This window comes from Oculina patagonica, unplaced genomic scaffold (assembly GCF_052425735.1).
Source record: "Oculina patagonica isolate OP01 unplaced genomic scaffold, crgOcupat unplaced19, whole genome shotgun sequence".
In the NCBI taxonomy this organism is placed as follows: domain Eukaryota; kingdom Metazoa; phylum Cnidaria; class Anthozoa; order Scleractinia; family Oculinidae; genus Oculina; species Oculina patagonica.
The window spans coordinates 1-66,310 of record NW_027557955.1 but is presented as its reverse complement, the minus strand read 5'-3'; the positions used below and the strand labels follow the sequence as shown (position 1 = coordinate 66,310).

Genomic DNA, 66,310 nt, shown 5'->3' with positions numbered 1-66,310 from the left:
TATTAGAACTTTTATAGTAAAGATAAAATTTGTTGATAATAAAAAGATTTTCAAATTTGAAAATAAATATTTATAATTATTTGACATTAAACTACGAAAGTACTTCGTTCAAGCAGGATATTTGATACCCCGTTCGTTTATACCCGGAATTAGCGAATATTAAATAACTATATTTAAAAGTTAACGCGCAAATATTTTACCCGGAGATCACAGCTGCAAAGATAAAACTTAAAAAGATTGGCGGGAACTTTGATGTTCGGTGGAGCGTGTGGTTTGGCTCCGACAATCCACGATTGATCTTACTCAAAATTTTAATTATATAGAAAATATTATTAAATAATAAATTTTATACTAAAATTAAATAAAAATAAATAAATATCGTCTATTCGTATTAGTAGAATATGATATTAAGTTATTAAACGAATGAAATCTGTATATAATCTGTAATATATGTTTATACATGCGTAAATATTATTAACTATATATTATTAATTATATATTATTAATTATATATTATAAACTGTATATTATTAATAAGTTTCAGAGGAAGTCAAGTCATATTATGGTCTATATTATTTTGGGCTAGCTCACATGCGCTACAAAAATAAAAACAATGAGATATAGCGTAGAAATACAAAATAAATCTAAAAAAATTATTTTAGTACTAATTATAGTTTGCAATTCAACTATATGAAGCAGTAATCGTTAGTAATCGTAAATCATAATGTTACGGTGAATATTAAATCAAGTTTTGCACACACCGCCCATCACGCTCGAAAAGTAGTATATTGTTAAAGTTATTTTATTAAAATATGTTTAAATAAATATTATAAATAATTTAAGTACGCATTATATTACAATTTGAGCGAAGTTGAAACAAGGTAATAATAGAGGAATCTGTTGTTGGATTATAAATATTGTATAATTCATAATTTTTACACATATACGTACTCGATCAAATTATTAATATAACAAAGTACAAAATTATTTTATTAATTAAAAATTTATAATCAACAATTGTTTATTAAAATATATAATTTAAGTAATTATTAGTTCAACAAATTTTATTAAAAGAATATTTATTATGTATAATTTTTAATTAATGGAGCAAATTTTATTATTGTAAAGGCGGCAACTTAATTATAATAATATTAAATTAAAAATTTAACTTAACCGAAACATCGAAGTAAGTTTTAAAAGACAACAGTAATTTGTAAGTAGTGGTGAGCGAACGCATAAAACGCTATTAAATATAATCAAATATAAATTATTTTATAACACATTTTGTATCAGTCAAATTATACATTATATTATATATTTATAAAGTATATTAATTAATGAAATTTTTTAATAAAATATTGTAATATTATTTACAAGCGTTTAATTATACATAAAATAGCAAACTAGTACTGTGAAGGAAAAATGAAAAGATTTATGATCTTGAAATTTAATAATAAAAACTTATAATGCATTTTGTATTATTATACCTTTTGCATAATGGACCAACAACTTAATATAATTAGCAAGCTTAATTGTAGTAGGCGCACGTAACTGTTATAAAAGTTAATTGTATTAGACTCGAAACGAATTGATCTAATTATGAGCAGGTTAATTGTGCTTTAAGGGTACGAAAAGACCGAACTTATGAATGTTGCAAAATTCTAAGATGACTTGTAATTAGCGGTGAAATGCCAATCAAAATTCGTTATAGCTAGTTCTCTGCGAAAACTATTTAAGTAGTGCGATAATAAGTATAATTACGGGTAATTTTTTTTAACAAATAAAATAAAAAAATATTAATTATAATTTTATTAGTCAGATATATACGCGCGAAGGTTATATATCAAGAGGGAAACAGCCCTAAATATTAGTTAAGGTGTAAAATATTATATAAGTGTATAAGTAAATAAACATGTTTTTTAAGAAGTAGGTTTGAAACAGCCATCTTTTAAAGAACCCGTAATAGGGCAATAAAATCTATATTATTAATTAATTTATAATAATATTTGTTATATTTACAAGAATAAAAACGCTATATGTAATAACCGATACTATATATTGGTAGCAGAGTATATTGTAAATTGAGTAAGCAATATTGCAAAATATTGTGCAAATATCAATAGAAATAATGTTGGTATGAGTAGCGTAAATAAAAAAAAACTAATTTTATCGTTGAAATATTTAGGGTTTATAAGCAAGGATAATCCACTTTTTAAGTTAAACATATCCTCTAACATAAATACGAAAAGTAAAAATGTTGTATGAGAAAACTATTTTTACGCTAATATGTGCGCAAAAAAATAATTAAATTTATATTTTTTTACACGCATATTAGCTTTAAAATAACATAGTTATAAAAATATACCAAATCTGACACTGGTAATTAAGCTGAGTATGCTAAAACGATATAATAATATATTTTAAGGAACTAGGCAAATTTTTTCTGTAACTTAGGGATAAAGAAAGTCAATTAGATATAATCAAAAAAGGGGTAGCGACTGTTTATTAAAAACACACGGCTTTGCAAAATTTAATTATGATGTATAAAGCTAGACACCTGCCCGGTGCTGCAAGATAAAATTAAATTTATAATTTATATAAATCCCAGTAAACGGCGGCTGTAACCCTGACGGTCCGAAGGTAGCAAAATTCCTTGGCGGGTAAGTTCCGTCCTGCATGAATGGTGTAACGACTGCCCCACTGTCTCAAAATATATTATAGCGAAATTGTAATTGTGGTGAAAATGCCATATAAAAACAGTAAGACGGAAAGACCCTATGCACCTTTACTGTTAACATTTATAGTTTTATTAAAAGTTTATTATATATAAAATATAATAAATTTTTAATAAAAATATTATATTAGTTTATATTTTATAATAAAAAAATGAATGTAAGACAGTTTTACTGGGGCGGTAGTCTTCTAAAAAGTAACGAAGATGCGCAACAACTTTATTAAAATAATTAATTTATTTTTATAATGAAATGGTAATATAAAAGTTTGACATAATAATTAACAAATTATTATGGATTATTAAATTAATGGCCATATTGACCCGATATTAAATTTAATATTTATATCGATTAACGAATAAAAGGTACGCTAGGGATAACAGGCTAATAAATTTTAAGAGTTCTTATCGTCGAATTTGTTTGGCACCTCGATGTCGACTCATCATATCCTGGTGATGAATAAGTTACCAAGGGTTCGTCTGTTCGCCGATTAAAATGGTACGTGAGTTGGGTTTAGAACGCCGTGAGGCAGTTTGGTCCCTATCTACTGTTTATAAATAAAAAGAATTTTATTCTAGTACGAGAGGAATGAAAAAAAGTAGCCAATGGTTTAAGTTTATTAAAATTTAGTAAGATTTAATGCTATGCTGCGAAATAATAATTTATATTAATATAAAGAAGTGTGTCTTTTAAATTTAAAAAAATTGTGCAGATTACGCAAATTAATATATATTAATTGTTAAGTTAATTCATTAATATATTAATATAATATAATCTAATAGAACTAATCATACATAATATAATCTAATATAATCTAATATAATCTAATATGATCTAATATAATCTAATATAATCTAATATAATCTAATATAATCTAATATAATCTAATATAATCTAATATAATCTAATATAATCTAATATAATCTAATATAATCTAATATAATCTAATATAATCTAATATAATCTAATATAATCTAATATAATCTAATATAATCTAATATAATCTAATATAATCTAATATAATCTAATATAATCTAATATAATCTAATATAATCTAATATAATCTAATATAATCTAATATAATCTAATATAATCTAATATAATCTAATATAATCTAATATAATCTAATATAATCTAATATAATCTAATATAATCTAATATAATCAATCGGCCAGTGAAGTTTACGTTAGAGGTTCATATCCTTAAAAGTTGGGTGCAAATCCCAATGGCCGAATTATTTTTGAGATTATATTAGATTATATTAGATTATATTAGATTATATTAGATTATATTAGATTATATTAGATTATATTAGATTATATTAGATTATATTAGATTATATTAGATTATATTAGATTATATTAGATTATATTAGATTATATTAGATTATATTAGATTATATTAGATTATATTAGATTATATTAGATTATATTAGATTATATTAGATTATATTAGATTATATTAGATTATATTAGATTATATTAGATTATATTAGATTATATTAGATTATATTAGATTATATTAGATTATATTAGATTATATTAGATTATATTAGATTATATTAGATTATATTAGATTATATTAGATTATATTAGATTATATTAGATTATATTAGATTATATTAGATTATATTAGATTATATTAGATCATATTAGATTATATTAGATTATATTAGATTATATTATGTATGATTAGTTCTATTAGATTATATTATATTAATATATTAATGAATTAACTTAACAATTAATATATATTAATTTGCGTAATCTGCACAATTTTTTTAAATTTAAAAGACACACTTCTTTATATTAATATAAATTATTATTTCGCAGCATAGCATTAAATCTTACTAAATTTTAATAAACTTAAACCATTGGCTACTTTTTTTCATTCCTCTCGTACTAGAATAAAATTCTTTTTTATTTATAAACAGTAGATAGGGACCAAACTGCCTCACGGCGTTCTAAACCCAACTCACGTACCATTTTAATCGGCGAACAGACGAACCCTTGGTAACTTATTCATCACCAGGATATGATGAGTCGACATCGAGGTGCCAAACAAATTCGACTATAAGAACTCTTAAAATTTATTAGCCTGTTATCCCTAGCGTACCTTTTATTCGTTAATCGATATAAATATTAAATTTAATATCGGGTCAATATGGCCATTAATTTAAAAATCCATATATAATTAGTTAATTATAATATCAATAAAAATAACTTTTATATTACCATTTCATTATAAAAATAAATTAATTATTTTAATAAAGTTGTTGCGCATCTTCGTTACTTTTTAGAAGACAACCGCCCCAGTAAAACTGTCTTACATTCATTTTTTTATTATAAAATATAAAATAATATATTATATTTTTATTAAAAATTTATTATATTTTATATATTTTTAATAAATTCTAAATATATATTTAATAAAACTATAAATGTTAACTATAGTAAAGGTGTATAGGGTCTTTCCGTCTTACTATTTTTATATAGCATTTTCACCACAATTACAATTTCGCTATAATATATTTTGAGACAGTGGGGCAGTCGTTACACCATTCATGCAGGACGGAACTTACCCGCCAAGGAATTTTGCTACCTTCGGACCGTCAGGGTTACGGCCGCCGTTTACTGGGATTTATATTCTAAATTATAAATTTAATTTTATCTTGCAGCACCGGGCAGGTGTCTAGATTTTATACATCATAATTAATATTTTGCAAAGCCTTATGTTTTTAATAAACAGTCGCTACCCCTTTTTTGATTATATCTAATTGACTTTCTTTATCCCTAAGTTACAGAGAAAATTTGCCTAGTTCCTTAAAATATATTATTATATCGTTTTAGCATACTCAGCTTAATTACCAGTGTCAGATTTGGTATATTTTTATAACTATGTTATTTTAAAGCTAATATGCGTGTAAAAAAATATAAATTTAATTATTTTTTTGCGCACATATTAGCGTAAAAATAGTTTTCTCATACAACATTTTTACTTTCGTATTTATGTTAGAGGATATGTTTAACTTAAAAAGTGGATTATCCTTGCTTATAAACCCTAAATATTTCAACGATAAAATTAGTTTTTTTTTATTTACGCTACTCATACCAACATTATTTCTATTGATATTTGCACAATATTTTGCAATATTGCTTACTCAATTTACAATATACTCTGCTACCAATATATAGTATCGGTTATTACATATAGCGTTTTTATTCTTGTAAATATAACAAATATTATTATAAATTAATTAATAATATAGATTTTATTGCCCTATTACGGGTTCTTTAAAAGATGGCTGTTTCCAAACCTACTTCTTAAAAAACATGTTTATTTACTTATACACTTATATAATATTTTACACCTTAACTAATATTTAGGGCTGTTTCCCTCTTGATATATAACCTTCGCGCGTATATATCTGACTAATAAAATTATAATTAATATTTTTTTATTTTATTTGTTAAAAAAATTACCCGTAATTATACTTATTATCGCACTACTTAAATAGTTTTCGCAGAGAACTAGCTATAACGAATTTTGATTGGCATTTCACCGCTAATTACAAGTCATCTTAGAATTTTGCAACATTCATAAGTTCGGTCTTTTCGTACCCTTAAAGCACAATTAACCTGCTCATAATTAGATCAATTCGTTTCGAGTCTAATACAATTAACTTTTATAACAGTTACGTGCGCCTACTACAATTAAGCTTGCTAATTATATTAAGTTGTTGGTCCATTATGCAAAAGGTATAATAATACAAAATGCATTATAAGTTTTTATTATTAAATTTCAAGATCATAAATCTTTTCATTTTTCCTTCACAGTACTAGTTTGCTATTTTATGTATAATTAAACGCTTGTAAATAATATTACAATATTTTATTAAAAAATTTCATTAATTAATATACTTTATAAATATATAATATAATGTATAATTTGACTGATACAAAATGTGTTATAAAATAATTTATATTTGATTATATTTAATAGCGTTTTATGCGTTCGCTCACCACTACTTACAAATTACTGTTGTCTTTTAAAACTTACTTCGATGTTTCGGTTAAGTTAAATTTTTTAATTTAATATTATTATAATTAAGTTGCCGCCTTTACAATAATAAAATTTGCTCCATTAATTAAAAATTATACATAATAAATATTCTTTTAATAAAATTTGTTGAACTAATAATTACTTAAATTATATATTTTAATAAACAATTGTTGATTATAAATTTTTAATTAATAAAATAATTTTGTACTTTGTTATATTAATAATTTGATCGAGTACGTATATGTGTAAAAATTATGAATTATACAATATTTATAATCCAACAACAGATTCCTCTATTATTACCTTGTTTCAACTTCGCTCAAATTGTAATATAATGCGTACTTAAATTATTTATAATATTTATTTAAACATATTTTAATAAAATAACTTTAACAATATACTACTTTTCGAGCGTGATGGGCGGTGTGTGCAAAACTTGATTTAATATTCACCGTAACATTATGATTTACGATTACTAACGATTACTGCTTCATATAGTTGAATTGCAAACTATAATTAGTACTAAAATAATTTTTTTAGATTTATTTTGTATTTCTACGCTATATCTCATTGTTTTTATTTTTGTAGCGCATGTGTAGCCCAAAATATATAGACCATAATGACTTGACTTCCTCTGAGCTTATTAATAATATATAATTAATAATATATAATTAATAATATATAATTAATAATATATGGTTAATAATATTTACGCATGTAAACATATATTACAGATTATATACAGATTTCATTCGTTTAATAACTTAATATCATATTCTATAACACGAATAGACGACAGCCATGCAGTGCCATTTAATTTTAGTATAAAATTTATTATTTAATAATATTTTCTATATAATTAAAATTTTGGTAAGGTCAATCGTGGATTGTCGAATTAAACCACACGCTCCACCGTTTATCAAAGTTCCCGCCAATCTTTTTAAGTTTTATCTTTGCAGCTGTAATCTCCAGGTAAAATATTTGCGCGTTAACTTAAATATAGTTATTTAATATTCATAATTCCGGGTATAAACTAACAGGGTATCAAATCCTGCTTGAACTTTATACTTTCGTAGTTTAATGTCAAATAATTATAAATATTTATTTTCAAATTTGAAAGTCTTTTTATTATCAACAAATTTTATCTTTACTATAAAAGTTCTAATATTTTCTAATTATTTCAAAGTATTAATATAATATTTATTAAATGGTTAATGCTATTTTTAATACATATAAAATTAAACAATCTAGCTACTTTTACACCTAGTTACGATTAGTAACGCTCTCTCGCCGATGTCTTACCGCAGCTGCTGGCACATCGTTAGCCCGAGATTCTATTTCAATAAATGCATAATATTTATTAAAGGCTAAACTTTACAGCGTCTATGCTGTCATTATGTATATACATTATTCATTTACGTAAAGCGCTGGTTCATCATATCTGATATTGACCAAAATTATCCACTGCTGCCTGCGGCGAAATATTTTCATACCTCGTGTGATTGTAATACCTATAAGAACAATTAAAGATAATCGACTATTACATTAATAATAATATCTAATCTTATATAAATATTTTTATAAATTCTTATTAAAAATAAAATAAATATTTTTATATAAGTACATAAACTAAATGTTTTTTTTATAAAATTTATTCATAATTTACTCACCATTATGCGCATTAATAAATATTAATATTGATTAACATTATTAAATTATACTAGCATGTGTTAATTCGCTTTACACGCGTTAACTTCGAGCCATAGTCAAACTCACTAAAATTTTTAAAAAATCTATTTATTGTAACAAATGTATACACGGTGTTTATTATTTATTTCCACATTTTAATATTTTTTATATTGATATGTAAAAATCACACTTTTAATTTTTTATTAAATAAAAAATATTTTTTAATTGTGTTAACAGACAAAGTTGGTTTGTACATAAATTTTTTATACTTTTTTGTACGTTTTAACATTGCTATTAATTTTTCCCTAATTGTAGTAATTTGTATAAAAGTTGGGTATGTTGATTTATTTCAAACAAATTTTAAATGAATTGGTTCTTTTTTTTTTCACGTTTCACCGCAGAGGTAATATTTGAAATTTAATAATTTAATAAATATTAAATCAATAAATTCTAAATTATAAACTAATCAGCCTAAGTAAAGGTAAACATATTGATATGATATTTTTATAAATACATTACCAACATATCCGGATTCGGGATCATAATAATATCTGCCGCACGGCAAAACGCTTGCTGTTGTAAATAGTGCGCACATAAAAATAAAAAATAAAGTTAGGTGCAATAAATACATATTCATATAAGGCTCGTTTGTGATAATTTCATTATTTCTGTAAAATTTATTTAAAACAGGCATAAATGACAGTAATAAAAAAAAACCCACTAATCACATAACACCTTCATAATGTGTGGGAGCAACAACTAGTAATCCCATTAGCGGTCTAAAATATCAATGAGGGGCCACGTAAAAAAAATTTATTTCTTCAATTTCGTAAGTATTTCAATGTTCAAAAAAAAAATAATTATTAGGATAAACATAAAATGTGTGGTTTCAAAAAAATAACATACAGATAATTAAATTAAAATTTGAATCGCTAAATTCTTTTTTAAATGCATCATAAAATCATGTTATATACGCAGAACGCTTGCCTTCATAAACCCCGGTATTGCTGTGAGAATCTCAGGACTCGTGGCAGTAAAAAATATGTAATTGAACTAACATTAAATAATATAAAGGCGAAATATAATGTAAAATCATTAATCTAATTAGTTGATCAATATTTAGATGTTTATTAGTAAAAATAATATAATATGTTTTATGCGTATTTAATAATAAAGATCAATACAAATTAGCGGCAATAGTAAATGTTAAATCGCTGAGGTGTGAAGCACTTAAACAAATACCTAAACCAACAATATAATGAAAAAATATAAAAGCATATCCACCCAACAATCATCCGTCTGATTCACTTCCAGTAAAATTTCTTAAATAGATCTTTTTAAATATATGGATATAAGAGCATGTAAATAAAACATCTACGCCCCTAACATGCATGGTATAAATTTCGGAACCGTATCTTGTTTCTAAAAACATTTCTTCGCGTAACTCTACGATTAATCCCGGTTCAGGTAAATAATAACAAGCTAGGTAAAATCCGCTTGCAATTTGCAATAGTATTGCAGTAAATAAAACAAATCCAGTAATCGATGAAAAACTGGGGTACGGTAATAACAATTTTACAACAAAAATATAGTTATATTTTATAGCATTTTTAGCGTGGCTAATTAGTTGGTAATTAGTTGTAGAAGTAACATTTGTTGTATTAAATAAATTTTGATGCAATAGTGTATAATTATAATATCTATCAGAAAATCGCACGTTTTATAAAATTTTTAATTAAAATAATAATTATTATTTTATATTTTATAGCATATTTTTGCACAAATTAATTTTTTAAATATTAAATAACGTTGATTTAATAAAAATAATTTATATATATAGAGGTAATTAATATAATACAATGTTTCATTTATACTTGTAATTTTATTGATATAAATTGGCACGGTGACGAAGTATTTCCGCAATAATATATTTTTATAAATAAACATAATATTAAAATTTTTTGCGTTTAAATGCAGGAAGGTTTTTTTTTTGTTAGATAATAAATACGTGTTGTAGCTTTTAAAAAATAAGTGTTGTATGCATAAGTAATGAATTAAATGCTTAGTAAAATTTATAGTTATTTTTTTTAGAAAAAAACATAAATTGTGTATATTAGTTAAATTGTGTATATTAGTTAAATTGTGTATATTAGTTAAATTGTGTATATTAGTTAAATTGTGTATATTAGTTAAATTGTGTATATTAGTTAAATTGTGTATATTAGTTAAATTGTGTATATTAGTTAAATTGTGTATATTAGTTAAATTGTGTATATTAGTTAAATTGTGTATATTAGTTAAATTGTGTATATTAGTTAAATTGTGTATATTAGTTAAATTGTGTATATTAGTTAAATTGTGTATATTAGTTAAATTGTGTATATTAGTTAAATTGTGTATATTAGTTAAATTGTGTATATTAGTTAAATTGTGTATATTAGTTAAATTGTGTATATTAGTTAAATTGTGTATATTAGTTAAATTGTGTATATTAGTTAAATTGTGTATATTAGTTAAATTGTGTATATTAGTTAAATTGTGTATATTAGTTAAATTGTGTATATTAGTTAACAAATAATACAATTTATAAAGTTTCAAAATCATACACGGCAGTTTTATTTTATAATTTTTGATATAACTTTGTTGGTATATATATTATTTAAAGTTTTTGTTTGTAAACTTAAAATATATAATAAATTTAAATTTTTATAAAATTCTAATTTACAATTTAAAATAATTTTATACAAATTATAGTTAAATAAATTAGTGTAGTTAAATAAATTAGTATAGTTAACGTTATGATCTACATTCGCATTGATTATATTTTTTTTAAATAATTTTGTAAAATAAAAATTTTTTGAAGTTAAATTATATAAATTTTTTATATTTATAAAATAAATTGATTCTTTGATATTTATAAAATTTAAATTATAAATACAGTCCGGAACAAGGTTGAGCGAAGATGAATATAACATGTTATATTTATAGTTTTGGCCTAAAATTTTTTTATTTAACACATTATAATTATAAATTTTCTTAAATGTTAAATAGTTTTTAAATAAATTATTATAGTTTTTAAATAAATTATTATAGTAAAGTGATAAGTTAAAAATATTTTTATTTGTTACAAATCGATTTGACGAAAAATTTATATAATTTAAATAGCAATTAGGCTGGGTAAAAATTTTCGTTGTTAAATTATTAGTTGTTAAATTATTAGTTGTTAAATTATTAGTTGTTAAATTATTAGTTGTTAAATTATTAGTTGTTAAATTATTAGTTGTTAAATTATTAGTTGTTAAATTATTAGTTGTTAAATTATTAGTTGTTAAATTATTAGTTGTTAAATTATTAGTTGTTAAATTATTAGTTGTTAAATTATTAGTTGTTAAATTATTAGTTGTTAAATTATTAGTTGTTAAATTATTAGTTGTTAAATTATTAGTTGTTAAATTATTAGTTGTTAAATTATTAGTTGTTATATATGTATGATAAAAATACAGCCATAAAATATTTGAAAAAATATAATATATTGCGCAATAAAAAATTGATCACAGTATAAACGCGTTGGTGTAAAATATATAAAATAAAATTATTGCCAATGAGGTATATTTTAAAATTTTATTATAAAAAAAAATTCAGTTATAAGCGTGATAGCGGGAATATAATTTAATTATTTTTAATGAATTAAAATAATTAAATATCTTGAATAGCGATGTATTTGAATCTACAAAAAATCGATAATTAGAAATTTGTTTGGGATATTTATATAAGTATTTATAGAAATTATAGGTAATTTTAAATATACATATTAAATAGATAATAACGGGCACCCGACTGGTGTTTATTTAATATATAACACGTATAATATTAATATATAAATATAATTATAAATATAATTATAAATATAATTATAAATTACACTAAATTGGTAATGCCGATTATTTAAAAAATTTAAATAATTAAATTCAGCAACTGAGTATAAAACTTGCATTATATTAAATTTTATATTGGCTAATTCTGCAGAAAAAGATATTATATTACTATAATGTACTGGGATTAACTGTAAATTATATAAATTTGTTATATAATATAGATTACCATTGTCGGTATAATTTATGTTATATACATACAACAGGCAGTTGACGCTGTTAAAATAAAAATTTTCAAAAGTGTAATATGTATGTAAATAATTTATATTATACAAATAAATAATATAGATATAATAAATATAAATTGATATTAAGGTGTGAACGATGGTATAAATTTTTAAGCGGCGAACGAAGTTAACAAGAATATAAAAAATACTTATTGTTAAAAAATTAAGTATGTTAAAAATAAGTAAATAAGTATTTTTAAAAAAAAAAAAAATTATTAAATAAAATTACATAGATGTATATATATATATTAATGTTAATGTGTGCGTATAAAATCTCACTGCATCAGAAATATAAAATATAATAACAAAATCACGCGTATGACACGTTATTATAATAAATATTATAATTCGTATACACGTATTTATAATATTGCATAATATATAAAAATATCATCATATATATATATAAATTTGAATATATATATCACTGCAACGCTTCTCCAAACATATGAGATGTGTTTAAAGCATACAATTTGATATATATGTATATACATATTATACATAAATGGAAATACGCATATAAATAATATAATGAAGATACATTAATAAATTTATATAAATGCAAATAAAATAAGATCATTATTAACAAATTTAAATTAACACATTCGGAATAATCTCAAGCTCAAAACCCACCTCAAGTATTTTCTAAAAATGCTCAAAATCCACCAAAAATTAATGAGCCTAGGATAAATAAAAATAGTGTATACAGTTCGCATATAATAAAAATTATATTGTTTTTATATTTATATATTTCGATGAAAATAAAATATAAATAAATAAAACATAGGCGATAAAAATAAATTAAAAATATAACTAAGAGTAGCGGGTGAATAGACAAATATATGTTATCTAAAAGAATATTATAGTTTAAATTATTGTATATGTTATTAACGCACTTATAGCTCAAATAATTTATATTTAATATGTATAAGTAAGCAGCTCACAAATAAAAAATATTATTTAGCGTGTAAATTAATAATAAAATAATTATAAAATATAATGTATAATTTGAGTTAAAATTATTAAAAAAAAGCAAAATAGAGGTAAACATATTTATATTTTTATTAAAGTAATTTATTAAAAAATATAATAATATATAAACATAATAATACATAAAAATAACCACGTATGAATGAATTTTGTAGTTGCACATATACACCTAAAAAAACAAGTGCATTTTTGCAATTATTAAGTGAAAATAATTGTGATTTCTAAATTCAATATCGCAATAAAAGTATTTGATTAGGTATAAATGCATATACGCATTTGAATCTATAAAATTATAATTAAATATCAAATGCATAAACTAATACTTAAAAAAAATAAATAAATACTAAATATGTATTAAATATAAAAAAAATAAAATACGTTTGCAAAAAATAATTAAATCATGTATTTTCAATTAGCGTTCAGTTAATATTAAAAATTTTAGTTATTTTATTAATAAAATAATTTAATCCAAAATTTTCAAAATATAACCCCACCATCACATATCAATTCATAATTATACGCATTAAATAAGTTTTATATAAATAATCAATTAACAAAGATTCTTTTAGTAATAAAATATAAGTATTAAAATTATTATAAAACATAATTATTATTAAGTCGTACATCCAAATCAACATAGTGCTAAACATACGATTACAATTATATAATATATATTTTTGAAACCAGAATAACACTAAAATATACTATTTTTATTTCTGCCAAATTAATGCATTTTTATCAAAATCTATTAATAGGCTTATAATTATTAAAAATAAATAAAACATTAATAAGTACGCGTCCGAGCTGGTAAAAAAATTAAAATTATATATTATTGGGATAATGAACAAAAGCTCGCTATCATATAAAATAAAAAATATGGCCAACAGCGCATAATTAATATTTATTTTAATTGTATTTTGTGATACAGGCTTGACGCCACATTCATAAAAGTTATGTTTATTATTTTTAGATAAATTTTGTATAAAAAAAATATTTTTATAAAATATATATTTAAAAATAATAAAAATAATATTTATCAGTAAACATATGCTAATAAATGAAAAAAATAATTCAACGTCTCCCATAATTAAAAACATTGTATATTTGGTATTTATTAATTTTAAAAGGCGTGGTAAAATATGAATAAAAAAAGTAAAAAATTGTAGTATGCAATAAATAAAATAAAAAAAAATCAATTGAATATACGCTTTTTAAAAATATTTTGCAACTTTTCCAGTCTTTTTATAAGAAATGTGCCGGCTGATTTTAAATCCGCGTTGCGTAAATATATTAATTTTTTTAAAAAATAATAAATTATTTAAAGTTTTAAGTAATATTGATTTGGACAACCCGAAAAGTATTAATTTTTTTTTAAAATTTACAACTTTAGTGAAAAAAATAAATATGCGTATTATGTGAAAATAATTAATATGAGGAAACAAGTGTGTTTTTTTTTTATTTGAAAAAATTCTATAAATTTTACTTTTTATTAAAATTTTATAATAATAGTATGTTACTATAGGTAACATTACGTGTAGATTATAAAAATAAAAATTAAATGGTACACGAAAATTAATTTTTGACTTATTAAATATAAAAATTTTGTAGTACTTAAAATATAACAAATAAAAATTTTGGCGAACTATTTTATTATAAAAAATATTAGTATGATTAATATTTATGATCAATATAAAAAACATAAAATTATTTATTATTTTTTTTTAGAAATTGAGCTAGTAGTGTAAGGTGTAATTTTTTTTTTAATCCGTATATTAATAAAGTTTTAAAATGTAAAGGCGTTAATATTTTGTTAAATAAATAAAAAATTCTGGAGTGTATTGAGTATTGCGCCGCGCACATTAAGTCTAGTTTTAATCACTTTAATACAAAATTTAAACGTTTTTGGGGCATTAAATATTGAATTTGCTTTTCATATTTATTTTTTATGCGAGCATTTTTTTTTTTTTTTTATTAATTTTATTTAATGATAAAGAATTTACAGGCATTAATTCTTTTAAATTATCCATAATATTTTGATAAAATAATAATATTTTAGTTAAAAATATATTATTGTAAAATAAATAAAAATTATAATATTTGTTAAAAAGCAAATATACTCTAAATTTTAATCCAGATTTTATAAAAATATTTATTAAAGATATAAAAATGCTTATACTAGCCATACTATTATATTTTAACTGACGTTTATATTTTAGAAAATTTAATTTGGATTGTAAATTTATGCGCGTAAAAAATAAAATATAATTATTTAGGTAAATAGTTTTAGTTGGGATTCGATTAGAATATATATAATTAGAATATATATAATTAGAATATATATAATTAGAATAGATATAATTAGAATAGATATAATTAGAATAGATATAATGGTATTTATTTGACAACTATATATACAAATTGCGCGATTTTTTTTTTAAATTTTTTATATTTATATAATTTTTTATATTTATATAATTTTTTATATTTATATAATTTATTTAAAACCCCCCAAAATCAATAAATACATATAAATCGGTTAAATGATATAACATAAACTTCACTATCAATAAAAATTTTTTTAAATTTAATAAATATGTAATGCAATTTATTTGATGAAGAGAAATAATTGATGTTTGATCTTCATATATTATTTAAATAATGACTATTTTTAAAAAATTTAATATTTTTATTAACTGTTGGGTCATTAAAAATTCGTTTAAAATTAAATCAGTGATTTTTAAATAAATAATTGCTGTATTTAAAAAAAAAATATACATTAAACTTCAAAGCAGCGTGATGGTGATATTTAATTTGCTTATACTTGATGTTATCATTATATATATGCAATCAGTGCGTGTATTTACCCAATCGGCTTAGTATAGAATATCCTGGTTGTCCCACGATAATAAACTTGTTTTATTAATAATTTTACTAGTTATAACATAAAAATAAAATCGTTGCGGTTACGAATTAGTATCATAAAAAAACTAATTAAACTAAGTATATAAATACATGTTGTACAATAAAAATATAATCTGATAGAATTAGCATAATACGTTAATGTTGTATACGTTATTGTTTTGGTTGTATAAAATTTTCTTAACACTAAACATAATTGAATAAACAATAATGTGTACGAAAATGTAAAAAATAATTGAATCATTAAACACGCAGATATATAACAAAAATCATATTTATATCAAAATACTGTCGGTGTACTATGATACGAAAAATGATCCTTTTGCGCGACTCCCCAGCCTCACTTATTAGGTGTATTATTTAGCTGCAAATAATCAATATTTAAATTATAATTATAGGTAGTAGGGTTGGTAAAATATAAAAACATGACGACTACAATATTAATATAAACTAACATACCCAACAGTAAAATACTAATGCTTAAAAATATTAATATTTTATTTAGCGAAATTCAACGTAAATTTAATTGTAAAATATAAGCAAAAAATAACAAAATAAAATGTATAGAAATTGCTTTTCAAATAAAAATTCTGTTATATCAATTTCAAAAGCTAATTCACACGGCGCAGCAACTTTGCAATTCAAAATAAAACGGGATTACGGCAAAAATAATAAGTAGCATTAAACTTAACATTAAATATACTTGAATTAATCAATATGTTTTATACAATGAATTTCATATTCGTTTATCGCGCCCTGTATAATTACCATACGTGCTGCTTATTAACACCTCAGCACACCAACTAATTATTAATAAAAATAATAATCAACTTTGGCACAAACTCCATTCTATTGGTTCAAATAGCGGCTCATCATCACTTATAACAGAGTCAACTATAAACATAAATATTAAACAACAGAAAATAAAAAAATTTTTTTAAAAATTAATTTGATAATTGACACAATATTACACGACAAATTATATAATTGCATTATAATAAACTAAAATATTTTATTTAATAAATATGATGTAATAAAATATATTTAAGTTTAATCAAAATATTAATAAATACATTTATAATGAAGTAGACAAATATATAAATATTAATAAACTATACATATATAATACGATATTTAGACGATTTCTAACAATATATAATAACGGTACAGGTAGTGCATAATTATTAATTATTGAGCTAATTCTACAAAATATACCCAACTTGTCGATATTTATTAAAATAAAATTGCTAAAATTTTGCCATTTTTACCATAACGCAATAAATTATTTTTATTAAGAAAAAACGGATATTTTTTTGAGGCGCATGAAAATAAGTAATTATATTTTAGTTTATTTAAAAAAAATTTATTTAGAGTGATTTTTTGCTTTGTTTTAAAAAAATATAAATTATAATTTATATTTTTATTTTTAAAATAATTTAACATAATAATTATTGATTGCTTAAAATGATTATATTTAAATATCTTAATGAAGTTATGTTGGTATAAATGTTTTATACACGCGCGGTTAAATTTAGTATCTTTTATTACTAAATAATTTAAATTGTGCCTATACGCGATGTTTACTAGATTTGTAATGTGCATTAATTGTCTAACAATCATTAAAAAAAACAGAATTTTTTATTAGTATAATTTACAAAAATTTATGGTATTTTATTAGTTTTAATACATTATTATATTCAGGATAATTACGCAAAAAAAAAATACCATTAAGCTTCAAAATAGTATTGGTATTAAAATTAAACGCGGCGCAAACATAATTATATAAATTTTTAAGTATTTTGTATAAATAAATCCACAGCAAAGTCATTTAAATAAACACAATTATTTTATCAAATAATTAATAATAAAAATAATCACCAAAATATATATAATAAAATAATACTAAATTTTAGCCAGCCTATTTTTGATAAATGGTCATATCTGAAGCGCGGCACGCCAACACGCATAATTATTAAAAATAACAAAGATAAAATAATTTTTACGCTGAATATAATGTTTGCATGCATTAAAAAAAATATTTTTATTTTAAAAAAAATATAAACACGCGCTGCCAAATATATTTTTATTAAGTAAAACTCAGTCAATTGTATATACTAATTTTGTAAATATTTTATAGAAAATAAATTATTAAATATAACATATCTAGAAAATTTATATTTTGTTACTACACCATATTTTCTACCTCGAATTACACAATAATTTATAAATTTTTCCTTTGAAGTAAAGTTATTTTTATAATTATTTTTGTAATTACAGTTTAACTTACTAAGTTTACTTAGGTAATTATTAAATTTGAATAATTTAAACGCGACTAATAATATTTCAGATTTTAAATATAAAATTCGTTTTAAAAAATCCGAATTATTATTTAATTTTTGTCTGGAATATTGTGGCCTAGAGTTAATAATTTTAAATTGATTATTATCGATCAACTTCTCCGAATACAATATCTTGTGATCCGACTAAGGTAACAACATCGGCAAAATAATGCCCCTTAGACAAGTAGGATAAAATTTGTAAGTGTGTATATGCTGGGCTTTTAATTTTACAACGGTAAGGTTTATTTAGATTATTAGAAATTAGTGTTACACCAAATTCACCTTTAGGCGCTTCAACACTAGCATAATACAATCCTTTGGGAAGTATATGCCCTTCACTATAATATTTAAAATGGGCTATTAATTTTTCCATATTTATATATTTATTTTGTGTTATTTTTTTTCACTTATTAAAAAATATTTTATAGTCAATTAAATTTAATGAAGATATAACTTGATTAATTAAGTATAAGCTTTCAAACATTTCACGCATGCGAATTAAAAAGCGGTCGAATGAATCTCCATTTTTTCCTAAAAAACTATTAAATGTTGTGTACCAATAATTACTATAAGTGAATTGAGATAAAAGTCTAATGTCTTTTTTAAACCAGCCGCGCGCGCAATTACGCCGGTTGCTCCGGATTTTAACGCGTTGGTATACCCCAAAATTCCTATATTAACTAATCTTAATTTCCATAATTTATTAGTACTTAGTACTGAGTATATTTCTATTAAACACTTAAAACAATCTTTTGTAAATAATGCTATATCGATAAATAAATTTATATTTATACCACTGATATTTATTGAATTTGGGCGGTAAAATGCTGCGTGCATTCTAGCACCGGACACTCGCTCATAAAATTCCATTATTTTTTCGCGTTCTTCGAACGCTCAAAATAATGGTGACATATTTCCTACGTCTAACGAATGTGTAGATATCGTTAGTAAATGATTTAATAACCGCGTTAATTCATCAAACATTAGTCTGATCTTAATATAAAATGAAGTGTAATTTAAAGTACATAAAGCCGTTTCGACTGATAGGCAGAATGCGTGCTCCTGTGACATCATAGATACGTAATCTAAACGATCAAAATAAGGTAATGCTTGTAAATATAATTTTGACTCGATTAATTTCTCAGTTCCTCTATGCAAAAATCCAATGTGTGGATCTGCGCGCTCTACTAATTCACCATTTAATTGTAAAATTAAACGTAAAACTCCATGAGCTGCGGGGTGCTGTGGACCAAAATTTAATAAAACATGTTTTATCGAATTTGAGTTATTTATTATTTGGTTATTTCAAAAATTAAAGATATTGGATTTCAATTTGATAAACATGCTCGGCATGTATTATGTTAAATACTTCCAATTATACATTTTTAAGCTAAATAATGTATTATAATATTTTTTGCTTAACCCTCAATTTGATATTAAATTATTATAGTATAAATAAATGGCGCTAAACGTTGATATATCATAATTTATGTATAAAAGATTTTTGAAAATAAAATTTGATTTGTATAAGATAATAAATTTATAACTAAGTGGTAATTGAATGATGTCGCCAGTATAAATATAATTTTTTATAATTTTTTTTAATTTAATTTTTGAACTAAAATAATATGATTTTAAACTGCCATTTGTGTATACTAATAAGTATTTATTATTGGCTAAAAATGATTTTTTAAATATATAATGAATATTATTATATCAATATAATAGTTTATAGTAAACTTGCAGAGATGAAATTAAATTAACATATTTTGTTAACATATGTTGAAACTTAACATTGATTTTATAAATTGTTTTAAATTGTTCTCTTATTAAACGCCATAAGGTTGCAAAACCAGGTTTTAATTTAATTTTATATGCAAAATATTGTATATTGTATTTTTTTTTATATTTTTGAGATAAATTTTCATTTGAAAAAAATACAGATTTTTTATATTTAAAAAAAAAATTACTTAAAATAATATTTATATAAAAATAATATTTATTATTATATTTAAATATTTTATACAAATGTAATAATTTTTTTTGAAAAAAAAATTTGATGAAATTAAAATTATGCGCGTGCGCTATATTATCGTTTTTAATAATTATTATTCTATTGTAGTTTTTCTTATATATACTTAAATTTATTTTGAAATCAAGCGACTCGTTAAGTTTATATTTATTATAAATATTCGTAATCGAAATTATTTGTTTTTTTTTAAAAAACAAAGTTGAATTATTTATATTATAAAAAATTTTATTTGTAAGTGATAAAAAATTAGTGCAAAAATTAGTGCCACAATATATTTTTATTGGTAGTATTATATTTTTTTTTAACACGTTACGCATATTACTAATACTGGTTAAATTATAAACTCGACGTTGCTTGCGCGAACTAATAATACGGTTATATACCATATTTTGGTGTATATAATTATGCATTAAATTTTTAAAAAAAAAATTTAATATTGTTTTATAGTATATGCTTACAAATCGTTTGAGGTGCTTTATTTGTCAAGATGTTTTAAATGATTTTATAACTTGTCTTTTAGAACGCAAATTATAAATATTCAAATCTCAGCTATAGCGGCACGATGTATTTGTGCGTAAATTATATTTGTATATAAATATTTTTTTAATTTTTTTATTAACACGTTTAATAAATTTTTGAAGTGAGCCGTATTTTAATAAAATATTATTTTTTAATCTTACTTTATATAAATTAATTTGCGTAAAATTATAGAATAGCGATTGAATTTTATACGGGTATTTATAAAAAATAATTTGTGGTAAATATAAATTTGAATCATCGTGTGATTTATATTTAAATTTATAAGCATAAAATAAATACTTATTTATATTTAATTTTAGCGGCATTTTAGGTGAATTTTTATATAAATATTTATTTCTAAATAATTTAGTTCGTTTTAAATGTATTTTATTGCAAGTGTTACTTTGTTGTAATAAATAATAATAAAACGATGATTTAATTTTGAATTTAGTTGATTTAAAATGAATTACGCGCGATCATTTTAATTTGTTTATAAGATTAATGTTTGAACAAAATAATTTATATTTTTTTTTAAAGTTATTTGGCAATAATATAATATTCTTGTAGCGGCACTTACGTTGGTTAGACAAATGATGATGTTTATACTTAATATTTTTATATAAATAAATATTATCCGCTAAATAACCATTAAAATTATATTTATAAAAGTTATAAATAAGTTTATTTCACGTTAGTTTCATATATATATACAATACTTAAGCTTACAATATTACTGCGTGCGCATCATGTTAATATAGTTATGCTCATATATCAAATTTTTTTTTTTTTTAGATTTTTTTTTAGATTTTTTTTTAGATTTTTTTTTAGATTTTTTTTTAGATTTTTTTTTAGATTTTTTTTTAGATTTTTTTTTAGATTTTTTTTTATGTATGATCTGACTACATTAGGAATTTTATATGATGTTCATCCGTTCGATCAAGTACGCTGGCCTTTAGTTGGTTTACCAAACAATAAGCACCGCGAACTATAAGTTTTTAAAATTAATTTTTTATATAAATAAAGTTTATAATAATTACTAAGTAATGATTTTTGAGGTATAATAGAATTTATAATTCTATAAACTAAGTACGTTGTTAAGTATGTATAAATTTTACATGAATATTTAAAAATTTTTTCTAATTCAAAGTATAAATATGATGTATATCAATATATAAATTTATAATTATTATTATTTAAAAAATTTTTATATAACGATGTGGTTTTGTTTAATTTGTGTTTTAATAAAGTTATTCCGATATGTGCTATAAAATAATACGAATGGTGCACTAATAATGATTTTTTATATTTAAAAAATTTATATTTGCGAAATTTATAAATAGGTAAATAATAAGAATCGAACTTATATTTCTAAAGTCACAGTTTAGCACTTTACCATTAAGTTATATTTACCGAATTTTATAATTATACTTAATACGCTTTAGTTTTGATTCGGGTTTTATTATTTTGAAATACCTTTTATATAATTTAGCGTGAGTTGAATCATTTATTTTTTGTCGTTTTAATTTTTCTTTTTGTGCAGTTACTCTTAGTTTTACTTTTAGCTTTAATTTTGATTTATATTTGGCACGTTTTTTTGTTCATATAAATTCTTTAATATTAAACCCCAGTGCTCAGATATTAATATATTTTTTAAAAAAATATTTTCCGTTATAAATATTTATAACGTTTAATATTGTATTTATATTAACAGTTAAATTTTTATATGAGTACATACCAGGACTTGCTTTTTTTAATATCTTATAAAAATTAATATTTTTACATAAATGCGAAGATTTATATTTGTGCAAATTCAAAAACTCTTTATACCAATTAGTATATATTTTTTCCTCAAGGGTTTTTTTTTATTTTTATAATATTCGTATTTCCGCCGTGTGGGTGATCAACAGCGTTTTTTGCAATTCCACGAACAGATTGTTTATTGCCAAGTTTAAACCTATTTGAAGCTTTAGGAATTTTTCTGCTTTCTTCAATTTTAAAAATTGACGCATAGTATACGAAGCAAATATTTAAAAATGAAATATAAATTTTTTTTTTTGATGGTAAAATAATTTGGGTTAATAATTTAGAATGAATGTGCATATTTATTTTTGCAACACTACCCAATGCTGTGCAATACATTAGTTTTTTAAAAAAATTATTTATAAAATATTTATGTTGTTTTGGAAGCTGACTTCTATGATAGTTTGATTGTACATTAAAAATTATTGTTGATATATGTAATTTATATAAATATGTATATAAATATGGCAAAATAAACTCTGTGGTTTCAAGTCTAAACCGATCTACATAAAATTTAAATAAATTTATATTTTGCGTATAAGGTAGCATATAAATGTTTCCCCAGTTATTACAAATCATAATATGGATTTTATAATTATATTTATTATATCTTATTCCAATAATATTGTATAATTGGTTGTATTGGAAATTAAATAAATATAATTTAGGTAATTTGTATATTTTTGCTTTTTTAGAGATATTTATTTTTCTACCAATTATAGATTTATTTTTATTTTTAGTGTTAAATATAAATAATTTGTTATAATTAATTAAATTAAAAAAAGTGAATACGAAACTATCAAATTTATGAAAACTTAATTTTTTTTTATTTTTTTTTATATATAAAATATTATTATATTTTTTAAAATAAAGTATTAAGATAAAGTATGTTCGTAAAAAAAAAAATTTATAATATTTATTTAAAAAAAATTTAACATTAAAGAATCATAAATTAGAAAATATAGGTTTTTTGATCAAATTAAAAAACTGTTATTAAATTATTTATACTGCAGTAGCTTATATGCTATAAAGTGTTAAATTTATTAAAAAAATAAAATTATACAAAAATCAACCACCCCCAAAAAAAATAACAAAAATAAAACTTGCAATAATTAAATGCATATATTCGATTAAATATAAAATTAACAAAATTATTCCGCTATACTCCGTAGCATATCCGGCTACTACTTCTGCTTCAGTTTCGAGGTGATCAAATGGTGTGCGCTTTGCTTCAAATAATAAAAAAATAATAAAACAAATACATATGATATTTAAAATAAATATAAATGATATTTTATTTTGAATTAGTATAAAATCTTGATAATTAGTTGACTGACTTAATATAAAAATTAAAGATATTATAATTATTAAAAAAATATCGAATGAGATAATTTGCACGCAGCCTCGAACAGCACTTAAAAGAGCGTACCTAGATTTGCTAATTAAAGCAATTACGATAATAAAAATTTGGCTTAAAGTTGTAATTAAAAATTGATATAAAATTAAAGCGTCAGCATTAATAAAAATATTTAAGTTAAAATTCAAAGTAAAATTTATGCACATAAACAACTGCAATATATACAGTAAAGTAATTAATAATTGAATTTCGTTGGAGATCAAATGGGGTATAATAAATATATTTTTATTTAGTAATTTACCTAAATCTCAAATTAACTGCAAGCTGCCATTGCGTCCAATAATACTTGGGCCTAAACGACGTTGTGCAAAAGCTAAAAATTTTCGTTCTAGTAAAACCGTAAATAATGATATGACTAAATAAATTACGCTAATTATAGTTATTAATTCTGATAAGTACAATATGACATACAAAAATAAAAATTTTGCTTTAAATCCGGCATCTAATTGTAGGTAATACGCATATTCAATTATAATATTTTACGAAAATAAAAAAATGATGATAAGTAATTTTTCATATGATTTTAAAATAATAAAAATTATACTGGTATATAAGTTTTAATGTTTTATTATGCGTAAAGACGTCTGATCGCGAATTAATAAACATATTAAAATAATATAGTAAAAATTCTGTGTGTAATAATAAATTAATTTGATTAAAAATAAATCAAAAATTTCACAGACTCAAAGCCGCGATATTAATAATATTTGTTTTATTTAAACGATAATTAAATTTATATAAATATAAATTTGAATTTACAATACGAATAGGTCGCAATCGCTTGGTTCTATACTTGAAATTTTGAAATTTTTTTATTGCTAGAATATATTCAACCACAAAAATATAAACAAATTTAATTATATCACATATGTTTATAGTTATAATTTAATAATTTGTATCCTATATAATGTTGTAATTGTAGCAAACCGTATAATAATGCTTCAGCAGTTGGAGGACATCCTGGAACATACATATCAACTGGAATTATTTTATCGCATCCGCGTACTACTGAATATGAATAATGATAATAACCGCCGCCGTTTGCGCAACTTCCCATGGAAAGTACTCATTTAGGATTATTTAATTGATCATATAGTTTTCTTAACAGAGGTGACATTTTATTAGTTAAAGTGCCTGCCACAATAATTAAATCTGAATGCCTTGGTGAAGCTCGCAATAAAATTCCAAATCGATCCATGTCATAACGGCTTACTGCGGCGTGCATCATTTCAACAGCGCAACAAGCTAAGCCAAAAGTTAGAGGTCATATTGATCCAGCCTTGATTCACGAGACTATAGTCGATGTTTTTGTATTAATTCAATCCACAAATATAAAATACAACAAATTAATTTTAAACTACTATAAAAACTCAATGTGGCGATAACATTTTCTAACGTGTTTTGTATAATTTGTTGGTCTGTGCGCCCCATAAATTGAGCGACGTTTGCGTTTAGAAAATAATGGAACAAAATCATATGCTCCGCGAACTGCAGTATATTTAACTCCGGGCAAATCATTAGCGCGGCCACCCTCCACTAATACACGGTTATACCGCGTACACAGATTACCGATTCCTGGCATGCGGGCGGTCACACGTAGTTTGTTGTAAAGTTTAATTTTTGCGACTTGACGTATAGCTGAATTTGGTTTTTTTGGCGTCATTGGTCTGATTCGAACAACTAATCCTTTTGCTTGGGGGGCTTTTTGTAGCGCGAAAGTGTTATTTTTTTTGTTATTTTTTTTTATTGTTTTGTCATTTTTTCGATACTTATAATTTAATTTTTGACTCAATAAACTCAATCACAAAAACTTTATTATATTAAAATAACAATGTCATGGGGTAAATACCTAGAATAATTAAATGGCTTATTAAAAATATATACATACAAATTTCTATTTTATTTATATCATAGTAATTTGCAAATAATTTAGGTTTATCCGTATATAACATTTTTACAAATAAATTACCATACATAATTTGAATTCAAAATTTAAACAAAATTATTGGGATACTTAAAAATAATAAAAATAATAAAAATGCATAAACAGCTGGGTTTAATTCAAGTATATAGGAAAATAATATAACTTCAGCCCAAAACAGACTTGTGCACGGAAAACCTAAAAATAAAATATTAGTTATTAAAATAACTGTTGTTAATCACGGGGCAAACAATCATAATGAAGTTAATTCTGTTATATATCGCGTATGAAATCGTCGCGATATACTATCGGTTAATAAAAAAAATAAGGATGAAATAACTGCGTGGCTAACTAACATCAAAATTCCCGCTATATATGCTAGATGACTGCTGTTTAATAACGTTAATAATAATCAGTGCATTTCTATGACAGTTGTCAAAGCAATTATTTTTTTTAAATCAATTTGGTAATATAACCGCATTGAAACGTCAAAGATACCAATAATAAGTCAAACAATAATAAATCAAAAAGAAATCATTAAATAAAAATAGCATACAAATTTAATAAACGCAAAAAATGCTAATTTTACTAACACCCCGCTTAAAAAAATTGAAAAATTAGTTGGTGCTTCTACATGAGCTTTAGGGAGTCATAAGTGAAATGGCCATATCGGCATTTTAACTCCAAAACTAATTAATAGGGAAATAAATAATATGTGTTGCTCACTAGTTGTTAAAGATAATTTTGTAAACTCTGTGAATTGGTATACATTATATTTTATCATAATATAAATACTAGTAAATATTAATGTTAGAGCACCAAATTGGGTCCAAAATAACATAATATAAGCTGCTTCAGCACACCGGTACGTTTTCGCAAATTTATATAATATAAAAAATGCCGGTAATAATAAAAATTCGTACCCCATTAAAAAAATAATTAAATTGTTTGTAAATAATATAATATATGCGCTTAAGTATATAATTATTAAAAAAAATAAATAATAGTATATATAATTATTAAAAAAAATAATTGTAAAAATAAACGATATAAATGTTATTACAATAAATGAATACACTACGGCTGTAATTCAACCATAAACAAAAAAATCAAACATCATATATATTTTTGTATAGTGTAAAACATACGTTGTATATATTAAAAATACGATAAATAATCACAATAATATTTTTGTAATATTTACTCTAAAAATAATTGTTGAAAGTAACAGCATTAAACAGTTAATTATAAATATATTATAAATTATATACATTAAAATATACATACTTGTTTAATGCGATTTTGGAGTTTAGAGGTAATCTAGTGGTGACGATTTTAACATATTGAATAAATCGGCCAATTCTAATATTTCTTGACTCGAGTAATGATAAGTTAGGCCGCAAAATAGTTTTTCAATTAACTTTGCTGCCTTTACCTTTCCCCATTCTCGCATTTCTCGATTTTTTAAAAATCGGGATGGTTGGAAAATACGGCAGCCACACACGTCTAAAATTATATTTTTTTTTTTTATTTAAACGTTTAATATACAGAATTAGCCGGTGTAAGTGCTTATTTGTCAAGTAAGAAATATTTATATTTTTTGATGCAATTGTGCCAAATAAAAAATGCGTTGATATATTATATGTTGTGTAAGTTCGGTGTTTTTGCGATTTTATATATTTTTGTTTTTTTGGAATATACAAATATATACACAACCTAATATTATAAAATATAAATAATTATCGCTAAACAATCATTTAAATAACAAAAAAAAAATAACATTAAAACGCATAATGCGGTATTAAACTTGTGCGGCATTACAGAATATTTTATTTTAAAAAAATTTATATTATTTATTAAAATATTTTGAGGGAAAAATAATTGAATAAATTTTAAATAAAAATACAACATTAATAATATAAAATATATAAAATATATAAAATATATAAAATTTGCGCGAACTAATATATATTTACAGTAAATAATTTTGATGAAAAAAAAACTAAACGGCGGTATTCCGGCTAGATTTAAAATTATGGCGCATAATAAATAAATAAAATTTTTATTATTAAAAGCGTACTGGCTGTGATATTGCAGCACATAATTAGTATTGATTCCAATATTGTATAATAATAACATCATAAATCCAGTTAAAAATATATATAATAATATATATAAAAGTATATATGCTGATAACGCTGCGGTTTCATCATAAATTAACATTTGAATAAACTGAATTAAAATTAAATTAGGCGGTCATTTTAACAAAATTTATAAATATATCATAATATATTTTTACGGTGCTGATAATTAGTGCTGGGTTGCTGATTTTGATGCTTGATAAATAAATTAAACCTGGTGATCAATCAACAATATTTATACCGCTTTAAATTGTTTGAATTAAACATAAAAAATAAATTATTTTTTTTGAAAAATAAATCCATTAGCAAATAATTTTGTTTAACGTTATGGGGATATGAATCATAAATGTTTAACAGTGCCACATGGTTTATATATTTTGATTTTATATATTTTGATTTTATATATTTTGATTTTATATATTTTGATTTTATATATTTTGATTTTGGTGCGGCCAACATAAAAAACTATATAATTTGCAAATTTGTAATTAATATGATATTTATTATTATGCAATTTATCGGTATAACCATAACCGCATACCCACAGCTCCTGGTGTATTTGCTTCAATGGATGATGTATACGATAAAATATTATTATGATACGAATTACTTGTTTTTCCTATGTTATATATATATTTGCGAGTTCTCGCATTTCCACCCACACCAATTTTTCCTTTTAAAATAAAGCGTATTCCAGATAAAGAGGAGTAATTATAGAATAATTGTTTATTAATAGTTAAATATTTAAAAATTCGTAAAATAAACTTATATAGCGCGCGCTGTTTTCAAAACTTTATTAATTTAATTTGTTGTTTAAATCACTTACTAAATAATATAGTATTTTGATTTCATATACTAAGTCATAGTGTAAAGATGCTGAATTTGAAATATGATTTATTACTAAAAATACTATTAAAACTCCGATTTAACTTTAATCATGTATAACAACAAATCAACTCCGGCCATTTTAATAAAGTAAATATATTTTTATTTAACCATACGCAAGTTAATACTCCCAAATAGTGATATAATATATTTTTAAAAATATAAAAATATGGTTTGATTAAAGTATTAGGTTTGATTAAAGTATTAGGTTTGATTAAAGTATTAGGTTTGATTAAAGTATTAGGTTTGATTAAAGTATTAGGTTTGATTAAAGTATTAGGTTTGATTAAAGTATTAGGTTTGATTAAAGTATTAGGTTTGATTAAAGTATTAGGTTTGATTAAAGTATTAGGTTTGATTAAAGTATTAGGTTTGATTAAAGTATTAGGTTTGATTAAAGTATTAGGTTTGATTAAAGTATTAGGTTTGATTAAAGTATTAGGTTTGATTAAAGTATTAGGTTTGATTAAAGTATTAGGTTTGATTAAAGTATTAGGTTTGATTAAAGTATTAGGTTTGATTAAAGTATTAGGTTTGATTAAAGTATTAGGTTTGATTAAAGTATTAGGTTTGATTAAAGTATTAGGTTTGATTAAAGTATTAGGTTTGATTAAAGTATTAGGTTTGATTAAAGTATTAGGTTTGATTAAAGTATTAGGTTTGATTAAAGTATTAGGTTTGATTAAAGTATTAGGTTTGATTAAAGTATTAGGTTTGATTAAAGTATTAGGTTTGATTAAAGTATTAGGTTTGATTAAAGTATTAGGTTTGATTAAAGTATTAGGTTTGATTAAAGTATTAGGTTTGATTAAAGTATTAGGTTTGATTAAAGTATTAGGTTTGATTAAAGTATTAGGTTTGATTAAAGTATTAGGTTTGATTAAAGTATTAGGTTTGATTAAAGTATTAGGTTTGATTAAAGTATTAGGTTTGATTAAAGTATTAGGTTTGATTAAAGTATTAGGTTTGATTAATTTCACAAATTTATATACACAACATTAATGTACCGCGCTATATTGTAGTATACGGACATTTAAATATGTGATTATTATTAGATATTTTAGTTTAAAAAAATTTTTTTAAACAATTTGCGCTTGAGTGATCTTTTCTTTTTTTTTTTATAAGAGGTGTATATATATAATTTTTTAAAAATTATATTAAAAATATATAATTTTTTTTGAAAAATAAATTTGGGCGTTCCGAAATTTATTGCTTTAAATAGATATAAGTATACATATTTAACAAAAAAAAATCAACGATATTGTAAAATACTGAGTGGTAAATATAAAAATCTGCATATTAATTTAAGTTTTTTAATTAATAATAATCATATTGTTTTTATACTGTATGTATATTTTCAGTTACCGATTGATTTAAAAAACAATAAAGGCTTATAATAATAATTTAATAAATTTAAAGTAAAATTATTTTTTATAATACTAATTAAAATTTTTGGTGAATAATTAATATTTATTGACAAAAAATCATATATGCGATTATACATATAATTATAAAATATATATTTAGTACACATATGAATTGATATAAATTTAAAATTTTTAAATTTTAACATTTTTTTTAATAAAATCAATGTGAGAAAAATCGGATTCGAACCGACGAGGATATATATCAATAGATTTACAGTCTATCGCCGTCGACCACTTGGCTATTTTCTCTTTTAAAATATTAGTTATATATAATATGTACCTATATGAGTATATATATATACTCATATAGGTACATATATATTATAATGTGTATAAATATATTATGTTTTAATAGCTCAACGGTAGAGCGCAAGGCTGAAAACTTTGAGGTTATAAGTTCGAATCTTATTTAAAACAAATATATATACTTTCATTTTTAATAAAATAGCAATATTATTATTTAAAACTAAAATTTTATTTAATATTTGATTTATATTTTTAAAAAATTTTTATTGAGTAATATGCGTAATAAAACTATCTTCTTATTTTAAATATAGTAGCATTAAAGACGTAGTTGTTTATCAGCATAATTATACGAACAATATTATTATATGTTATATTATTTATAACTATACTTATAATACGCGTTGAAAAATTATAATACTTTATAATAATATTTCATCTATAGAAACATTTTATTATAATTGCGCGTGATTTGAAAGAGAAATTTCAGAACTTTTTGGTTTAAAATTTATTTATAAAAAAGATACCCGAAATTTATTGTTACCTTATTTAGATGTATCTTATCCCTTTAAAAAAAATTATCCAGTCACTGGTTATGTTAATATAACATATCACAGTATTTTAGAAACGTTATTTTATAAAAATTTATATATTCAACTATAAAAAGAGTATCGTATAATGGCAGTACTTTAGTCTTCAAAACTAATAGCGTAAGTTCGATTCTTGCTACTCTTGTTTTATTCTTTTTAATTCATTTCGCAAATACAGATATTTAAATCAATATTATTTATTATACATAAATTTTTATACACCTATAAATTTTTATACACCTATAAATTTTTATACACCTATAAATTTTTATACACCTATAAATTTTTATACACCTATAAATTTTTATACACCTATAAATTTTTATACACCTATAAATTTTTATACACCTATAAATTTTTATACACCTATAAATTTTTATACACCTATAAATTTTTATACACCTATAAATTTTTATACACCTATAAATTTTTATACACCTATAAATTTTTATACACCTATAAATTTTTATACACCTATAAATTTTTATACACCTATAAATTTTTATACACCTATAAATTTTTATACACCTATAAATTTTTATACAGTATTAAAATTATTTATACCGTTAAAATATATTAATTATAAATTTATTTCAAATACATTAACATCATTATTATTAAAAAATTTTTGATCAAATTATTATACTAAAATTATTAAAAAAAAAAATTTTTTAATAACATTAAATCGGTCACCAATGGCACATAAAAAAAAAGAGGCAGAGTCCAGATGTATTCTAAATACAAATTAATGTGAATTTATAATAAAATATTTTTTAAAACTTCACCCTTTTCTTTCAAAAATAATATAACTTATGTTTTTAATATTATTTTATATTTATTACAAAATTTCTTATATTGGCATTTTTATGAAATTTTTTATTACTTTTACAAATATCATTATTATTCGTTATTTAAATATTATAATATTTATTATTATAATTTAAAGTATAAATATACAAAATCTTTTCAAATCAGATGATTTTTAAATTTAAAAGCTGCGTGTACGACGCTTTAAATTTAATAACAAATTTAAACGTTAAAATTTATTTTAATTATATCAAACTATCGTATAATGGTAATACATTAAACTTTCAATTTAAGAATATGGGTTCAATTCCCGTTAGTTTGATTATGCTAATGATGCATATATCTAATTTAAATGTTATCGTTATTCACGCAAATTTATTTATTATTTTTATAACCTGTATGGTGAAATTGGTAGACACGTAAGACTTAAAATCTTATTCTTAAAAGAGTCTTGGTTCGAGTCCAAGTATAGGTATTTATATTTTTTTCGTCACTAATATTATACTATAACATATATGTGTACGCGATAATAATTTATATAACTATTTTTTATATAAATTATTTAAATTTTAATGCTGACACAATTAATAAGTGCACCTATAATATTATTCAAACAAAACCAATTTTTATAATTTACGGGTTGACTATTTTTTTACTAAATGCATTTTTAATTAGTTACGTAATAAACATTAACTATATGCATTTATATATTTCTTTAAATAAATATAAATTATATTTATATATTTATATATTTATATATTTATATATTTATATATTTATATATGCAAATAAACTATTAATGTCGTCTAAACATCAAGCAAATGATTTTATGCCATTACTGTTGATATTTAATATATTTTTACTAATTTTATATCATAATAGTTCTCTGTTACTATTATTATTTTTAATGGAACTTATAAGTATTTTATTTATTTTATTAATAGTAAACTCTGAAGCATCTTTTAAGCGCGTACAAAAATCTATAATTATTTATTTTTGAAATATATCATACGCTACTTTATATTTTTATATTTTTATATTTTTATATTTTTATATTTCATCGAATAACTCTTTAAATGTTACCGAATTTTATAATAAATATATATATTTATATTTTAATTTATCTAACAGTATTTTAACTTATATATTTTTATATATTTTTATATTTTTTAAATTAAGTTGAGTAATATTATTTTTTTGAAAATTAAACCTTTTTAACTATATTCCTTATTCATCATTAATCATTTATAACGTGATGTACTATTTTATTGTGTTATGCATAATATATTTACAATTATTTAATGTTATGCCAATATATATATTTAATAAATACGTATATATATTGTTGATGTGTAGTATAATTTTATTGTATAATTTAATTCAATATATTTATAATTTTTATATATTTTTAGCGGTAAGTAGTATTTTAAATACCTATTTGATACTAATTTTATTACACATATAATATATTAAAATAATTGTATTTATTCGTGGTAAATTTATTTATTAAATATAAATTTAACAATAATACCAATGTATCACATGTTTTTACCTTAATTAATTTATTTTTTTTAATAAAATTAATTCAGTACTTAATCACTTTATACCATTATAATTTTTTTTAATAAATATCGCATTATACAAATATTATTTAATGCAAATATATATGCTATTTATAGGCATTATTACATTTAATATAATTGGCGTAATTGCTAATTTAATAAATTTTATTTTAATCGTACATAGAATCAATTCACGCGTTACGGGGTAATATATTATAAACGAGGGCTAGTTTGTAATCATAGCGCAAATAGCACAATTAATTCTATAGCTTAATGGTAAAGCGCTAAATTCATATTTTATTCACCTAAGTTCGATTCTTAGTAGAATTACATGTATAACATTTGATCTAATTCTAATTTTTATAAAACTTACGACTTAACGTATGTTAATAATAGTTTAAACTATGATTTTTTAAATAAATATACAACGACAGAACTTTGATTAAAAAAATTAAATAATTATTTATACTTTAATTATTTGTTTATAAATATACGTTTAATTTATGTTTCAAAATTTTATTATATGTTAAATAGCACATTTAATGCGTTTCTAAAGTATAATTCTACCATCAAGTTAATTAACGACGTTAATCCCGTTTTAAACAATATTCATTTGCTAAATATAATTAAGTTAAATCATGTTATTATGCACGTTTATAAAATTTTATTTTATACAGCAGCATTAAATATTAATTATTTATACGACCGATTTGCTTACAAATTTAATTTAATATGTTTCTTAGCGCAGGTGCAAGAATTTAATTTATCGGTAATAAATATAGTTTGGTTTTCTCCCGTTAAAAATAATAATAACAATTTTATTAGGTCATTTAATACCTACTTTGAGTTTTTTGCAAATTATTTAAATTTTTTAAATGAACAAAATAAACCCACACGCTATCTAGAATCGTTGATGTTTTGTACGCATAATAGTAATTTTTGCTGTGTTAATTACCACGTTAAAAATATATCTAACCTTTTTATATATAATTGAACTAAATATACTGGTGGGTATTATATTTACATAATTAGTGCCGCGTCCGCGTTGCTAATATTTTTTTTCCATACGTATCGAATAAACATTTGATGGTATGTTGGAATTTTAAATTTTTTTAAAATATTATATGTTTTATTTTTTATTAATAACATCTTACGCATTTCAAAAAAATTATGAATTTTGTTGTATATATTTTTTTTAACTTATATTTTTAATTTATTTTTATATTCGGAAATTAATATTGAATATATCAGTATCATCAGCACTAGTGCTTTTGGTATTTTTGCAGCAATCACAATATATTTTTTATATAAATATAATATTTATTTTTTTATTTTTCTAGAGTTATCAATTATTGTGGGCAAATTTTTTATATATGTATTCAAACAATATTTTAGAGATTTATTAAACATATTAGCGTACCTATTACGATTATTTTTACTTTTCATTAGATTAAATATATATGATGGTTTAGATGATTTTTTTGATTCGTATTATATATTTATCGGCGATTTCGACACCTATGACTATCTAGAAATTATTTATTTATATGGTTGTAATTTGTTGCCAACGACGTATGATAATTTATATGATAAATCCGTGCTTAACTACGAAGAACTAGAGTTTTATTTAAATTTATTTTATTTATATACTGTGTTATTATTTAAATTTTTAATATTTTTAATATTACTGTTAGAAGGCGGTTTTCGTTTATTATTAGCATCTTATATTTTTATTTTAGTAATTTTAGAAATTAATAATTTTAATGTTATTTTTATAGAACATAAAAATTATTAAAGTAAAACACGATGTATTTTTATATGATTTTTGATAAATGAAAATTTATTTTTTATTCAAAATTAGCACAGTTATCTCGGCAAAATAAATTATTTTTTCACTTAGGTTTAAATAAATATTTTCCAAATATTTATGAAATTAGGAACGCATATTTACGAAATTATATAAAAAATATTAAAGAAGAGTTTTATATTTTATCAGATATCTCTTTATTTGTATGATATACCTCAATGAAATTATTTTTTAGTATTTTTTTTATAAAAAAATTAATTTAAAAAAGTAGTTATTTATTTTGTACTTATTTTATGTGGAATGCTTTTATTATTAATAGTGACTTACGTTTTTATTTTCAAGTTTAATTTTTTATACGGGTCTGACGTAATTGATATGTTACCATTATTCAGCATTATTTCTACCAAATTAATTTCAAATATTTTTAATTATTTAATATTTAAAGGTTTATAATAATGAATTTTTCTTGCGCCAATGACTTATTAATTTATTATTTTATATTATTTTATATTATTTATATAATTATTACCAAAGTATATACTTATTTACAATTATTAGTAAATTTTGAATTTATATGAATATCTTTTTATATCTTATGTGTAATTATAAGTTTTTTGTATGATGATATTGCTTTACTTGGGTTTCTTTTTTTTTTATTAATTTTTTCCGCAGTTGAATTATCGGTAGGTTTTATTTTAATTACTATACAGTACTACTTATATAATAATATATATTTTAAATCCAAATTAAATTTTTCTAATTATAAAATTAAATATTATTACAATTGGTATGAACTGCAGTAATAAATAATATTTTATTATTAATGTAAAAAAAAAGAATATAGCTCAAAGGTAGAGCATTTAGCTTTTAACTAACTGGTTGCGGGTTCGACCCCCGTTATTCTTAAATATATTACAACAAACAACTATTTTTAAATTAATTCAACATCATCAAAGTTTAATTTCAACTATAACAAATTACATATTATACATTAAATATAAAATATATTATATTATTATGAATTGAATTTATACAACTAATCACAAACGAATTGCGATCAATTATTTTTTTTTTATTATTTTTTCAGGCTCGTGTGGATTGGCGTTAGCTACATTAATACGAATGGAACTAGCTTACCCCGGTGTTAGTATTTTTATGGGAGATGGTATCAAGTACCTAACAATATCCACATTGCATGGAATTATAATGGTGTTTTTTATGATTATTCCTTTAATTTTTGGTGCGTACGGAAATTATTTATTACCGTTGCAACTAGGTGTTCACGATGTTGCGTTTCCTCGCATGAATAGTGCAGCTTTTTGATTTTTACCAGCAGGTCTGATTATGTTATGCCAATTGTTATCTTTAGATAAGCGTTATCACACTATTAACTGTTTCAGTTTTGCAAAAGCTGATAGTTATATAAATTTTAATAAATTACAAAATATTTACACCAACGCCCAACTAGCGCACTTAGATTTAAACCAAAATTATAAATATAATTATTGCGCCGTAAATACCTATGCCAACGGCAATTCATCATTTTTATTATCATACAAATATAATATTTTCAAAAAAAATTATAATATCTATTATAATTTTTACACGCATTGCGCATTATTTTATTATGATATAAAAAAATTAATGCATAATTTTTTTTATTTTTTTAAAAATATAAATTTAATTAAACCTATAATTAATTTTAATTGATGCGATGTTGTGTATAGTTTAAATTATTTTAATATAGTGCGCGATCAAAATTATAATTTTAAAAATTGAAGTTTATTTTATTTAAAAGAACTAATAAAAAAAAATATCACCACCAGTTATTTATCTAAAAATGTGTATTTACATCATTACTTATATAATAAATACGAATCCAATACAATTGCGCAGTGTCAAATAAATTATTTTACCCAACCTTACCATGTTATCCAATTTGTGACGGGCGCCGAGTTTATTCCACAAGAATATTATGATACACAATTTATATTAAAACAAAGGCACCCCTTATATATCAATACAAAATTTATTAATATAAATACAACCGATGCTATTTTTAATGCGCAATTGACTCAAAATATATATAATATGTACACTAAATACTACATTAATATTAATAATAGTGGCCACTCGCTATTTTTTATGAATAATAAAAATATATTATTATGATCTTCGTATTTAAAATTTTTTTTACAAACGTTAAAGTTTGATATATTTGTTGACGTAAGTGGAGAATATATTTATAGGCATAACGTTAAAGACCGCAATAATGCGATTTATAATCTTTTTGACAAAAACGCTATTTATAATGCCCACCTATTTAATTATCCAAACTGGTTAAATTCAATTACTAACTTATATAATTTTAATAAAATTTTTTACAATCAACGGCGACAGGCGATTATTTTTAAATCAACCATAGTTAATATCAATAATTATCAACAAACGTTTGCAAACTGAAAAAATTTAAGATTTCAGCGTGAATTCTGACGTTGCAGATCTCTTATTTCTAAAAATTTATTACACAATTATAAATATCATGCAGATTGAAGTTTCTTACTTGACCTGAGTAATAAATATAGTATAATTTCAGACAGCGCAGATGTTTTACCTGGTTGGGCATTTGTCACACCATTTTCAGCCCGGACAAAATATACAAAATCGGGAAAAACTGATGTGGCTTTGTTCGCTATTGCCATTTCGTCATTTGGATCATTTATAGGTTCATTAAATTTTTTAATAACATACCGCTATTTATCAACATTAAACAACAAAAAAATGAGAGATGCTCGATGTTTTTTTGCCGAAGGATTACTGGTTGGTTCTGGTATGATGGTTGCGGCTAACCCCGTACTATTTATAGCAATATTTTTATTATTATCAGACCGGCAATGGCACACGAGTTTTTTTGATTATTCAAACGGCGGCGACACCGTTTTATTTCAACACTTATTTTGATTTTTTGGGCACCCCGAAGTTTATATCATAATAATTCCTTGTTTTGGCTTAATTAATACAATTTTGTCTTATTATTTGCGAAAACGGTTATCTGCCCGAGCAAGTTTGTTATATTCAATGTACACAATCGCGTTTTTAAGCTTTTTTGTTTGGGGTCATCATATGTATATGGTTGGTCTGTCGCATCACACACGTATGCTGTATAGTACCATAACAGTCATGATTTCTGTACCGGCTGCAACAAAAATTATGCACTGGTTAGTAACTATTGTTAACAGTAGTATTCATTACGAGCTGCCGTTAATATTTGTAATAATTTTTATATTTTTATTTGTATCGGGAGGCATTAGTGGAATGGCTGTTGCCCACACAGGGATGGATATTTTATTTCATGATACTTTTTACGTAATCGGCCACTTTCACGTAATGTTTGCGGGAGCTGCAATGTTCGCTACATTCGGGGCCTTTTATTTTTATTTTCCTTTTATTTGGGGAGTAAAATATAACAGAATATTTGCTTATTTCCATTTATTTTATTATTTAATTGGTCAGTTAATGACCGTTATTCCTATGCTATGATTGGGGTACGCTGGAATGCCTAGACGAATTTTAGATTATCCGGCTGTATTTGGTGGCTGACATAGTGTTATATCGTCAGGACACCTAATTTCAACTGCAGGGATCGCGGCTTTTTTTTAATGTTATTTTTAAGCTTAAAACAACAACGTTTAGCAATAAATAATACATTAGGTGTTGGTCGATATAATACGCGTTTAAACTTTTATATTTATGAAACTAGTAAGTTATTTTGAATTCGACGTAAATATAAAATATTTTTACAAAAATAAAACATTTATATTTATAACATTTTTATGCACTATATAAATTGTTTTTTGTTATGATATCTATTATACTATTACTGGCGTTTTTACTCACCGTCTATTTAATTAATTCAACAACAACATATGGGACTATTTTATATATATTTATTTTATATATATTTATCGCAGGACTATATTTATTAAATATAAATGCGGATTTATTTGGTGGTTTTTTATGAATTATTGATTTTAATTTAATATTTATATTTTTATTATTTGGAATTTATTTATTGCATATATTTAAAAATGAAATTAAAATTTTTGGAAACCATAATTTTTATTTTTATAAATTATTAAATATTTGTATTTTTTTTATTTTTATTTCAATGATAAATAACTACAAATTATTAATATGCAATATGCATTTATGCTGAATAATTAACCATATTAATTTTTATGATATTAAAATTAATGTATTTAAAATTAATGTATTTATATTGTATTTAACTTACTTTAAAATTAATGTTGATTTATTTATCATCATTAATTTCATACTTTTTTAGCATTATATTAGTAATTTATTTATATTTATATATAAATCAACTCAAAGTTATTCAAATACCCGTTGTTAAATTTAAAAACTATTTTAATTTTCAAAAACATCAAAATACTACTTATCAAAAACATAAATTAAGCGCGTATGTGTTTTTTAACGTGATATTAAAATTAACATATTTACTAATAACTGACACTACAAATGGTGTTTGAGTTAAAACATTTCACCTATATAAAGGTTTTTTTCGTAAATACACTAAACCGGGATTAGCTGCGCGCGGATCTGTAAGAAAAATAAAAGTTCCCGCGGTATCGTACAAAAGTATAAAATATAAGTCATTAAAGGTGGGTTATAGTCGCCGATTTCTAATCATTTCATCAAATTGCAAATATAAACAACATAATAATTTTTTTTATACTTTATATACAAATTCTGCACTAATATATGGCAAGCGTAAAGCTTTTAAGGGGAGCGCTGTTGTAGGGATTATGTCAAAACAAATTAACAAGAGAAAATATTTAAGCAAAGCGCCTTTAGTATTATAATTTATTTGATTTTTGTGAAAGCATTCAAGTCCGTAGCAATCGGACTGGGCATTATGCCAATCGCGGGCTGCGCTTTAGGCACAGGAATTATTTTTCATAGCTTATTACGGTCTTTGGCGTACGCACCCGATATCGAAGACGAGCTATTTACATATGCGATGCTGGGCTTCGGTTTAGTAGAAACTTTTGCTTTCTTCATCATCGCATTTATTTTTATTATATTATTTTTTTAATTAAAATTAGTATATTATGGTGATCAACTTAATACCAAATATAATTTACAATAATAATATTGAACTTTACGCGATGCTACAAAAACAACTCATAATTAGTGATATATGCATTAATTGTGCCGATAATTTTTTAATACGGAATAGTTATCATTACCTGATACTATATAGTATGCAAAATTCACAAAATTATTTGCAATTAACGAGCGAATATAGTGTGATATATCATGTATTTTTAAAATCTAAAATAATTATTACCATTATTGATAATGTTTTTTTACAAGCACATATGCAATATCAAATATTTTGCATATCATTATTTTTAAAAAATTTTAATTTCATTGAAATATTTAATACAACCATTTTATCTAACATCACTTTATTTTTTTCAAACAACCATAATGGTTTTTTAACTTTAATTTTAGATTTAAAACAATCGGACATTTTAAATTATATAAAATATACCGACATTAATACATCTACCGACATTAATACATCTACCGACATTAATACATCTACCGACATTAATACATCTACCGACATTAATACATCTACTGACATTAATACATCTACCGACATTAATACATCTACTGACATTAATACATCTACTGACATTAATACATCTACTGACATTAATACATCTACCGACATTAATACATCTACCGACATTAATACATCTACCGACATTAATACATCTACCGACATTAATACATCTACCGACATTAATACATCTACCGACATTAATACATCTACCGACATTAATACATCTACCGACATTAATACATCTACCGACATTAATACATCTACCGACATTAATACATCTACCGACATTAATACATCTACCGACATTAATACATCTACCGACATTAATACATCTACCGACATTAATACATCTACCGACATTAATACATCTACCGACATTAATACATCTACCGACATTAATACATCTACCGACATTAATACATCTACCGACATTAATACATCTACCGACATTAATACATCTACCGACATTAATACATCTACCGACATTAATACATCTACCGACATTAATACATCTACCGACATTAATACATCTACCGACATTAATACATCTACCGACATTAATACATCTACCGACATTAATACATCTACCGACATTAATACATCTACCGACATTAATACATCTACCGACATTAATACATCTACCGACATTAATACATCTACCGACATTAATACATCTACCGACATTAATACATCTACCGACATTAATACATCTACCGACATTAATACATCTACCGACATTAATACATCTACCGACATTAATACATCTACCGACATTAATACATCTACCGACATTAATACATCTACCGACATTAATACATCTACCGACATTAATACATCTACCGACATTAATACATCTACCGACATTAATACATCTACCGACATTAATACATCTACCGACATTAATACATCTACCGACATTAATACATCTACCGACATTAATACATCTACCGACATTAATACATCTACCGACATTAATACATCTACCGACATTAATACATCTACCGACATTAATACATCTACCGACATTAATACATCTACCGACATTAATACATCTACCGACATTAATACATCTACCGACATTAATACATCTACCGACATTAATACATCTACCGACATTAATACATCTACCGACATTAATACATCTACCGACATTAATACATCTACCGACATTAATACATCTACCGACATTAATACATCTACCGACATTAATACATCTACCGACATTAATACATCTACCGACATTAATACATCTACCGACATTAATACATCTACCGACATTAATACATCTACCGACATTAATACATCTACCGACATTAATACATCTACCGACATTAATACATCTACCGACATTAATACATCTACCGACATTAATACATCTACCGACATTAATACATCTACCGACATTTTTATAGTAAAAAATGATTATGATTATTATTATAAAAAAAGTATTGATAACAATTATAATTACAGCTATACGCCCTCGACAAAAATTTATTATCCGGAGCCGTTTATAGCATCTCCTAGTTTAGTTCATAATGATATATGATTTTTGCATATTTTAGTATACCATTATTGATTATGATTTTTTTTCATCTTTATCATTATTTTTTTTTTTTTAACTGCATTTTGCACGGCCCGCTGATGCGCGATGCGCAATAAACCTAAGCGCGAAACTAGGGGTTTTAGTCGATCAAAATGCGGAGACTTAATTACTGGATTAGTGCCCGCCGCGTGAGCTAGTTCAATAATCATACACGAATCAATTGATTCTGCTGACTGAGATGATGGTGTTGGGACAGTAGAAATGACTATGGCCATAAGGGCATACCAGTGGGGGTGAGAATATTGATATCCTAGATCCATCAATTTATACCCTAATGATCGCAAGTACGAACCAACACTATTTGGTCATACAAGTTATAATTATAACTATGAATCCCAAATCCGCAAAAAATATATTAATGAATACTTATCTGTTAAAAGTGATAACACACTATTTACCACGTCTAAATTATTTTCTAACAACAATTATTCTGCAAATAAATTAAAAACCGCTATTTCGGATAATATAACACGAAAACCAAAATACCATAATTACACAAGACCTCGGCATAAAATATATTTAGAGGGGGACTCTTGTGCAAATATAAATTCTAATAATATCAATAACTCTGCTTATATTGTGAGCTTATATAACAAATATTATATTAATAACGCCGTTAATTCTCAATCACCGTTTTCTTTTTATAATACGTTAAATATTTTTAGAAAACAACTAGATGTTATCGATTATAAAAGTGTTATATCGCGTTATAGAGATAATGTAACGTCGCGTATTTATAGCCCAAACAATAATTTTATATTATATAAATTATTATTATATAATAAAAATATTTTTTTGAATAATAGTAATTTTATAGCACAAACCGATCAATTTGCAAATAATGTTTTATTTGGAAATATAAATTTATTGCACCATAATGTAAATTTTAATAAATGAATTTATTCTAATATTACTTTAAATGCAACAAATAAAATTTTTAACCAAACTAAATTGTTATCCAATTTTATTAAAACTAAAAAGTCAAATTTAAGTATTTTTAACGACCTTGTTATCATGAATAAAAAAATTCCTAATATCACCGATAAGTATAATATTGCCGATAAGTATAATATTGCCGATAAGTATAATATTGCCGATAAGTATAATATTGCCGATAAGTATAATATTGCCGATAAGTATAATATTGCCGATAAGTATAATATTGCCGATAAGTATAATATGTCTTTGATTTTTTCATCAAATAATTTTTTTCAACTTCCGCATTATAATCAATTTGGAGATTTATTTGAAGAAAAATATGCTTTTTTAAATTTAATTGATTATTATTGAGATCAGTTAGATCATGATTATTCATCTGAAATAAAATATATTAATTTAGCCGAAGCGCCCGCCTTATGTTATAATTTATTTAGATTTAATAATTTAAGCAACAATAATAATTACTTTTATAATAATAAAAACTCTCAAATCTTTAAAAATTTTATTTTCAAATGAAATTTTAATTATATATTATTTAAAAATTATGTAAATACATATAATTTATACTCACAAATATATAATCACAATAACGACAATTCTTTATTTTTTCTAAATAATAACATTTATAATAACATTTATAATAACATTTATAATAACATTTATAATAACATTTATAATAACATTTATAATAACATTTATAATAACATTTATAATAACACGATTTTAAATTTCAATTACGATATTTATGCCAATATCGCTCTCTATTTTAAAGAGTATAATAATTTTATCAAAGCGTATTACACGTGATATGAATATACAGAATCATATTTGTATCCCCGTTTATTTTCAAATACTTTTAATAAAGTAAATAATACCCAACCCGCGTCTAATTTCAAAGATATCTTAAGTAAAAACAAATTAACATTTAATAAACTTAAATTTAATATTTACCGATTAAAAATTTTACCGGTAAAAAATTTAATGTGATATAAGTTAAATAATACCTTATTTTTTAATTTTAACTTTAAAGATAGCAATGAATTTTCAATTTTACAAAATAAGTGAAGGTGTATTTTTTTTAATTATTATAAAGTAGAAATCGCAAAACCTAGAAATCTAATTATTTTACCTAACGGCAGGTATAATAAACCTTCGTACATATTAAATTACAATAATATTAATGATTCTTCTAAGACATTATTTTATAAAAACTTTAATACCGTATACACAAAAATTTTTTACCAAAAAAAAAACTTAACTCCAAATTTAACATACAAGTTAGAATATCTTATTAATTACAACAAATGAAATCTTCACTTTTTATTTAAACAAAAAGCGAATCACATATTATATAATTTTTGAAATACGTCTGATTTTAAATCAATAAAAAACCAATTAAATTTACTAAATAATATACATTTTGATAATATGCAATGTAATTTGTATACGCGCATTAAAATTGATTATACACGAATTAATAATAATAAGATAGAAATTAATTTAGACTATAATACCACGAATATGACCAAATCTGCTAACCGCAATTTGAATACAAATAATATTAACAGCGGCGGTTTATTTAAAAATGCTGAACTATTAAAAGATATTTATACTAAATATAATATTATAAGTAAATTCTCAATAAATTTACACATGCTTAAAGTCATTAAACAACTTAGTTTAAATTGCTCATATATTTTACCGTCGAGTTTATATAATGATAAATATTACAATTATTTATATAAAATTAATGACAAATATAACCACCTTTTTTATTTAAATTATACCAGAAGCGTAAATTATTTTAATAAATTTTTAATTTCAAAATACTCTGCATATTTAAATACTATTAACTTAAATACTATTAACTTAAATACTATTAACTTAAATACTATTAACTTAAATACTATTAACTTAAATACTATTAACTTAAATACTATTAACTTAAATACTATTAACTTAAATACCATTAACTTAAATACTATTAACTTAAATACTATTAACTTAAATACTATTAACTTAAATACTATTTTAAATACTATTAACTTAAATACTATTTTAAATACTATTAACTTAAATACTATTAACTTAAATACTATTAACTTAAATACTATTAACTTAAATACTATTAACTTAAATACTATTTTAAATACTATTTTAAATACTATTAACTTAAATACTATTTTAAATACTATTAACTTAAATACTATTTTAAATACTATTAACTTAAATACTATTTTAAATACTATTAACTTAAATACTATTACTTAAATACTATTAACTTAAATACTATTAACTTAAATACTATTAACTTAAATACTATTAACTTAAATACTATTAACTTAAATACTATTAACTTAAATACTATTTTAAATACTATTAACTTAAATACTATTAACTTAAATACTATTAACTTAAATACTATTAACTTAAATACTATTAACTTAAATACTATTAACTTAAATACTATTAACTTAAATACTATTAACTTAAATACTATTAACTTAAATACTATTAACTTAAATACTATTAACTTAAATACTATTAACTTAAATACTATTAACTTAAATACTATTAACTTAAATACTATTAACTTAAATACTATTAACTTAAATACTATTAACTTAAATACTATTAACTTAAATACTATTAACTTAAATACTATTAACTTAAATACTATTAAGTTAAATACTATTAAGTTAAATACTATTAAGTTAAATACTATTAAGTTAAATACTATTAACTTAAATACTATTAACTTAAATACTATTAACTTAAATACTATTAACTTAAATACTATTAACTTAAATACTATTAACTTAAATACTATTAACTTAAATACTATTAACTTAAATACTATTAACTTAAATACTATTAACTTAAATACTATTAAGTTAAATACTATTAAGTTAAATACTATTAAGTTAAATACTATTAAGTTAAATACTATTAAGTTAAATACTATTAAGTTAAATACTATTAAGTTAAATACTATTAAGTTAAATACTATTAAGTTAAATACTATTAAGTTAAATACTATTAAGTTAAATACTATTAAGTTAAATACTATTAAGTTAAATACTATTAAGTTAAATACTATTAAGTTAAATACTATTAAGTTAAATACTATTAAGTTAAATACTATTAAGTTAAATACTATTAAGTTAAATACTATTAAGTTAAATACTATTAAGTTAAATACTATTAAGTTAAATACTATTAAGTTAAATACTATTAAGTTAAATACTATTAAGTTAAATACTATTAAGTTAAATACTATTAAGTTAAATACTATTAAGTTAAATACTATTAAGTTAAATACTATTAAGTTAAATACTATTAAGTTAAATACTATTAAGTTAAATACTATTAAGTTAAATACTATTAAGTTAAATACTATTAAGTTAAATACTATTAAGTTAAATACTATTAAGTTAAATACTATTAAGTTAAATACTATTAAGTTAAATACTATTAAGTTAAATACTATTAAGTTAAATACTATTAACTTAAATACTATTAACTTAAATACTATTAACTTAAATACTATTAACTTAAATACTATTAACTTAAATACTATTAACTTAAATACTATTAAGTTAAATACTATTAAGTTAAATACTATTAAGTTAAATACTATTAAGTTAAATACTATTAAGTTAAATACTATCAACTTAAATACTATCAACTTAAATACTATTAACTTAAATACTATTAACTTAAATACTATTAACTTAAATACTATTAAGTTAAATACTATTAAGTTAAATACTATTAAGTTAAATACTATTAAGTTAAATACTATTAAGTTAAATACTATTAAGTTAAATACTATTAAGTTAAATACTATTAAGTTAAATACTATTAAGTTAAATACTATTAAGTTAAATACTATTAAGTTAAATACTATTAAGTTAAATACTATTAAGTTAAATACTATTAAGTTAAATACTATTAAGTTAAATACTATTAAGTTAAATACTATTAAGTTAAATACTATTAAGTTAAATACTATTAAGTTAAATACTATTAAGTTAAATACTATTAAGTTAAATACTATTAAGTTAAATACTATCAACTTAAATACTATCAACTTAAATACTATCAACTTAAATACTATTAACTTAAATACTATTAACTTAAATACTATTAACTTAAATACTATTAACTTAAATACTATTAACTTAAATACTATTAACTTAAATACTATTAACTTAAATACTATTAACTTAAATACTATTAACTTAAATACTATTAACTTAAATACTATTAACTTAAATACTATTAACTTAAATACTATTAACTTAAATACTATTAAGTTAAATACTATTAAGTTAAATACTATTAAGTTAAATACTATTAAGTTAAATACTATTAAGTTAAATACTATTAAGTTAAATACTATTAAGTTAAATACTATTAAGTTAAATACTATTAAGTTAAATACTATTAAGTTAAATACTATTAAGTTAAATACTATTAAGTTAAATACTATTAAGTTAAATACTATTAAGTTAAATACTATTAAGTTAAATACTATTAAGTTAAATACTATTAAGTTAAATACTATTAAGTTAAATACTATTAAGTTAAATACTATTAAGTTAAATACTATTAAGTTAAATAATATTAAGTTAAATAATATTAAGTTAAATAATATTAAGTTAAATAATATTAAGTTAAATAATATTAACCCAAATAATATTAACCTAAATAATATTAACCCAAATAATATTAACCTAAATAATATTAACCTAAACACTATTAACCTAAACAATATTAACCTAAACAATATTAACACTAGTGACGTACCGTTAAGCAATATTAATTGAAACGCAATTCATAAAGATCAAGTAAACTCAATAAATACAGCGTTAAGTAATTTTAATTATTTTACATTTTTATGCTTATACAACAGCTTAATATACAATTCAAGCAACGCTGATCATATTATTTATAACAAATTAGTAACTCAACCAATTTATTCTAATAAATACCAACGATCGCAGCGTTATATGATGTTTTATAATCCATACCTACCTAATTGCATTAGCCTATTTACATTTACATTTATAAAATTTAAATTAGTGCATATAAAATTTAATAATAATTCATCCGATTTAATTTATCCTAATCACCAGCATATCAACATCACTAACGCCCAGCTTAATTTTATAGCGCAGCGCAGCGTGGAACAACATAAAATTGAATTAACTTGTAATTTAAAACTAGGACAGCTTTTAGTTCAATTAATTTTTAAATATAAATTTAAAGACATCGTAGAAATCAAAATATATAACTTTTTACAACCCCAATTACTGAGTATAAGTTGGGCGTTACTAACTAAAGTTCAATACGCCAATAGGTTCTTAACTACATTACCTGTTAAATTATTAACAAGTACAACAAGTGCGAATCCAATGGTACTTGTACCTAATATGAGTTCTAGTTCACTATCAAACTTAAATTTAATGCTTTTATTTTTTAAAACTTTTACAGCACAACAAATGCCCTACTTAATTCATTTGGAAAATATTAATATAACCCCAATTGTATTAAAAATTATACAACAAATACCTTCATCGCTGAATATCCCAAATATCAACCTACATAATATCAACCTACATAATATCAACCTACATAATATCAACCTACATAATATCAACCCACATAATATCAACCCACATAATATCAACCTACATAATATCAACCTACATAATATCAACCTACATAATATCAACCTACATAATATCAACCTACATAATATCAACCTACATAATATCAACCTACATAATATCAACCTACATAATATCAACCTACATAATATCAACCTACATAATATCAACCTACATAATATCAACCTACATAATATCAACCCACATAATATCAACCTACATAATATCAACCCACATAATATCAACCCACATAATATCAACCTACATAATATCAACCCACATAATATCAACCTACATAATATCAACCTACACAATATCAACCTACATAATATCAACCTACACAATATCAACCTACATAATATCAACCTACACAATATCAACCTACACAATATCAACCTACATAATATCAACCTACATAATATCAACCCACATAATATCAACCCACATAATATCAACCTACATAATATCAACCTACACAATATCAACCTACATAATATCAACCTACATAATATCAACCTAATTTTTATTTCTAGTCGATTAAGTAATCCTTACATGCCAATTAAACGTGGTTTTAGTAATCTATATAAATCTATAACTCAAAATGTCACAGCAATTCCAGTTGGTGTTAGAATGCATTTTGTTACTACATCTAAGGATATTATACATTCTTGGGCAATACCGTCAGCGGGCATAAAAATTGATTGCATACCAGGATTTTGTTCTCACCGAATTATTTGTTTTTGAAGCGCGGGGACATTTTGAGGTCAATGCATGGAAATTTGCGGAAGATATCACCATTGAATGCCTATTATAATTTATTTTTTGCATAGAGATTTATTTTTATTGTGATGTCAGCATTTTATGTTTTATAAAAACGATTTAAATTTTTTTAGAAAATATGATAAATCCATTATACACACACGCACTAACGCGAAACACACCTCTAATTCTTGGCTCGCTGAATATATAACGCATTAGTTTATAATTTTGTTAAAAATTAATCATATAAAAAAAATTAATTTTATTAAAAAAGAACAAATTTACACAAAGCTAAAATATTCTAGAGTACCGATATATGATTCAGTTTCGGGGGGCAGTGCCTGTTTATTCGCAGGTTTTTTAGGTTTTTTAATTAGCGAGCGTTTTGGTTTAGAAATTGTTGATAGCCTAGATATTTATATTTATTATTTTTACACGCTTTTTATTAGTTTATTGGGGTATATACTTTATAAAAATTACATTTATTGCTATAATATAAAACATCATATTTTTTTTTTTATTAAATTCATATCTAATCAAATTTTATATAAATCTTAAGTGTGTTTAATTATGAAATTATTAAAACCATCAAATTCAAAATTTTTAATTAACGTTATTTTTATTAAATTAATTAATATAATATTAATTATGATCAATATTTATATTTTATTAGTTTTATTGAAATGTTTAATTTTATTTCCACATGTTACCATGTTTATTACAAATTTTTATCTAATTATCCTCAGTATTTTTTTTATACCTATTTATGCGTTTAAAATCACTTTAATTATTTTATTAATTTTTATTAGTAATAATATTTGTTGACTTTACGCTACATTAAAAACAGGCAGTGTATATTTTATCTCATGAGGTCAGTTTTATTTATTTAATAATACGTTTAATTCTAATTTTTTATTTTGTTTTGATACGCTAGGATCTATATCAGGAATTTTAGTCAGCTCACTATCATTAATCACTTTTATTTTTAGTATAGAATATATGTATCGCGAATACCAGTTAAATCAGTTATATTATTTACTTTTTTTTTTATAACTTCTATTTTATATTTATTTATTGTATACGATTTGATACTAATATTAATTTGCTGAGAATTAATTGGATTATTATCGTTTTTATTAGTAAACTTTTATAAAACTCGTGTATATAGCATAAAAGCTGCGTATAAAACTTTTATTTTTTCCCGCATAAGTGATATGTGTTTTTTTTTTGTATTAATTTTATGCATAATAAATTTTAATACAACCGATTTAGCCGAAATTTTTAATCAAATACCGTATTTTATGTACCATATTATACTAATACAATCAATAGCATGCCACTATTTATCTGTTGTTGGGTTTTTAATTTTTATTTGCTCAAGTATAAAAGCTGCGCAATTTTTTTGGCACGTATGGTTACCTGATGCGATGGAAGCTCCTACGCCAGCGTCCGCGTTGATTCATTCGTCCACTTTAGTTATAATGGGTATTTACTTAATTTTACGATTTTCGTTAGTATTCGAATTCACTAAATATTTAAATATAATAATTAGTTTTTACGGTAGCATTACAATTGGAGTAGCAGCTGCCGCTGCAATATTTCAAAATGATTTAAAAAAATTAGTCGCCTATTCCACAATTAGCCAAATAGGTTATTTATTTTGTGGTTGCGGGGTTAATTGTGCTAATGAAGTTTTATTGTATTTAATTGTTCACGCAATTAATAAAGCTAACTTATTTATTATTGTTGGTTATATCGTGCATTATTTTAATGGAAATACTGATATGCGGTATATGGGCAATGTACATTTTTTAATATTTGATTTAACAATTTTTTCGCTAATCATTTGAATTAATCTAAGTGGAATGCCACATTCATTGGGATTTTTTTCTAAAGAATTTTTATTGCTACAATGTTTTAAGCACAGTTTAATATCAATATTTATTTTTATAAATTTTTGCATAAGCATGCTATGCACTCCCATATATATATTTATATTTATAAATAATGTATTATTTGGTCCACACAAGAGCACATATTCCACAATTAAATTAGCAAATAAACTATTTAATTATAAAAATATAAAAATATTAAACCGGGGTGTTTCAAAAAATTATAATAGAAATATAATAAATATAATTTCAAGTAAATGAGTTATCATTTTAATTTTTTTTTTTGCAGTAGCCTGCTTATTTGTTGATACATATTTGATTTATATTATATTTAATTTCATTGGCGATACCAAATTATTTTTAAACAGCTCCTATATTATTTTATACATAAATGCTGCACTAACTACTAGTTTTACAAATTATAATTATATTTTAATTTTAAATGCGTTTATTAAATATCTAATATTTTTAATATTAATATATTTATCATATTATGCGTCTAAATTTAGATACTTTAATGGCATGAGTATTAGTTTGGTATTACTTAGTTACGTGTTGTGCGCTCACGCATAGTATTGTTATTATGTATATATATTTGTGAACATAACTTTATATTCACACGATAATTTAATAAAAAACAGTATGCGCGTTAAATTGTTATATAATCTAAGCCTTAATAAACTAAAATATAATTTTTTTTTTAAAAAATATATATATATATTTAAAATTTTAATTGTAAATTTGCACTTCAATATCATTTATTTTAACATGTTTTACAACTACTACTGCAATATCTGATTAAAATCTAATTTATACTATTACGTACTCAGTACTAACGTGGTTTATAAAAATAAATTATTTTTTTATAAAAAAAATATATTAAAAAAAAATAAATAATTAAAAACTAATGTGATATGCTTTATAAAATAATAGTTATTATTTTAAGTAACAATTTTATAAAACGTGCGATTTTCTGATAGATATTATAATTATACACTATTGCATCAAAATTTATTTAATACAACAAATGTTACTTCTACAACTAATTACCAACTAATTAGCCACGCTAAAAATGCTATAAAATATAACTATATTTTTGTTGTAAAATTGTTATTACCGTACCCCAGTTTTTCATCGATCACTGGATTTGTTTTATTTACTGCAATACTATTGCAAATTGCAAGCGGATTTTACCTAGCTTGTTATTATTTACCTGAACCGGGATTAATCGTAGAGTTACGCGAAGAAATGTTTTTAGAAACAAGATACGGTTCCGAAATTTATACCATGCATGTTAGGGGCGTAGATGTTTTATTTACATGCTCTTATATCCATATATTTAAAAAGATCTATTTAAGAAATTTTACTGGAAGTGAATCAGACGGATGATTGTTGGGTGGATATGCTTTTATATTTTTTCATTATATTGTTGGTTTAGGTATTTGTTTAAGTGCTTCACACCTCAGCGATTTAACATTTACTATTGCCGCTAATTTGTATTGATCTTTATTATTAAATACGCATAAAACATATTATATTATTTTTACTAATAAACATCTAAATATTGATCAACTAATTAGATTAATGATTTTACATTATATTTCGCCTTTATATTATTTAATGTTAGTTCAATTACATATTTTTTACTGCCACGAGTCCTGAGATTCTCACAGCAATACCGGGGTTTATGAAGGCAAGCGTTCTGCGTATATAACATGATTTTATGATGCATTTAAAAAAGAATTTAGCGATTCAAATTTTAATTTAATTATCTGTATGTTATTTTTTTGAAACCACACATTTTATGTTTATCCTAATAATTATTTTTTTTTTTGAACATTGAAATACTTACGAAATTGAAGAAATAAATTTTTTTTACGTGGCCCCTCATTGATATTTTAGACCGCTAATGGGATTACTAGTTGTTGCTCCCACACATTATGAAGGTGTTATGTGATTAGTGGGTTTTTTTTTATTACTGTCATTTATGCCTGTTTTAAATAAATTTTACAGAAATAATGAAATTATCACAAACGAGCCTTATATGAATATGTATTTATTGCACCTAACTTTATTTTTTATTTTTATGTGCGCACTATTTACAACAGCAAGCGTTTTGCCGTGCGGCAGATATTATTATGATCCCGAATCCGGATATGTTGGTAATGTATTTATAAAAATATCATATCAATATGTTTACCTTTACTTAGGCTGATTAGTTTATAATTTAGAATTTATTGATTTAATATTTATTAAATTATTAAATTTCAAATATTACCTCTGCGGTGAAACGTGAAAAAAAAAAGAACCAATTCATTTAAAATTTGTTTGAAATAAATCAACATACCCAACTTTTATACAAATTACTACAATTAGGGAAAAATTAATAGCAATGTTAAAACGTACAAAAAAGTATAAAAAATTTATGTACAAACCAACTTTGTCTGTTAACACAATTAAAAAATATTTTTTATTTAATAAAAAATTAAAAGTGTGATTTTTACATATCAATATAAAAAATATTAAAATGTGGAAATAAATAATAAACACCGTGTATACATTTGTTACAATAAATAGATTTTTTAAAAATTTTAGTGAGTTTGACTATGGCTCGAAGTTAACGCGTGTAAAGCGAATTAACACATGCTAGTATAATTTAATAATGTTAATCAATATTAATATTTATTAATGCGCATAATGGTGAGTAAATTATGAATAAATTTTATAAAAAAAACATTTAGTTTATGTACTTATATAAAAATATTTATTTTATTTTTAATAAGAATTTATAAAAATATTTATATAAGATTAGATATTATTATTAATGTAATAGTCGATTATCTTTAATTGTTCTTATAGGTATTACAATCACACGAGGTATGAAAATATTTCGCCGCAGGCAGCAGTGGATAATTTTGGTCAATATCAGATATGATGAACCAGCGCTTTACGTAAATGAATAATGTATATACATAATGACAGCATAGACGCTGTAAAGTTTAGCCTTTAATAAATATTATGCATTTATTGAAATAGAATCTCGGGCTAACGATGTGCCAGCAGCTGCGGTAAGACATCGGCGAGAGAGCGTTACTAATCGTAACTAGGTGTAAAAGTAGCTAGATTGTTTAATTTTATATGTATTAAAAATAGCATTAACCATTTAATAAATATTATATTAATACTTTGAAATAATTAGAAAATATTAGAACTTTTATAGTAAAGATAAAATTTGTTGATAATAAAAAGACTTTCAAATTTGAAAATAAATATTTATAATTATTTGACATTAAACTACGAAAGTATAAAGTTCAAGCAGGATTTGATACCCTGTTAGTTTATACCCGGAATTATGAATATTAAATAACTATATTTAAGTTAACGCGCAAATATTTTACCTGGAGATTACAGCTGCAAAGATAAAACTTAAAAAGATTGGCGGGAACTTTGATAAACGGTGGAGCGTGTGGTTTAATTCGACAATCCACGATTGACCTTACCAAAATTTTAATTATATAGAAAATATTATTAAATAATAAATTTTATACTAAAATTAAATGGCACTGCATGGCTGTCGTCTATTCGTGTTATAGAATATGATATTAAGTTATTAAACGAATGAAATCTGTATATAATCTGTAATATATGTTTACATGCGTAAATATTATTAACCATATATTATTAATTATATATTATTAATTATATATTATTAATTATATATTATTAATAAGCTCAGAGGAAGTCAAGTCATTATGGTCTATATATTTTGGGCTACACATGCGCTACAAAAATAAAAACAATGAGATATAGCGTAGAAATACAAAATAAATCTAAAAAAATTATTTTAGTACTAATTATAGTTTGCAATTCAACTATATGAAGCAGTAATCGTTAGTAATCGTAAATCATAATGTTACGGTGAATATTAAATCAAGTTTTGCACACACCGCCCATCACGCTCGAAAAGTAGTATATTGTTAAAGTTATTTTATTAAAATATGTTTAAATAAATATTATAAATAATTTAAGTACGCATTATATTACAATTTGAGCGAAGTTGAAACAAGGTAATAATAGAGGAATCTGTTGTTGGATTATAAATATTGTATAATTCATAATTTTTACACATATACGTACTCGATCAAATTATTAATATAACAAAGTACAAAATTATTTTATTAATTAAAAATTTATAATCAACAATTGTTTATTAAAATATATAATTTAAGTAATTATTAGTTCAACAAATTTTATTAAAAGAATATTTATTATGTATAATTTTTAATTAATGGAGCAAATTTTATTATTGTAAAGGCGGCAACTTAATTATAATAATATTAAATTAAAAAAATTTAACTTAACTGAAACATCGAAGTAAGTTTTAAAAGACAACAGTAATTTGTAAGTAGTGGTGATCGAACGCATAAAACGCTATTAAATATAATCAAATATAAATTATTTTATAACACATTTTGTATCAGTCAAATTATACATTATATTATATATTTATAAAGTATATTAATTAATGAAATTTTTTAATAAAATATTGTAATATTATTTACAAGCGTTTAATTATACATAAAATAGCAAACTAGTACTGTGAAGGAAAAATGAAAAGATTTATGATCTTGAAATTTAATAATAAAAACTTATAATGCATTTTGTATTATTATACCTTTTGCATAATGGACCAACAACTTAATATAATTAGCAAGCTTAATTGTAGTAGGCGCACGTAACTGTTATAAAAGTTAATTGTATTAGACTCGAAACGAATTGATCTAATTATGAGCAGGTTAATTGTGCTTTAAGGGTACGAAAAGACCGAACTTATGAATGTTGCAAAATTCTAAGATGACTTGTAATTAGCGGTGAAATGCCAATCAAAATTCGTTATAGCTAGTTCTCTGCGAAAACTATTTAAGTAGTGCGATAATAAGTATAATTACGGGTAATTTTTTTAACAAATAAAATAAAAAAATATTAATTATAATTTTATTAGTCAGATATATACGCGCGAAGGTTATATATCAAGAGGGAAACAGCCCTAAATATTAGTTAAGGTGTAAAATATTATATAAGTGTATAAGTAAATAAACATGTTTTTTAAGAAGTAGGTTTGGAAACAGCCATCTTTTAAAGAACCCGTAATAGGGCAATAAAATCTATATTATTAATTAATTTATAATAATATTTGTTATATTTACAAGAATAAAAACGCTATATGTAATAACCGATACTATATATTGGTAGCAGAGTATATTGTAAATTGAGTAAGCAATATTGCAAAATATTGTGCAAATATCAATAGAAATAATGTTGGTATGAGTAGCGTAAATAAAAAAAAACTAATTTTATCGTTGAAATATTTAGGGTTTATAAGCAAGGATAATCCACTTTTTAAGTTAAACATATCCTCTAACATAAATACGAAAGTAAAAATGTTGTATGAGAAAACTATTTTTACGCTAATATGTGCGCAAAAAAATAATTAAATTTATATTTTTTTACACGCATATTAGCTTTAAAATAACATAGTTATAAAAATATACCAAATCTGACACTGGTAATTAAGCTGAGTATGCTAAAACGATATAATAATATATTTTAAGGAACTAGGCAAATTTTTTCTGTAACTTAGGGATAAAGAAAGTCAATTAGATATAATCAAAAAAGGGGTAGCGACTGTTTATTAAAAACACACGGCTTTGCAAAATTTAATTATGATGTATAAAGCTAGACACCTGCCCGGTGCTGCAAGATAAAATTAAATTTATAATTTATATAAATCCCAGTAAACGGCGGCTGTAACCCTGACGGTCCGAAGGTAGCAAAATTCCTTGGCGGGTAAGTTCCGTCCTGCATGAATGGTGTAACGACTGCCCCACTGTCTCAAAATATATTATAGCGAAATTGTAATTGTGGTGAAAATGCCATATAAAAACAGTAAGACGGAAAGACCCTATGCACCTTTACTGTTAACATTTATAGTTTTATTAAAAGTTTATTATATATAAAATATAATAAATTTTTAATAAAAATATTATATTAGTTTATATTTTATAATAAAAAAATGAATGTAAGACAGTTTTACTGGGGCGGTAGTCTTCTAAAAAGTAACGAAGATGCGCAACAACTTTATTAAAATAATTAATTTATTTTTATAATGAAATGGTAATATAAAAGTTTGACATAATAATTAACAAATTATTATGGATTATTAAATTAATGGCCATATTGACCCGATATTAAATTTAATATTTATATCGATTAACGAATAAAAGGTACGCTAGGGATAACAGGCTAATAAATTTTAAGAGTTCTTATCGTCGAATTTGTTTGGCACCTCGATGTCGACTCATCATATCCTGGTGATGAATAAGTTACCAAGGGTTCGTCTGTTCGCCGATTAAAATGGTACGTGAGTTGGGTTTAGAACGCCGTGAGGCAGTTTGGTCCCTATCTACTGTTTATAAATAAAAAAGAATTTTATTCTAGTACGAGAGGAATGAAAAAAGTAGCCAATGGTTTAAGTTTATTAAAATTTAGTAAGATTTAATGCTATGCTGCGAAATAATAATTTATATTAATATAAAGAAGTGTGTCTTTTAAATTTAAAAAAATTGTGCAGATTACGCAAATTAATATATATTAATTGTTAAGTTAATTCATTAATATATTAATATAATATAATCTAATAGAACTAATCATACATAATATAATCTAATATAATCTAATATAATCTAATATGATCTAATATAATCTAATATAATCTAATATAATCTAATATAATCTAATATAATCTAATATAATCTAATATAATCTAATATAATCTAATATAATCTAATATAATCTAATATAATCTAATATAATCTAATATAATCTAATATAATCTAATATAATCTAATATAATCTAATATAATCTAATATAATCTAATATAATCTAATATAATCTAATATAATCTAATATAATCTAATATAATCTAATATAATCTAATATAATCTAATATAATCTAATATAATCTAATATAATCTAATATAATCTAATATAATCTAATATAATCTAATATAATCTAATATAATCTAATATAATCTAATATAATCAATCGGCCAGTGAAGTTTACGTTAGAGGTTCATATCCTTAAAAGTTGGGTGCAAATCCCAATGGCCGAATTATTTTTGAGATTATATTAGATTATATTAGATTATATTAGATTATATTAGATTATATTAGATTATATTAGATTATATTAGATTATATTAGATTATATTAGATTATATTAGATTATATTAGATTATATTAGATTATATTAGATTATATTAGATTATATTAGATTATATTAGATTATATTAGATTATATTAGATTATATTAGATTATATTAGATTATATTAATTATATTAGATTATATTATTATAATCTAATATAATCTAATATATTAATATAATTAATATAATCTAATATAATCTAATATAATCTAATATAATCTAATATAATCTAATATAATCTAATATAATCTAATATAATCTAATATAATCTAATATAATCTAATATAATCTAATATAATCTAATATAATCTAATATAATCTAATATAATCTAATATAATCTAATATAATCTAATATAATCTAATATAATCTAATATAATCTAATATAATCTCAAAAATAATTCGGCCATTGGATTTGCACCCAACTTTTAAGGATATGAACCTCTAACGTAAACTTCACTGGCCGATTGATTATATTAGATTATATTAGATTATATTAGATTATATTAGATTATATTAGATTATATTAGATTATATTAGATTATATTAGATTATATTAGATTATATTAGATTATATTAGATTATATTAGATTATATTAGATTATATTAGATTATATTAGATTATATTAGATTATATTAGATTATATTAGATTATATTAGATTATATTAGATTATATTAGATTATATTAGATTATATTAGATTATATTAGATTATATTAGATTATATTAGATTATATTAGATTATATTAGATTATATTAGATTATATTAGATTATATTAGATTATATTAGATTATATTAGATCATATTAGATTATATTAGATTATATTAGATTATATTATGTATGATTAGTTCTATTAGATTATATTATATTAATATATTAATGAATTAACTTAACAATTAATATATATTAATTTGCGTAATCTGCACAATTTTTTAAATTTAAAAGACACACTTCTTTATATTAATATAAATTATTATTTCGCAGCATAGCATTAAATCTTACTAAATTTTAATAAACTTAAACCATTGGCTACTTTTTTTCATTCCTCTCGTACTAGAATAAAATTCTTTTTTATTTATAAACAGTAGATAGGGACCAAACTGCCTCACGGCGTTCTAAACCCAACTCACGTACCATTTTAATCGGCGAACAGACGAACCCTTGGTAACTTATTCATCACCAGGATATGATGAGTCGACATCGAGGTGCCAAACAAATTCGACGATAAGAACTCTTAAAATTTATTAGCCTGTTATCCCTAGCGTACCTTTTATTCGTTAATCGATATAAATATTAAATTTAATATCAGGTCAATATGGCCATTAATTTAATAATCCATAATAATTTGTTAATTATTATGTCAAACTTTTATATTACCATTTCATTATAAAAATAAATTAATTATTTTAATAAAGTTGTTGCGCATCTTCGTTACTTTTTAGAAGACTACCGCCCCAGTAAAACTGTCTTACATTCATTTTTTTATTATAAAATATAAACTAATATAATATTTTTATTAAAAATTTATTATATTTTATATATAATAAACTTTTAATAAAACTATAAATGTTAACAGTAAAGGTGCATAGGGGCTTTCCGTCTTACTGTTTTTATATGGCATTTTCACCACAATTACAATTTCGCTATAATATATTTTGAGACAGTGGGGCAGTCGTTACACCATTCATGCAGGACGGAACTTACCCGTAAAGGAATTTTGCTACCTTTGGACCGTCAGGGTTACAGCCGCCGTTTACTGGGATTTATATAAATTATAAATTTAATTTTATCTTGCAGCACCGAGCAAGTGTCTAGCTTTATACATCATAATTAAATTTTGCAAAGCCGTGTTTTTAATAAACAGTCGCTACCCCTTTTTTGATTATATCTAATTGACTTTCTTTATCCCTAAGTTACAGAAAAAATTTGCCTAGTTCCTTAAAATATATTATTATATCATTTTAGCATACTCAGCTTAATTACCAGTGTCAGATTTGGTATATTTTTATAACTATGTTATTTTAAAGCTAATATGCGTGTAAAAAAATATAAATTTAATTATTTTTTGCGCACATATTAGCGTAAAAATAGTTTTCTCATACAACATTTTTACTTTCGTATTTATGTTAGAGGATATGTTTAACTTAAAAAGTGGATTATCCTTGCTTATAAACCTAAATATTTCAACGATAAAATTAGTTTTTTTATTTACGCTACTCATACCAACATTATTTCTATTGATATTTGCACAATATTTTGCAATATTGCTTACTCAATTTACAATATACTATGCTCTCAATATATAGTATCGGTTATTACATATAGCGTTTTTATTCTTCTAAATATAACAAATATTATTATAAATTAATTAATAATATAGATTTTATTGCCCTATTACGGGTTCTTTAAAAGATGGTACGTTTCCAAACCTACTTCTCAAAAAGCATGTTTATTTACTTATACACTTATATAATATTTTACACCTTAACTAATATTTAGGGCTGTTTCCTCTTGATATATAACCTTCGCGCGTATATTTCTGACTAATAAAATTATAATTAATATTTTTTTATTTTATTTGTTAAAAAAATTACCCGTAATTATACTTATTATCGCACTACTTAAATAGTTTTCGCAGATAAGTAGCTATAACGAATTTTGATTGGCATTTCACCGCTAATTACAAGTCATCTTAGAATTTTGCAACATTCATAAGTTCGGTCTTTTTCGTACCCTTAAAGCACAATTAACCTGCTCATAATTAGATCAATTCGTTTCGAGTCTAATACAATTAACTTTTATAACAGTTACGTGAGTCTACTACAATTAAGCTTGCTAATTATATTAAGTTGTTGGTCCATTATGCAAGGTATAATAATACAAAATGCATTATAAGTTTTTATTATTAAATTTCAAGATCATAACTCTTTTCATTTTCCTTCAGACTACTAGTTTGCTATTTTATGTATAATTAAACCATTATAAATGTTATTACAATATTTTATTAAAAAATTTCATTAATTAATATACTTTATAAATATATAATATAATGTATAATTTGACTGATACAAAATGCGTTATAAAATAATTTATATTTGATTATATTTAATAGCGTTTTATGCGTTCGCTCACCACTACTTACAAATTACTGTTGTCTTTTAAAACTTACTTCGATGTTTCGGTTAAGTTAAATTTTTAATTTAATATTATTATAATTAAGTTGCCGCCTTTACAATAATAAAATTTGCTCCATTAATTAAAAATTATACATAATAAATATTCTTTTAATAAAATTTGTTGAACTAATAATTACTTAAATTATATATTTTAATAAACAATTGTTGATTATAAATTTTTAATTAATAAAATAATTTTGTACTTTGTTATATTAATAATTTGATCGAGTACATATATGTGTAAAAATTATGAATTATACAATATTTATAATCCAACGTCTGATTCCTCTATTATTACCTTGTTTCAACTTCGTTTACATTGTAATATAATGCGTACTTAAATTATTTATAATATTTATTTAAACATATTTTAATAAAATAACTTGAACAATATACTACTTTTCGAGTGATGATGGGCGGTGTGCGCAAAACTTGATTTAATATTCACCTTAACATATATGATTTACATTACTAACGATTACTGCTTCATATAGTTGAATTGCAAACTATAATTAGTACTAAATAATTTTTTTAGATTTATTTTGTATTTCTAGATATATCTCATTGTTTTTATTTTGTAGCGCATGGTAGCTCCAAAATATATAGACCCTAGTTTATCTCGACTTCCTCTGATTCTTATTAATAATATATAATTAATAATATATAATTAATAATATATAATTAATAATATATGGTTAATAACATTTACGCATGTAGAACATATATTACAGATTATATACAGATTTCATTCGTTTAATAACTTAATATCATATTCTATAACACCAATAGACGACAGCCATGCAGTGTATTTAATTTTAGCATAAAACTTATTATTTAATAATATTTTCTATATAATTAAAATTTTGGTAAGGTCAATCGTGATTGTCAATGAAACCACACGTTCCACCGTTTATCAAAGTTCCCGCCAATCTTTTTAAGTTTTATCTTTTGCAGCTGTAATCTCCAGGTAAAATATTTACGCGTTAACCTAAATATAGATATTTAATATTCGCTAAGTATCAAATCCTGCTTGAACTTTATACTTTCTTCGTAGTTTAATGTCAAATAATTATAAATATTTATTTTCAAATTTGAAAGTCTTTATTATCAACAAATTTTATCTTTACTATAAAAGTTCTAATATTTTCTAATTGTTTCAAAGTATTAATATAATATTTATTGAATGGTTAATGCCATTTTTAATACATATAAAATTAAACAATCTAGCTACTTTTACACCTAGTTACGATTAGTAACGCTCTCTCGCCGATGTCTTAACGCAGCTGCTGGCACATCGTTAGCCCGAGATTCTATCTCAATAAATGCATAATATTTATTAAAGGCTAACTTTTACAGCGTCTATGCTGTCATTATCTATATACATTATTCATTTACGTAAAGCGCTGGTTCATCATATCTGATATTGACCAAAATTATCCACTGCTTCCTGCGGCGAAATATTTTCATACCTCGTGTGATATGGCAATACCTATAAGAACAATTAAAGATAATCGACTATTAGATTAATAATAATATCTAATCTTATATAAATATTTTTACAAATTCTTATTAAAAATAAAATAAATATATTTATCAAAGTACATAAACTAAATGTTTTTTTTATAAAATTATTCATAATTTACTCACCATTATGCGCATTAATATATATTAATATTGATTAACATTATTAAATTATACTAGCATGTGTTAATTCAGCTTTACACGCGTTAACTTCTGACCATAGTCAAACTCACTAAAATTTTTAAAAAATCTATTTATTGTAACAAATGTATACACGGTGTTTATTATTTATTTCAACATTTTAATATTTTTTATATTGATATGTAAAAATCACACTTTAATTTTTTTATTAAATAAAAAATATTTTTTAATTAAAAATAACAGACAAAAATTGGTTTGTAGGTAAATTTTTATGTACTTTTTTGTACGTTAATGTAGATAATTTTCCTAATTGTAGTAATTTGTATAAAAGTTGGGTTTGTTGATTTATTTCAAACAAATTTTAAATGAATTGGATTCTTTTTTTCACGTTTCACCACGAAATTAATATTTGAAATTTAATAATTTAATAAATATTAAATCAATAAATTCTAAATTATAAACTAATCAAGAGCAAGCATATTGAATATGATATTTTTATAAATACATTACCCCCGTATCAGAATTCGAGATCATAATAATATCTGCCGCACAGTAAGACAAATCTGATGGAAATAATATTGATAGAAAAATAAAAAATAAAGTTAGGTGCAATAAATACATATTCCCTCGTTTGTGATTATTTCATTATTTCTGAGAAATTTATTTAAAACAGGCATAAATGACAGTAATAAAAAACCCACTAATCTTTTTATATTTCTTCATAATATGTGGGAGCAACGACTAATAAATAGGATTGAAAAAAATTTTACAATATCGGTAATGAACCACGTAAAAAAAAATTACTGCTTCAACAACTTAAATATTTTAATGTTAGAAAAAAAAATAATTATTAGGATAAACAAATAAAAATGTGGTTTCAAAAAAATAACATACAGATAATTAAATTAAAATTTGAATCAGTAGGTCTTTTTTTTAAATGCATCATAAAATCATGTTATGCTACGCAGAAAACTTAACTTCATAAACTTTTGTGTATTACTGTGAAAATCTCAAGTTTCATGAAAACAGTAAAAAATATGTAATTGAACTAACATTAGAAAAAAAAAAGGCGAAATATAATGTAAAATCATGAAAAACCCCTGTTGATCAATATTTAGATGTTTATTAGTAAAAACTCAATATAATATATTTTATGCGTATTTAATAATAAAGATCAATACAAATTAGCGGCAACTGTAGGTAGTAAAAAAAAAAAAAAAAAAAAAAAAAAAAAAAATACCTAAACCAACAATACAAAAAAAAACTATAAAAGCATATCCACCCAACAATCATCCGTCTGATTCACTTCCAGTAAAACTGCCGTGGATATTTTTAAATATGTAATGTAAATAAAACATCTACATATATGTATACATGGTACTAAATTTCGGAACCATCTACAAAGCATTTCTTCTTTAACTCCACGATCAGTTCCAGAGCAAATAATGGCAAGCTAGGCCAAATCACTTTTGCAATAATACGTACGTAAATAAAACAAATCGAGTGATCAAGGAAAAAATGGAATACAGTAATAACAATTTTACAACAAAAATATAGTTACATTACCCATTTTATAGCATAAATAATTAGTTGGTAATTAGTTGTAGAAGTAACATTTGTTGTATTAAATAAATTTTGA

The 66,310-nt window shown here is 22.5% G+C and overlaps 5 non-coding genes across 5 annotated transcripts; 3 read left to right on the top strand and 2 right to left on the bottom strand.

Annotated features, from left to right (window-relative positions):
* Positions 1-7,064: 7,064 nt before the first annotated feature.
* Positions 7,065-8,193, bottom strand: LOC144640116 (small subunit ribosomal RNA). Its single transcript, XR_013568286.1, has one exon. It is a non-coding gene; the product is annotated as a small subunit ribosomal RNA (ribosomal RNA).
* Positions 8,194-31,198: 23,005 nt separating this feature from the next.
* Positions 31,199-31,281, bottom strand: Trnay-gua (transfer RNA tyrosine (anticodon GUA)). Its single transcript has one exon. It is a non-coding gene; the product is annotated as a tRNA-Tyr (tRNA).
* Positions 31,282-31,377: 96 nt separating this feature from the next.
* Positions 31,378-31,449, top strand: Trnaf-gaa (transfer RNA phenylalanine (anticodon GAA)). Its single transcript has one exon. It is a non-coding gene; the product is annotated as a tRNA-Phe (tRNA).
* Positions 31,450-33,065: 1,616 nt separating this feature from the next.
* Positions 33,066-33,147, top strand: Trnal-uaa (transfer RNA leucine (anticodon UAA)). Its single transcript has one exon. It is a non-coding gene; the product is annotated as a tRNA-Leu (tRNA).
* Positions 33,148-55,536: 22,389 nt separating this feature from the next.
* LOC144640115 (small subunit ribosomal RNA) lies at positions 55,537-56,665 on the top strand. Its single transcript, XR_013568285.1, has one exon. It is a non-coding gene; the product is annotated as a small subunit ribosomal RNA (ribosomal RNA).
* Positions 56,666-66,310: the final 9,645 nt, after the last annotated feature.